This window comes from Sciurus vulgaris (genome assembly GCF_902686455.1).
Source record: "Sciurus vulgaris genome assembly, chromosome: 16".
NCBI lineage: Eukaryota > Metazoa > Chordata > Mammalia > Rodentia > Sciuridae > Sciurus > Sciurus vulgaris.
In genome coordinates, this window is record NC_136477.1 from 45,461,653 (window position 1) to 45,533,741 (window position 72,089).

The following is a 72,089-nucleotide window of genomic DNA, read 5'->3' on the forward strand; positions in this document are numbered from 1 at the left end:
TTACCTAAGCCTCAGTTTCTCATTTATAAAATGGGGATAATAATATAACTGTCTAAAATTACTTGGGATGAATAAAGTGTCATAAGAACGCAGTGGCTAAAAAAAAAAAAAAAAAGAACGCAGTGGCTGCAGAATTATATAAGTGTATTTCTCATGTAATAACAAAGCAGCCCCTGCTGTGTGGTCCAGCGAGTGGAGCAATTCTGCTGCCCTCGTTCAATCGCGGGCCCAGATCCCTTCATCCTGTTAGTCTACCCTCCCCTAAGTCATTATCCTCATCTGCTTTGTCAAAGCTGACAAGTGGCATTCTAGCTCACAAGAGTGAAAATACAGCACTGACCCAGAGAAAAGAGATTTTCTTTTAAAGAGATGATCTATAAAGGTGCCCATCAGTTATGCATATGGACCCTAACATATACACATGTTTCAAAGAATGTAGGTTCTAGCTGGAAGACCATGTATATGCCTGCTTTTTGGGGGGAGAGGAGTGGATTTTAATGGGAAAGAAGAGTCTACATCATAGGGTTGCTATGGAATAAATGAGATGAGGCACTTAGAAGAATGTCTGACTTTTATTGATTGTCCTAAATGATAAACTATGGTATAGTTAAATTATAAGCTCCCTGATAGTTTCAATGTTAGTCATTGGACTTTCTTTTGCCAATGAAAATGTGCATGTCAGTGATGAGTGTCACTTCTGGTCCAAAGGATTAAGAGCCATTCACCTGGTTTTTTGTTCCCCACCACCTCAGTCATAGTAATCATGGAAAGCAAGTGCCATTTGGAATCCCTGGGTAAGTACAGTGAGATCCACACCCACATCCTCAAAAAAACCCATGGGCATGTTACATAAGCAAGAAATAAATGTCTGTTTTATTAAGCAATTGAGGCTTTCAGACTCTTTGTTATTGCAGCACAACCTAGCTCACCTTGTCTGATACATGAAAATTTCAGGACATTTGACCAATAAGGAATATTAGGAGACTCCTTCATGTTCTGGTTTGGAATTTCAATTAAAATCACTAAAATAAACTTAAAAATTGACTGGTAAACTTGTGCATCCTTTAGTTCATATGGGATCATAACTGATTATATTGAGACCTCACAGATATTAATGATTATGCATGCTAAACAAACCAATCCACCTGAGGTGTCCCCCAAAAGCTCATATGTAAGACAATGTAAGACAAGTTTAAAGGTAAAATTATCATGTTATGAGATTTTTAACCTACTCAGTGCATTAATCCAGTGGCACAGTTTTTCTGGGTGGTAACTGTAGGCAGATGGGAAGTGGCTACAAAAGGTGGATTGCTGTAGGCATACCCTTGGGATTTATATTTTGTCCCTGATGAATGATGCTTTCTCTACATCCTGGTTGCAATGTCCTAAGATACTTTTCTCCTCCACACCCTTCCACCATGATGTTCTGCCTCACCTCAGGCCCAGAGCCAAGGAATTGGCCATCTCTAGACTGAGAACTCTGAAACCATGAGCATCAAATAATTTTCCTTCTCAAAATTGTTATTGTCAGCTTCTTTTGGTCACAACAGCAAAAAACTGACTAAAATACTGGGCTTGATATGAGATTGTAAAAACATGTTCACCGATTGCTAAGATCTTCCTTCCATGTCTACATCTGAAAGCACACTGACATTTGGAATTTTCTGACTCATCTCCCCTGAAATAGGAAAGGTTGCCATCTAGCCACAGCTGCGGAAATACCAATATCAAGGATGGGTCATGAATGGAAATGGAGGTCCAGTAAAAGTTTTTACATTTCCTCCATTTAAGATTTTAGATGAAATTGTATTGGCAGATCAGAGAATATCACAAAGCTATAAAAGGTTATATTCTCTTGTTAGAATCTAGAGAATCAGTAGTAGGAGCAGCTTGTTAGAATAATACACATTAAACAGCTGTAGCTATTACTTATAATCATTTACCATGTTAAATAGCAGTACATTAACTGCTTTACCCACATAATTCACTTATTCCTTACTTCAGACTCTTGAAGGCAGGTATTTGATAGTATTCCCATTTTACAATAGAGGAAACAGAAGCCTAGAAAGTTACATAGGTATTTCTTTCACCTTTTATATGCTGATGGGTTATATAAAATGCCTAACACTGACAGTTCTTGAATGACACAATCAGAATTTAAACTCGGGCAGATGACGACAAAGCCCATTTGTTTAACTAGTAAGCTACACCTTCAGTTCAGCATAACAACTGTCAGAACTGAGATGTACAAACATCTGCAGGAGCAAAGAAAGAGTAAACTATGTAGATGAATCAAGGAAGGATTCGTTGAGACTTGAGTTGGTAGAAAGTGGTCATATAACAAAGGGGGAAGGACGTTCAAGGAAAAGGAAAAGTTATGCTTCTCCTGAAAAATTGACATTATTAATATTATATTCACTGTGACTCTTACAACTAACTGCATTTCCACCTTTATATTGGCTTCCAGGGAATTCAGAGTCACAGTTATAATATTTCTTCAGTAATCGTCTACACCCTAAAGATAAAAGCATTTGTGTAGTAAATGAACCTATATCAGCATCACATTGCCTCTTTCCTCTTGACCCAATTACTCAGTCTCGTTATGTTCTTATTGTATTATTATTTCTTTGTAGATATTCTCAGAGTCTTCTCAGAACATTAGGGTGTGTACATTAATTTGTTAACAAGGAAAACAAATGCTTTTATTTTTCTGAAGTCTTCCTCGGGTTAATTTTGTAACAGTAAAGCAAAAACGTGAATAAATAAGTAAATGATAGTGTTTTCCCCCATAGATACAACTATGGACTCTTCAAACATACAGAGTCCATCTGTCTGGTTAGCAAAAATTCAAGTTTAATAACACCCTCTGTTGGTAAGACTGGGGTTAGGGGAAGCAACAACCTCAAATAGAGCTAATAGGGGTATAAGTTAATAAACTCTTATGGAGGACAATTTGATAATAGTTATCAAAATTACAAAGTCATAAAATTACTGATCCAATATGGTACTTATATATGGGTTCCCCGATGACATAACATAAAATGCTATTCACTTCAGCATCATTTCTAACCAAAAAAGATTGGAAATAAAATTAATATCCATTAATAAAGGAATGGTCAAGTGAATTATTTATTTCCACTCTCAAACATTTTTTAGATCTCTAAAATGCTCCCAGTCTATGGCACTGGGTCTGTGATGACTTGTGATTAAATTGACCCCAACGAAATCTGTCAGCATCAGTCTCTATTCCACTTTACCACAATGCCTACTCACACTGCCAGGTCAGTTTTCTCCTACCTGTGAGGATCACCGAGAGCAAAAGGTTTGCTAGTAAACAAATATCCGCACTCTTTTCATTTATTCATTCAATTCATTCATTCCTTATCTATCAAATAGTCATAGCATTTACTTCAGGCCAAGTTCTATGCTGGGCATATGTTAGGGCAGAGATGTAACATGCACATATTTACAGACCACAAATATTTCTCACTGGCAAGTGATGAGTCAGAAAATCCATGCTCCGTGAACAACCATTAGGCATAAGATTCAGATGCAAGTGGAGCAAAGGCAGAGATTTAATTCAAACCTTCATTCCTTTCACGAGTTTAATGATGTAATGTGAGTGGAATTCAATCTGAACAGTTAGAAATTATGCAATTAATTATATTTGTCTTCTATTTCAATTACTAAGTGACCCAATGCCATTATTATAGCATTTGAAAGACATGACAATGGTGGTTGTCAAAAGCTAAAGCCTTAATGTTCTGCCAGCTCATGGGCCTCGTATAAATTCAACTGATATTAGGCAGGAGGTGACTAAATGTAATGTCCCAGTCTACCACTCCCTGGGGGACGTTTGATGGTGTCACAGGAGAAGTGTCATTATGCTTTCCAAGAGAAAATGATTTGAATTCAGTTTATTCTCCAACCAGGAATGGTTTGCCCTGCACAGAAAATGCTATGATTACAGAGAGAGTATAACCACCAAAAGCAGGGTTTGTCTCAGGGACAGAATCTAAGTTTCTCCAACATTCCACTGGGTATGAATACCACATTTTTTCATTCATCTGTTGATGGGCACTTAGGCTGATTTTGCATTTTAGCTATTGTGAACAATGGGGTTTTGACAGCATTTTGGTGGATTTAATGCCTGAAATTCATTCATTGATTTTTTTTTTATCAACATTTATTGATTTCCTTCTGTGTCAGGTACTGTGCTCGGTACTAGAGCATATAGAAGTGAACAAAACATGCTCTGTCTGTTCTTGCCTTCAAGAATTCTAGAGTCTACAGTAGAGTAGAGGAAGGAGACCTGCAGGAGGAAGGGAAAGAAAGGGAGAGGACTGGGGAATGAAATAGAGCAAATTATGTTGTGTCCATGTATGAAAACATCACAATAAATCCTACTACTATGTATAATTACAATTCACCAATAAAAACATTTAAAATGTTTTAAATTTAAAAAAAAAAAAAAAGAATCCTGGAGTCTAGTAGTCTGAATATTTCCCTGCCAGGTGCTCCTACCATTCTATGACATGCCTGTATCAGCTACACAAAAAGCCATCTGTTATTAGCCCTTACTGGTGCCTTACACCCTGTGCAGAGCTTCATAAATGTGGCTTGGAATGCTCATATTAGACCAGATGCTGATGTTCTGCCCAGCTTCCAATATGTCAAAGCATTTTACACAACACAATTGAAAATAACAATGACCACTATGATACTTTGTACCCTGTGATAAACCAAAAATAACAGGCTCCTAGTATTAGTTATCTACTGCTACATAACAAATTACCCCCACACTTAGCAGTTTAACAATAAACATCTTATCTCTCAACAGTTTTGTTAGGTCAGAAATTCAGGAGTGACTTAGGTGGGTGGTTCTGGATCAGGGTCTCTCTTGAGGTTGCAGTTAAAATATTATTTGGGGATGCAATAATATTAAGGCTTAACTGGGGCCGGAAGGCCTGCTTTCAAGCATCCTTGCACACATGCCTGTTGAGGGCATGCTGGCTGTTGGCAGGAGGGCTGTTTGTGACCACATGGATATTCCCTTAGGGGTATTTGAGTGCCCCTATGACATGACATGACCGCTGACTTTCCCCTGGGAAAATGATCCATGTGCCAGCAAGGTGGAAGCTGCAATGCCTTCAGTGACCTATCTTAAAGTCACACACTATCTCTTCCGCCACATAGTTTTCTTTAGAAGCAATTCATGGAGTCTGGTCCACACGCAAGTGAAGAGGAAGTAAGCTTCATCTTTTGAAATGACATTTTCAAAGAATTTTCAGACATGTTTTAAAACCACTATGATCATCTGGTACACTTCTAGGCCTCCAAACAATAAATCCTGCATAATTTCTGTAAACCTAGAATTCTGAAACCAAACTAATTGTATCTCCAACTTTGGCTATGCTGGTATCTAAAAGGGTATCATGGCTTTTGTGGATAGGATAAGCATATGAGCACATTGCTGTTTTCACCATGAATGAATTAATAAATGCTTGGTAACGGATAATTTTGCAGCTTTTCCTTTAAAAACTGATTATGTTTTAAATCTCCCAGACTTTTCTGAAGTCTGACTCCCTTGCACTCTCTTCAAGTGAATTTTAATTTTCTTTCCTAAATATATTATCTCAATTGTTCCTTTGACAATGTTTGGATAGGGTTTTCCACCCTCCAATCTTTTCAACCAACCTCACAGAAGGAAGTTGTGGAGAAATGAGGGACAAGATGGCCCATGCAAGACCACAGAGCAATAGAAGCACACAAGGCACCAACAAGATTGGAGTTCAGAGACTCTTCTCATCACCTCATTTCTCTTGGCAAAGAGAAAGTGAGAATTGGAATCAGAACCCATAGTAGATTATTTATTATTCACTGGGCAAAATATGATGAGAAAGCCTTCAAAGTTCTCATGACAAAATTCTCAACAACTTTTGCTGCCTTCAAAGTTAGAAAACTTTCCAAGAGTTACTTATCCTATCATTCTACATCCCCAGTAGTTCTTCCCTGATTTGGTGGTCAGAGGGGGACAATGAGGGGTAACAGATATGTGACATATTCACATGCATCTCTCTTCTTTTGATAGCTTCTCTACTTTTGACGGGAATCCCAAATATGAGTCAATGGAGTCAGAATTCAAATTTCAAGCATCCTGACAACTAAGCTAAGGCAAATGATCCAGGCTCTCCCAAGAGTCCACTCAACAGACACTACGGCCTTAGATCCCAACCATGAAGAAGAGAGGAGGCGAGAGGCTCTGCCTATAGCTTCGGTTTCTGTTGGTACAATGGTGCTGGAAGCCTCTGTTTCTCAGTGATGGCAGCAACAGCAGGTGCTGAGTGTTTGCACAGTTGAGTGCCTGGCACAGAAATGACGCCATGGAATGGCCTCCGTGACGAAGATGCCAGGTCCCTCGATTGCTGGATGAGGCAGCTGGAATGGAAGCAGTTTCCTTTTCTGGCCCATCCTGCAGCACCGTTTTTGTCACCGTTCGACACTGGTCAAGCTATCCCCACGGTTCTCAAGCAACTCAGTCCCCTTCCATAAGTCAACCTGCACTTGCTTGCAGCTAAGAATCCCAAACAGCATAGTCAAAGGTATCATCTGGGTTCATCGCAGTAATTTTTAACAAGGGTCATATCCTGCAGTAGGTAAGCACCCAGGCTGTACCAGAGCTGCCCACGTAATTTCCACAGGCCATTTATAAGACTGATTAAAGAACTTTGAATTCTCTGGATCAATGTGACATCCTTTACAGCAACATCACAATTGGCACTTTCTAATACTTTAATAAGGTCCCAAAGTCTTGACTATAAGCATGACACATGGCCAGGTGCTTTTCCTCCCAAAAAGAAGACAAGCCCTACCTTCAAGCCCAGAGCACCAAAGCCTACAGTCCCTCCAACAAAGAGAAGACAATAAATGTCAAGAGAGATAAATGGGTTCTGCCATGACACCCATGCAAGCAGATTTTCAAAATACTTATACACTGGCATAATTCGGGCACATTTCAATGGTGCACACCAGAGATCATTATCCCCAAACTCATTCACTTTATCTTACTTTATGATTATGGTTTATTCCTCTCTAGACTATAAACTTTGCAGACATATTTAAAAAGGCAAGAATCATGTCTATTTTATCCACTTCCAATTCTTGACATAAAAATTCGACAGACAATATATCATTGTTGAACATGAGAATAAATTAATGAATAATTCCTTTGTTTAGCATAATGTTTAATGATATACAAAATGTCTTCACACCCCTGATCATCTTCGATTCTCATAGCCCCTCTATGATGTCAGTGTGATTTTTTTTCCAATATGCAGACAGCAAATAGAGGCTCTGCCAAGACTCAGGGCCAGTCTAAGTGACACTTAGTGACAGCCCAGCTCTTCTGATTCCCAGCCCCAATCTCTTTTCATTACCATCCCTGCCTTTCATTTCAGTTCCCTTTTGGATTACTTTTTACAACCAAAAGTTCACCGAAGGAATAATCTAAATCCTTCCAGTTGCAGGCATGGGCTCTCCCAACCAAACAACTTCAGAGTACAAGATATTGTAGGAAGGTGAGAGAATGCTCAACTGTAAGACACGTGTACAGCCATCATGCGAATTTGTAACAGAAATCACTACACTCTGACATCAACTCCTTTCATACCTAATTGCTATGGAGACTCAGAGTACATGTATTAGTTAGGACACATTGTGTCTGCAGGTAGTAGAAAATTAATCAAACTAATATGGGCAAGAAAAATTATTTTTGGGTGGACATGGAATAGCTCACATCATTCATACAGGAACTGACCCACCAAGCACAGCTGAATAGGTAACTGGTCTGTTCTTGTCTCTGCCACTTTCCCCGGACCATCTTATTCTCTGTTACTGTTAAAATGTTTCCTCAGCATAACAAGAAAGATGGCGATAAAACGCTCTGTGCTTTATATCTAAACTTTAAGACATTTCATAAACCCTCTTTTCCTTTGGCCCAATGTGAAACAACTGGGAACAATCCAGAGTGGTAGATTGAATTTGTTGGCTTCAGTGCTTCTTCCCATGGCCTCAGAGAGAGAAAGCATACTACCCCCACCCTCAAGTGACCATCGACTCAGCCACGTGCTTTATATTGTTCAATGAAATGTGGGTGAAAGCGCTGGAATATGATTTCCAAAAGAACCATCATATGTTCCTACTTCCCCTCTTGCCCTCCTGCTATTGCTTTGAGAGACGTTGTCCCCAGATAGCATCTCTTCCTTCAGCCTGGCCTCTGGAAAAAATATGCATTGAACAGAGACCCCTCAGCTATCTGCAGAGTTGTAGTCCAAAATGGAGCCACACCACCTGTCCCTCAGATCCACAAATGAGAATGATTGATTATTATTTTAAGTCAGCCAAGCTTTGGTATAATATGTTAAACTGTAAAAGTTAACTGATAGAACCCAATTTTATTAACTGACCACCACCACACCAAAAATCTGTGACCAGGGTTGTGATCATGAAAGAAAACTCTTTCTTCTGCACAAATATTACATTTTAAAAAGGAGCAGGAAATGGTTCTCAGAAGAAAGTCTTGGCAAGGAGTAAAGAGGATGATAGGCACATAAGTCCGCAGGAATATACAAGAGTCTGGAATTTCCTAACTTCCATCTGTATTTTTATTATTTGTTCAATAAACACTCAACTCAATGCATTCGTTATTGTTTTTCTCACCTTAAACTCCCCTGTTTCAATATAATGTTTTCCTGACTTGACAATATTCAAAAAAGACCTTGCGAAAGAGGAAGACCACATGATTCAAGCAAAGTGCTTATTACTGTGAGTGGGAAAATAGAAAGAAGGAGTCAGATGGAATTGGAAAGGACAGGGAGCAAAGAGACTGGGGTGAAATGGTGAATCACATATAAACACCTGATCTGGAGCAGCACCACAGGTGGCTGGACCAATCCCGGTCGCCTTTGCTGCACTGACACTGGTAGAGTACTTTGAGGAGTACACCTTTGAAAATTATGCCAAGGGAAAGCAACAAGACCGGGAGCACAGAAGGGCAGCTGTATTGCTATTTCTCCTTTCTCCCAATAAACCACTTGATGCCTTTCCCTCCCTCTCACTCCACACATCCCTACCAACAGAACTGAATGGAAATGACAAAATGGATATTTGGAGGTTACAAGCCTTGCGTTACATGCATATCCCTGCGTTGTTGTAATAGCTGGTTCATTACACCAGAACTTTTCTATAACATATTACTAATCATTTGCGAGATTGAGTCCTCCATGTGAAGTACGCCACATGTCCTGTCAAAATAACTTCGTATAGCTGTGTAACAATTGTGGGTGGCCCGTGATCACCTTGTCAGTGTGTCTTTTACACCCAGAGCTGGTTGCCAGATTCCACATTACTTGCTACACAGCCCCCTCCCTCCCCATAACTTATGCTCCATATATCATCTTGCCTTTTTTTTTTTTTTCTTTTTTTTTTTTTTTTTGCTGGCAGTGACTGGCCAAATAGCAATTTGCAGTTATTTATGCAGCTTAAACCCTATTGTCAACATCCTTATCCTCAATACACAACCATTCCAGTGGTGTGAGTTGAGCTTTTGGGGAGGGAGATGGGCTGAGGTTAACAGAAGCAAGGCTTCCTGGGGTCCTCAGCCAAAGCACACATTGTTGCTGAGCTGCTTTTTCTCCTTCTCGCCTCTATTTGGGGTGGATTCTCATTTGGAATTAAAAACAGATCACAGCTTGTTGTTTGTTTGCTATTGTCAGGTCAGACCCAGTACTCAGGGAGAGGGTGGTATCGCTGTGTGCATAGAATTTTCTTGGCAGTTTAATAGGGATGATGGAATTTGTCTGCGTTTGTATAGCACCTTCCCTCCCAGGCTCTCAAAGGCCTCCCAAAAAGGAACTTAATCCTCCTGGCAGCTGGAGAGGAAGTCAGGTGTGGTGGGGGGACATTATGCTCCTCCCCATTTTAGAGGGGATAGTTCAGGAGGACTGAAAGCATGGAAGGACAGAGGTGAGGGTTAACACCTCCTTACAGGACCACAGACAAGCCTCTATGCTATTCATAAAACAAAAATCCCCTGTGAGGAGATAAACTTCAAAAAGACACTCCTTCCTCTGAGCTGACATAGCCCCATGCCAAGGCACACATTTCCACAAGTGGAATATGGACAGAATTTAAGTACCCACTTAGCCCATCAGACAGGCGCTTTTAAACATGGCACAGTTGTGCAGGCTGGCCCTGAATTCGTACACCAAATGAAGCGAAGTAGATCAGAATCTCTGTCAGAGGGATTGGCTATTTCCTCCATTCCATTGCTGACCAATCAAAGAGACCATGGATGCCTTAATATCTAAGTCAACAATCACAGTTCCAAAACCTCTAACAGTCTTTGCAAACTTCACCCAGTTTCTTCAATGAGTATTTACTAAGCACTTGTGTTCAAAGAGTAGTATCCCCGTCTTCCCTTTGAGAAGACAACAAAAATTGCAATAAATATCTGTAGTTGTAGTTGACAACCTGACAAGGGACCCAGTGATTCTTACCTCCTGGTGGTAGTGCTAATATGTACTCTCCTCTTCTTTGGTGTGAATTGAAACTAATAACTAAAGAACTCTTAACACATTTTAAGTAGTAGATTGCAGCACAAGTCATGATATCACTTCAGTGATCAAATCACAGAAGCCTGTGACTTCCCCGTCCTGCTGGTACTCTCTCCTGCTTTCCCACTTGCTCCCTTGGATGTTTGAATCCGCCATACTGTGAGAGACTCTAGGGAGATGCCCACATGGCAAAGCACGAAGGCAGGTCTCCAGCCAATGGCTTGTGAAAAACTGAGACCTCAGACCAACAACCCATGAAGAACTAAATTCTGCCAACAACCGTGTGAGGAAGCTGGAAGTGTATCTTTCCCAGGATGGTTTGGATAGGACAGCCCCTCATGAAAGACCCTGAGCCAGAAGACCCAGCTAAGCCTCACCCAGATCCCTCACCCACAGAAACTCATGAAGTAATATATAAATGCTATCACTCTTGGGGTTGGTATGTTACACAGTGCAAGACTGTAATCACAAGGTTATAATCAAGGCATTGATCAGGATTGCAGTCATCTCAAAGCTCTTTGAGACAGGAAGGATCCACTTCCAAGTTCATGCACAAAGGTTATTGAACCGAGGGCCTTAATGCCTTTGGTCCTTTACCACATGAGTTTCTCTGTAAGACAGCTCCCAGCATGACAGCTGTCTTCCATCACAGTGAGCAAGTCAGAGAGCAAAGAGATCGAGAAAGACAGAAACCAGGGTGTTTTTGTAATCTCATGTAATCTCATGTCCCAACACTTTTTCTGTTTTCTATTGATTAGAAGCAAGTAACTGCGATCAGTCCACACCAAAGGGGAAGGGGATTCCACAAAGACATGAACGCCAGGAGGCGGGGATCTTCATCATCAGAGGCCATCTTAGAAGCTGCTTAGCACATCTTCTCCATCACTCCAAACCTCCATCCTTTCTCCAGGCCCTCATGAGTCCTCAGAGATCCTCTCTCCACTTATTTTTACATGGTCTTTACGTCTTCACAACTCAAATCTGAACTTGGCAGAGTTTCTTTCTATTCTCCCAGCTGGTACTCAGAACCCTGATTGATTTTACTTTTTTTCTTTTTTTTTTTTTTTTTTTGCAGTGCAGAGGATTGAACCCAGGGCCTCATGCTTGCAAGGTAAGCACTTTACCAACTGAGCTATATCCCCAGCCTTTTTTTGTCTTTTTTATTTAGAGACAGGATCTCACTGGGTTGCTTTGTGTCTCCCTTTTGCTGAGGCTGGCTTTGAACTCGCCATCCTCCTGCCTCAGCTTCTGGAGCTGCTGGATTACAGCCGTGTACCACTGTGCCCAGCCTGATTGATATTTCTAATTGCATTGTATTGTGTGATATTCCTATTTTAAAATGTTCACTTGCCCCCAAATTATTCCTCTACCACTCAAGACTTTTCTTCATCTAACCCAACATACCTCTCCAGTAATACCCTCCCTCCCAACTCCAGCCAAATGACTATAATGTCAGCTAGTGGCCCTGTCCATGTTCTTGATACCTGGAATATTCTTCTCTATCTGGAATATTCTTCCCTTTGTCCTCACCTATCAGAATTTCCCCCAAATTTCATGACTCAAGTATAATACCTATCTCCTTCTTAAAGACTTAAAACTTATGACAGAATACCCCAGACATGGCGGGTCAAGGAATCTATATAATAGCCTGGTTTTGTCACTGTGGACCCAAGTGGTGGCCTCCTCCTCTTCCCAATTCTTGAACCACCCCTTTCTCACTGAATCTCTGCTGACAGTTATCACAGACCTCTATTACTCTCCAGTCTCAATTAAAAATTAGTATGTTACCAATATATATTGACAAAAGAAGTGAAACACATTAAAAATGAAGAGCCACACTGACGTGTCTAGTTTGAGGAAAGTATAATCTACTGTTGACTGTGGTCACCGTATGTTCTAGAGCTGTTCTATCAACTTTCCCAAGATTCTACTTTTATTATTCTGCTTTCAGTGACTCTTCATTATTAGCTGAATGAAAATATTATGATTTACATGCAAAAGCATGCAATTCTTTCTTAGAGTTTATTTCTTAGTTTCACTTATAATAAAAATAGTACTCATCTTAAAGTTTTAAAAAGGGAGGAATAGATATTTTAATGCTATCATGATTCCTTGAGATTAAAAAGACAGATATAAGAATGACCATAAATATAGATACTTGGGGGCTGGGGAGATAGCTCAGTCGATAGAGTGCTTGCCTTGCAAGCAGAGGGCCCTGGGTTCGATCCCTAGCACCAAAAAAAAAAAAAAAAAAAAAAAAGACTGAGAAGAAATATAGATACTTGTGTGGGTGAAGTGATATGGCATACAGTGAAAGTGCTGATGGTCTAAATATTCTCTGCGATTCATATTACACAAGGGATATCCTAAGAATAAAATAAAAGCTTAAGAAAAGGGAAAATATTTTTGGTAAATTGAATTGTTAAGTAATTAGGGAAATTTAAGAGAGAGTTTCACTCACATATTAACAGACAACAAAAAATAACGATTATTGACCACCTAGTAAGTATCTTATTGTCCTATCTATCATCATAAAAACTCATATTACAAAGGGAGGAAGGAAGGAAGGAAGGAAGGAAGGAAGGAAGGAAGGAAGGAAGGAAGGAAGGAAGGAAGGAAGGAAGGAAGGAAGGAAAAGAAAGGTCCAGAGATGTTAAGTAATTTGCCAAATAGTCATACAACTGGTAATTGATGAGACCAAGATTTCAACTCCACCCTGGCTGATTCCAAATTTCATGCAGCCTCATCTTTGGGACATTGTAGCTGGAGACACGACTTCACTCATGTTTAGAAGATACAGTCCTACTATTTTGCTTTGTTGGTTATCACTAGAGATAAGGCAGTCTATTTTTTTCTCTCAGGTGTTTTAGCAGCTATACCAACCCAACCTGTGCTTATAGAAAAATCATTCCTTTCTATATTTCCAAATGAAATGAAGTGCAGACTATCTACGTCACTAAGAAAATTAACTATTAAAGAGGGATACAGGTGGTAAAATTTGATGAAAACATCTTACCCGACACCAGGTATTTATTTTGTGTTTGCATTCTTACTAACCTTGGAAAAAGTCTTCAAATAGATTTCTTTTTTCATACACAGGAAGTCTTCTGACACTAAAAGATCTTTTCTTAAGAGATATCAGCATGCTGTACATTAAAAAAAAAAAAAAACACAGAATACCTGGAAATGTGAAGGCATATAAGGTACAGACTTATTTAAAAATTTGCAAACATTGTCCCAAAGATGTCTCAGGGTAACTGCTTGATTAGTACTCTTTACTAGGCTCTAAATAACCACCCAAAGAATGTCAATGACCATGTCTAATTCATTCAATATCTTGACATAAGCCAAGTCCATGCCTCTCACAAAACTGTGCTTACAGTAATTCAAAGATGCCAAAACTTGAGGCAATCAGATCTGGAAAGTGTGGACCAGAGAAATCTTGGTGCAGCCTATGGACAGAGGGGGGCAGCAGAGAGCCATTGGAGAGGTAAGCTAGTCATGCAACTTCCCAGGGGTCAGTTGGTTCTGGTCATCTTGTGGAACATTGGCAGGAAGCCCCAACCTCTGGTTCAGTAACCCAGCCGAAAAATTAGCCCTGCTGAGATCGCTGGCTAGGTTGCACAGAGCCCTCCATTTTCCTCACTTTGACTAGAGATATTTATAAACCCGATTCTGAGCATGTCAACCTCCTAAAACCTTCTGAAAAAGCACAATGGTACCCCATTGCTTAAACACTGGTTATCAAATTTTAGAGTATATTAACATCACTTGGAGTCTTATAAAACACAGGTCATTGGGATTACCGACCCCCAGGGTTTCTGGTAGATATTAGGTCTTCAAGGGGCCTCAAATTTTGCATTTCTGACAAGTTCCCAGGTGATAATGAGGCTGATGTTCCAGTTCCCATTGGTTCAGGGACCACACCTGGTGAACCACTAGCTGAGGACATACCTGAGCTGCCCACCCATCTCCTCTGCAGCTTCTCTTCTAACTACTTGCTGCTGTTGCATCCCTCACATCCTCACATAGGCAGCTCCAGCTGGGAACTTTCTTCAGCTCTGAAGGGAGCCATGAGCCATGTTTTCCCAACCTCTGGCCTTTTCACATTTGCCCTGTCTACTAATACACTCTTCCTCCATCTCTTCACCTGGCCCATGCTTACTTATCTTTAGGTCCCAGTTAAGAAGCCTCCTTCTTATGAACTCTCACCCTGCCCTTTCATTTTCTACACTGTGTTGTAAATAACCTTGTGTGTTTGTGTCTCAGTCTATCAGCCTTGTGAGCAGCTGCTCACAACTACACACTCTATGGCAAACTCATGGTCACTAATCTGATCTGGATACGTTACTCAGATCGCCTCTCTCTCCCATTCTCAATGACTATTTCAAACAATCTTTGCTTCCCTCAAATCTCTAACCTTTCCCGCCTCCTTTATCACACTCAACAGATGGCCTTGCCTACTCCTTCACAGAGAAAATAGAAGCCACCAGACAGAAATCTCTCAGCTTCCCGCCACCAAACCTACAAATGCAACAGCATCTGTACCCACCCATTGCCCGGACCTCCTGCTGCAATAGAGGAGCTGCCTGTACTTTCTAAAGCTGTGTAAAGCCCAGTCCTCCATGCATGCTGTGGTTCTCCCTGCCCGCCCCACACACACACCGAACCCCACCGATTGACAATTGACATGCCCTCTTCATGTGTCATCTACTTCTGCCTGATTTTCTCCATGATTTCAAAAATATTTTCAATACTCTTTTCTATAAGGAATTATCCTCCTTCCCCGCCCCCCAAGTCACCCTGTATTCCTCTTATTCCTGTTTGTTCTTGCCCAACCACACAAGTATTACTTCATAATTCCCATTTCTTCATTTCTCATTCATTCCACAAGCCATTCTTCCTCAAAAACCTCTCTCACAAGGGTCCCAAGCACCTTTCTATAACTAAATTCAATAGATACTTTTCAGTTGCCACATGCTTGACCCAGCTGACCACCTCCTCCACCTTGAGGCTTTCTCTTCCCTTACCTTCTGGGACAACCAGTCTCATCTCCTTCTATCTGTTTCCTCTTCCTTTAAGGCCTGGTCTTCATCTATCTGACTTGTAAATGCTGGTATTTTATGGGACTCAATCTTAGAGTCTCTTGGCTAAAGTCGGCCTGAATACCCTATCCATTCCCATCAGTCCTTTTGCTACGCACACCAACAACTCCCTAAATAGGAAAGCGCTCCAGTCCTCAGATCTCCAGATCCATGTAACCAACTGCCAACTCTGTCTCTCCCCTCCCACAGGAGTCTCATATTCCACTAAACCTATGATCTTCCCTCAAACTTTGCTCCTTCTAGGTGCTCCTTATTGAAGGAAATGGCCTCCAAGAACACATCCTTGACACCTCCTGCCATCTCCTTCCCTGTATCTCTTTGAGTCCACAGTTCTTCAATTCTACCAGCCTCTCTTATCTCCTCCACTCCCACAGTCCAAATCGCCATTCAATCTTTCCTAGACTACAGCTACAACCTCCAGCCTCCTTGAGGCATCTCTGTCTCCCTCCAATCTACTTCCTCTCCCTTTGCCAGAGGGATCTTAAAAAATGAAAAAGTCATTCTTGCTTACACCCTTCAATGACTATCCGTCACTGTAGGGATACATGTTAATCTTGTCTTGCCTCCTCATCTACATTGGCTTTCTTTCAGCTATTGTAAAACACCAAGCCTCTACCCAGCCCCAGGTCTTGTCTTAACACATGCTGTTCCTTCTCCTGGAATGTTTGCTTTCACCCCTTCTACACCTGGCAAACCTCCAGGGACCACAGTCTGAGGAGCACTGCAGTATATAAGTGATTGTTTGCAAGTTCCCTCAATCTTTAAAAATACATCAGACCCTTTCTCCGCAATCTGCTCTTTTAGAATAAATAATAAAAAAATTGTTCAAGAGAAAAAAATTTTAAATGCAAACAAAATGGAGCAGGGTTAAAATGGTGATTCTCCTCTTTGCTTCAATTCCACTTTGCACAGGTTGTGGTATGTGCATCTCCTTTCAAAGACATAGAAGTCTCTGCCTCTCATGAGATGATGTTTCACTTGACCTATCCTGCTCTGCTCTCTCAACAACTCTAAGATCAATGTTATTATCCCTCTGTTAGAAATGAATTAAGACTCCAAAAAGTTAGATCACTTATTCCTAAGATCACAAAGGTAGACAGTAGATGAGCCACAGCTCAAATTCAGGGTGGGGTCTCCAAATCCTTTAACCTTTCTATTAATGGGCCGTGCCCATCATATTTCCATTTACCTTTTTGATTCCCCTAAATGTAAAAGATCACAAAGTCATTTCTCCCACACTCATAGAAAATGTCAACTGAAAAACAGATCTAAATCCATCTCTCCCAAAAATATGCTTTTAGTATCTCTTCTGTTGTTTACTTCTTTGAAGTTGGTTGCTATTCATTTCAGATGTAAAATGAAGAAGTCTGAGAATCATAAAGTATTATTAGAACCTCTCTGAAAGGGAAGATAGCACCCCGAAATGACCATGGTATGGTTTGTCTTTCTTGGACCACCCAAGAGGACTGAATTTTATCACCTTTCTGGTGAGATTGAAGAAGCCTTTTAAAAATTCCACTGCAGTGCTGTGAGACCATACATCCCCCAGGATTAATCACAAATATTTTATAAAGATGAAGTTTCGTTATATCTTTGTTCTTTGTATCTTGGCTTTTGTTAGCGCATTTTAATTAGGATCTGGTATCTGCAATAAACAGTAAACATAAAGAGCTTTGCAAAAATGTATTAGACTGTTTGTTTTCACACTCTAATGCATATTTGCACAATTTTACCATGAAAAAAGGAAAACATGCTAAGCTCTTGGGCTCTATCCCAAATGTCCTGGAATAGAATCCGGAAATTACTAAAAATGCAACCAAACCTCATCATATTCCAGCAATTAACCTAAGAAACAAGGGTCCATTCTCTGTATGGAAAAAAAAAAGACATTTTTGAGGGGAGAAGCCTGTAGAGGAGAATGCTTCTCGATAACACATGTATCGCGCTCACCAAGCCTGTTTTGAAATTTGGACTATTTCCCTTTCATGCTAAAAGAGCTTAATAAACAAATTAAGTTGTGCAATGTTTTATTTTTCTCTTTCTGCATGTTAAGAAAGCCTCTCCTACAAAATGAAGACTAGCAGGACTGCTAAGCTTAAAACAGGGATAAAATAATCACGTGTGGTCTCGTTTTTAAAAGTAGCTGGGGATTAATAATCTTCCTGTTAGATAGTTATACACTAAAATGAATTATTATTAAAAGTAGAGTTGTGGAGAATACTGATGACCAAGAGCAGTTTGGGATTTTTATTTGAATATATATTGATCAAAAAGTGACAAAAATCTCCAATGTGGCTCTTGGGTATGATCAGTATTGATATAACACCTTCATAGTATTTGAATGTGAAGCAGAATCATAAATGTGTGAGCAATTGGAGGCATAAAGTGATTTTTTTCCTTCTGTATCTATCCCTTAATATGTTTCCAAAAAAAACACAGGATTAAGTAATTTATTTTGTTGCATGGTTTATTTATGGACTGAAACACAGTAAACAACAGATAAAAGGCATAGTCCTGGGCATCAACTTAAAAGATTAAAATCATTACATTTTATTAGAGGGAGATACATAAAAATGCCAATATGAGCTGTAAAGAAAGGAAAACTGTTAGCTTAGAGGTCCCAAGTCTAAGTTATACTTGGTGTTTCTAACTCTCCTTTGGGGGAATAATATGCCTGAATTTAATTAGAAATCTGTTTTTTTTAAGATTAAAGTTGTGAAAAAGTTAAAAGGTTGGATCACACAAAAATAAAAATGGCTCTATGGATCTTAGGGAATTTGAACTGGTAAACTTAGATTTTATTTCCTGTCAACTGTTTGCAGGAGGATTAAGAGATGTACAGGAATTATTAGTTTTAGATAAAAGCCAGCATTTTATAAAGCAATTAATTTTTCATTAGTTTCACATAATTTTGGCAAAAAATAGTTTTGTTCCAATAAAACTATTACATTCCAAGAGGTTACTCTGAAATATAGCCATTAACTTCACATTAATTTAACCAGATTTATAATAGGCTAAACTAGAGGCAGGAAAGCAGTAATAGTTTTTTACAGAATGTATTAGAATTAAAAGGAAAAAATTAAGATGAAATATAATTTTTAAAAACAGGTCATAAAACTTCTAAATTTCTAAGTATGGTTATGCATTTATTTAAAAGACATTTTCCCATAATGTTTCTTAACCTTATAAAATGAATAACATGAAGTCCACCTTAAGTTTTTGCATGGGGTTATCTTGGAAATATGGGGAATAGTTATTTTATTACAATAAACAAAATATACTTTAAAGGTTCAAAGTAGACTTATTAGCACTGAAAACTTTATTCATAGAACAATTAAATTATCCTTTCCAATGCTAGGACTACCTTCAAGGCATCCACAGAATTCCACCCAGCGGTCCATTCACCTAATTGCTGGGATATCCTCACCTCTTTGTGGTCTTTAATCCTTACCAGAATGACAAACAAGTCCAGAATAAGGGATCTCAAAGGATTCCCTGGCCAGGGAATATTTCTTGTGTATTCCACTTCCAAATATGCCTGATGAATACAATTCCTCATCTCCATCACCATTCACCTGCTCCAGCCCAGAACCACCTCTCTCCAGATCACTGCGCTGTTCTCCTACCAATTCTCCAACTCCATTCTTGTCCTTCCCACCATCTCTACTCAGATTCTACTATGTGAACAGAAAGGACTTGTTAAAAATGTAAATCAGGTCATGTCGCCCCTAAGCTGACATCTCCCACTGGTTTCCCTTGCACCTCAAAATCTAGCTCCTTACCTTGACCTACAGAATGGTGACCTCTATTTCTCTCCTGAGTTACTCTCTGCCTTGCAATCTACTCACCTCACTCCTGTGAGGTTCCTTCAAGCATTCTACAGCCACTCCCACTCGCACTCAGGGATCAGGTAAGTGCTGGATTCCAGATCACCACGACTTTTGTTAAGACATTTGCCTCAATGCATTCTTGACAAAATTTCCTGCCCATTCAGTTTTCAAATTTGTTGATTGGTTTTGTGCATGTCTTTTGTACTTTGGATTGAACATTGAACATTTCTCCTTCACATTGGATCCTGACTCCCCACCCCCATACACCACATACCCTGCCTAGTTCAACGTACACCAGAATCCTCTACATGAGCACTATTCAAAAGGAAGGTATATTTGCCTAGTTTATGTAGCACATAAGTTAGCATTTTTAATCAATTCTCTAATGATTACTTGTGAACCTATAATCTCTCTCCCAATAGCCCATGGTCCTTTAGGACAAGTAATGCACTTAGTTAAATCACATTAGAGGAGTACTAAGGGCTTAGCATATATGTGACATCTCAGCTCAGGACATAGTAGAACCTCATCATGAGCTGGCTCAGGAAGGGACAGTAAATTGGATCTAAGGGAAACAAACTGGCTGTCAAAAGGTCATTTGTTCATTCATTCATTCATTCACCACCTCATACAAACTTCTCTATTCTAGAAGCTAAGCTAGAAAACGCAATAAGAGCAATTATTAAAATATAGCTTTCTTTCATTTTTTCCCCAAATTCTCAGTTCTACATTATCATCTCTTTACATATGGTTTATATGCCTGGGTGTATACATAAGCGCGCACACACACACACAGAGTTTGATTCTCTGCTCAGTATCTTTACATTTATTTTAAAAAGAATAGTGGATCATTGTCTATATATAAAACCCAAGAGACACAATGGAAAACAATGAGAACTAATAATAGAATTCAATTAAGTGGTAGATTACTGGGAAAATGTACAAAATTCAATTAATTTCCTACATACAAACAATAATCAAGTAGAAATTATTCCCATTCACAGTACCAATGAAAAGTACAAAATAGCTAAGAATAAACCTAATAAGAAATATGTATAAAGAAAACTCAAAATGTTTGAAGTTCGTAAGAAGTAATATGTACTTCAAATGGAACACTGTGTTCTGATATCAGAAAACTCATTGTGGATGTATCAACTGACCCCATGATAATTCACAGATATTATGTAAGTAAGGCCAGTTAAAATCCTCTTAAGAAGTTTTTGGAATAAAATAAAATCATATTCATGTGAAAGGATAAAGAGGGAAGAACACCCAAAAAAGCACTGAAAAGAATAATTGCATTAGTTATTTATTTCTGTGTAACTAATTACCCCCAAATTAGCAGCTTAAGAAAACAAATTTTACTATTTCAACTTCTATGAATCAGGAATGCAAACTTTAGGTAGACACTTCTGGCTCACATTCTCTCCCAAGGCTTCCGTCAGGGTCTCAGTTTGGGGCTGGCTGCAGTCTCATGTGAAGGCTTGACTGGGGTAGGATCCACTATCAGGCACAAATGTGTTCTTATTAGAAGGATGCAATTCTTCCCAAGCTGTCAGATTGGGGATCTCAGTTCCTCACTGACTGTTAGTTCCTGGCCACAGGAAGCTCTCCAAAAGGCAACCCACAACAGATTTCTCTCAAAGCAAGGAAACAAGAAAGAGGAGCCACAATCTTTTGTAAATTAATCTCAGAAGTGACGTACCATCATCTTTATCACATTTTATTCACTAGAGAGTCAATAATCTGGCATAAGGGAAGGAAATTACCCAGGGGAATGGCTACTAAGAGGCAGGGATGATAGGAGGCCATCTGAGAGGCTTTCTGCCCCAAGAAGGAAGGAGAATTTGTGTGGTCAGCATCAGAAAATTCTATGAGGTGAAAATAATTTAGAAGGCAGTTATCTGATGGCAAAATAGAAAGAATGTCCAAAACAAATAAAAGTACATGTAATTAATACTTTAAAATAAGTGATCTTAAAATCAATGGGGATAGATGATTAATCAAATTATGCTGAGAATATTGACTATCTACCTGGAGGGAAATTTTACTGAATTCTTATCTCATTCCATGACCAAAATAATGTCTAACTGTTTAAACAGTTAATTATATACATATCAAAAGGGACATAATGGATAGTCAAATCTATCAATAATATTTTATTTCATGTTTGTGTGTGTGTGTATATGTGCATGCACAAGAGAGAAAGAGAGAGAGAGATACTGGGACTGAACTCAGGGGTACTGTACTTCTGAGCTACATCCCCAGCCCCTTTTATTTTTCATTTTGTGACAGGGTCTTGCTAAGTTGCTGAGGCTGACCTTGAGCTTGCAATCCTGTGAGCTGCCTCAGCCTCACAGGATGCTGGGATTGCAGGCATGCACCACTACTCCAGACAAGATTTTATTTTTGAAACTGGATGGGAATAAATTGGATATTTGCTTTATAATAGTAAAACTTTTAGTGCCCCACATATCAGGCACTGCTATAAGGACTACATATATGTTAATTTACTTGACTTTCAAAACTATCTTATAAAGATGCCTCTATTATTTTCCCATTTGTAAATAAGGAAACAAAGGCATATGGACATACAATCTCATATCTTGAAGATTTATGCCTTTTGTAGTAGTCATCTATTGTTACCTAACAAATGACCCCCAAGCTTAGCAGGTTTAAACAACAAACATGTATTATCTAATACAGTTTATGAGAATCAGGAAACCAAAATCTGCTTAGACACGTGGTTCTGCTTCAAGATCTCTCGAGATATCACAACCAACATGTCAGCCAGGGCCTCAGCGTAGGAAGGTTTAATGGGGCTGGAGGTTCCACCTTCATCCTTGTTAATGCAGGTATTGATTTGAGTCTCCACTGGCTTCTTTCTGGCTGCTGGTTGGAGGCCTCAGTTGCTCATCATGTGGACCTCTCCTTCGAAACTGAGTGCTTACAGTATGGCAGCTAGCTTTGCCCTGAGTAAGAAGTCCAAGGTTGGGGGGACCCATCATTTTCATGACCTAGCATCAGAAAGTACACTCCATCATTTCCAAAATATTCTATTCATTGAAAGCAAATCACGAAGGTAAGCCCATATTTAAGGGGAGGGAAAATACGTTCCACCATTTGAAGGGAACACGTCAAAAAAATTGCGGACTTATTTTAAAACCACCCCCACCTGTAGGAATTTGGTTCAAAATTTTAACCATGGCATATACTGCCTCTTATTTTACACCTCATACCAGTTTCTGTGTGTGAAATATTTTATAAATTAAAAGTTAAGTATACAAATTTAAACCATTAGATGAATCACAGGAAAATATTTTTAAATGATAGTATGGGTAAGTTCTCTCTAAGAATAACACCAAAAGTAAAAATGTAAAGAGAAAAAAACAAAAAGTATGACTACATTAAAAAATAAAAATGTCAGAGCCAAGTGTGGTGGCACATACCTGTAATCCTGGAAGCTTGGTATGCTGAGGCAGGAGGATCAGGAGTTCAAAGTCAGCTTCACCAACTTAGAGAATCCTTAAGCAACTAAGACCCTGTCTCAAAACAAAAAACAAAAAGGGATATGGCTCAGTGGGTTCAGTCCCCAGTACCATAAATAAATAGATAGATAGATAGATAGATGATTGATAGATAGATAGATAGATAGATAGATAGATAGATAGATAGAATTTCTACACATCAAATAACAACATCAGGCCAGCCACATTGAGACTGTAATTCTAGCAGCTTGGAAGACTGAGACAAGAGAATCACAAGTTCAAGGTCAGCCTCAGCAACTTAGTGAGGCCCTAAGCAACTTAGTGAGATTCTGTCTCAAAATAAAAATAATAATAATAATTAAAAAGTCTGGGGATTTAGCTCAGAGGTAAATGACCCTGAGTTAAATCTCCAGCACCTCCCACACCTCCCCTCAAAAATAAAAATCAGCAGCAAAGGTAAAATTCAAATGGAAAACTTGGGGAAAATACTTGCAGTACATATGGCAGATGGAAAGTTCTTGCCCTCAAAATCAGAGAGTGCCTTAAGATCATTAAGAAAAAGATAAATGTATTAATTTACCCAACCTTTAAAAATTAAAAAAAATGGCAATTAAAAATGAAATCTGTATTTTCTTTCAAGTTATCAAAAGATCAGAAAAACTATGGTACTTTCAAGATCTAGAGAGGAAAGAAATTTTATATGTCCCATGGGCCTATAAATTGGCACAAATTCTGCAAGGAAATTTTCAATATATTCCAAAAACCTAAAGAGATGCTTTCACATAGCAACTTTACTTGTAGCAAGTCATCTTAAGAACTAATTGGACAAAGATGTATCTATAAAGATGCTCATCGCAGCATTTTTTTATTATACTCAAAAAATTTGAAATAACCTAAGCGTCCAAAAACTGAAGGTTTTGTTAAATAAATGATGGTAGAGCAGTGAATGATGGAAGCCAATGCCATTAATGTTTCAGAGGTATATTTACTAACACAGAGGAAATTCATGAGGTTAAATGAATAAAAGGTATATTTAAAATGGCATAGATAACATTATCCAATTTTCGAAAGGAAAAAATTGTAGACCATCTCTGCATAGAGCATATGTTAATAGTGTTAAAATACTATATGCAGCAAAATGTTAATAGTGTCATCTTTAGATGATATGACTTTGGGCAAGTTTTATTTCCTTCTTTCTTTTCATTTTATTTATTCCTGTTTTTAAAATAAGCCCAAGTCATAAATCCTATGTTGACCTCTCCAGTGACCCCGCCCCCTCAGTCTTTTTCCTTTCTTCCTTACTAAGTGAATAAAAGATAGTAGAGGCTAGAACCTATTATCAACAGTTAGTACTCATTAATCCTCTCACCCCTAGCACAGCCTCTGTAATTTGCATTATAAAGAAATGAGTCCGAAATCCCCTGTCCAGGGATCTACAGCCACTTTAATGAATATACTAGTGTTCTGATTTTAATCTCGAAGAACGTTCAGCAGCACATCTGAAATGAAGATAAGTCCACATTTAAGGAGAAAGATAAAAAAACATGAATCTGAGCTGTCTCATGCACCTAAAAAGCTCACGGTAGCTTTTGCCAGTGTAGTCTATCATTACTCAAAACTGCATCTAAGTCATTTGCCTCTGTCATTAGAGATGGTTGAAAATTTAATTTTGAATATGAAAAATTCTTAGACTGTATACACAAGCCTATAATTAACAGTTAATTATTCATATTGAAAGTTAGCCAGGGACAAATAGACAATCCATTTATTTCTCTGTGTTCTAATGGATTAATGTTTTTAATTAAATTAGCCAAATTCTGGCAAAATTTCTATCAAGAAAAACAGAGTCCAAGAAAACAGGTAACCACTTTTAAATATTAAAAACGCAGCTCATCTTAATATCAATATTTTTAAAAAGTCAAAAACAACTATATAAATTGTATAAAAATAAAAAATGTGGGCAACCTAAAATAATCACTTTTCAAAAATAGAGTATTCCCAGATTTACAAAGCAAAAAATAATTTACATTGCAATGCATAACTCTTAAAAGTGCTACAGTTTTGATGTTGACTGACCCCCAAAGGCCTGTATATTAAAGGTTTACTCCCCAGTTTGGCACTATTGGGAGGTGGCAGAAGACTGTAAGTGGTGAGACTTAGTGAAAAGTCTTAGACCATTGAGGTCATGTCCTCAAAGATGTTGGGACCTCAGCCCCTTCTTTTTTTCCCCCCTCTCTTTCTGCTTCCTGGCCACCATGAGGTGAGCAGCTTCATCCACCACATGCTCTCACCACAATGCCACATACACCATGATGGACTTCATAAAACAAGAAAGCAACAAGCCAGTTGATCATGGGTTGAAAATCCAAAACTTAGCCAAAATAAACCTCTCCTTTTCATGTGTGGTACTATAAACTTTTCTTCTTTTTAAACACATTATCTCATGTATTTTGTTATAGTAATGAAAAGCTGACTAACACAAGAAGATATTCTAAATTTCAATTGATAAGAAAGAATAAGTGATTTTTGTTTTCTTTTCTTTCTGAACCAATAAAAATCCCACAAATTCCTTTTCTCTTGTAAGGTAGCACATGTCAGATCAAAATAATAAAAATTTACAAAGATTTTAGAAATTATTTGACTGATTAATTTGGGATACGTGACTTACTAATATTTTCCTATATTACCATCGATTAACTTTGGAAGAAAAGTATTGGATGAATGGTATTCATCCTTGTGGAACATTAAAGAAAAGATTTCATCCTTTTAGAGCTATCAATTCCCACTGAGAACTAACTCCTTCAATGGTACTAAATAAATAATAAGAATAAAGTTATAACATCCAATGTCTGATTCAGCACCCACTTAATGAGTTTTAAGGTAATGTTAAGTGCTTTGAAATCTTCAGAGAGTAGAGAGGACAATACACTATATTACCCATTTGGAACACAGCACAATGGGTGTTCTATTAGAGATTAATATTACAAATTTGTATTTTATTTCAATATTTTCACTTTGAATTCTCTTGCTTTGCCTACCTTTATTTGTTGGGAAAAAACAGGTTTAAGGTAATACAGAAATAAGCAAAAATTCTGTGGGACTCAGACACAGCTTGGGGGTGGTCTATCACTGATTAATACAGGCTTACTGAATTGCATTGAATAATATAGAATTAGTATCTGAAAGAGGCCTGCATTAGGTAATAGAAATAAGTTAAGCATCAGTAGATTGGGGTTCTTACTTGGCCCTCTTTTGACTGTCTGTGGGACCACTGTTAGGTCATGTACCCAATCTGGGCCTCAGCCCTCTTGTCCCTAAAATTATAGTTAATGAAGCAATCTCTAGCTGTGATTTTCTTAGAGCATATGAAAGTACATTAGACAATAAAAACATGCTGAGAAAGACCTGCATCTGAAAAATGTCTAATTAGAGAGACTTGTGCTATAATATAGGGGTACAGCCTTAGAAATTCCAACCTATGGGCCCTCGATCTGTGAGAATGCCAGGCTCATACACTGCAAAAATCAACTTCCCTTCCCAAGGAAGATAAAACAATCACCTTTAAATATTAATTCACCTTGGCTAATGACATAACCTTGTTCACAGAGCTTTTAGTAGCATTGATTTAGTCCAGAGCTTATCCAACCTAAGCAAAGAAATTTATTCTTTTTTAATTGAACTTAAATGTCCTCATTTTCAAATTATCCATAAATTCCAAAATTAGGTGGAAGATCAAAATAAGCAGAAGGTTTCAGAGAGGACTTAGACTAGCAGCTCCTTCCCTTTTCAATAATCTGGAGAATTCATTTAGCAAAACTGAAGTTAGAGATGTTATTCAAATCCATTCTGATTCCATGTCTCGTAGGTTCTAGTCCCCTGAGATGAAAAGGTTGAGGACTATTTCTTTGGGACTTGGTGACTGCACAAATCTTTGCCTCCCCCGAGGCATGAGTACACTTCCTCCTTCCTGAGGGTCCATGTGTAATTTATCATGCATTCCTCTTTCCCAGCCTGCCACAAAGCTTAAACCCAAGGTAGAAACTCAGCCACAGCAACCATGAAAACAATTACAGTTAGCTTGGTTCCCTCCTCCTTTTTCTTTATCCTATTCTTCTATTTTATTAACATTGTTGCTAAGTTTTTTTTTAATAAATCATTGCAAATTCTTTTGGAAAGAGGTGAAATACAAATGAATACAACTGGAAAAGAAGCATAACATATAAAAATTTTACAGTCTATATCCAAAGAACAACATCCTTCACCTCTATACAAGGATATTAAAATTAAAAGTGAAGTTATTTGGAAGTGAACAGCATGATATCAGCAAAATTTAGACAAGTAGTAATTTGTTTATTAGATGCTTCATCAAGTGTCTCAATCCATTTTGCTTTATTAATCTCTTAGGGAAAATTGAGACCTCTCTGAACACTTAGCATGCTCAATTAAATTAAATATTTTGTAAAAATACATGTTAGTGATTCTTAGGTGAGGTCTACCTTCAAAGTGGAACCACATTTTTTTTAGAAGAGGAAGCTCTGTGATACTTAGAGGAATGTTGGCTGCCGTATCAAATCAAAAATGTATAAAGATTCAAATACAATTGGAGTTTATTTTTTGTTCCCCCAGTCTGAAGGAGTCTTTCCTAGTTAGCAGGCCCATTGCCGCTATGTGTATTTCAGGGGCCTAGGTACATTCCATCTTTGGCTTCACCGTCCCCTAGGGCATCCAGCTACCAAAAAGGAAAAGAGAAAATAAAGCACTGACCTGAAAATAATATGTCACTCCCACGCAGGTTCCATTACTGAAGACTAGCCTGGTGGCCATGTCTGAATGCAAAGTGAAGAGTGGGGGTCAGGAGGGTAGGGAGTTAGTAGGAGTTCATGGCTAGATGTCCATTTTCCAACAGTGATTCCTCATAGGTCATTATAGAAAAGGGACACATAAATTTTGTGAACAGTTTGCCCCTCCCTGCCGTAGGGTCATGCCTTCTACAAACTCCAAACTCAGAGAGATGATTTGGCAGTATAACATCAGAGTAGGATGCTGCCAGAAAAGAGCTGCTGATAAAAGGCAGGTGAGCAGAGCAGAGTCATGCAGCCTCAGATCATGCAATGATGTTGTCCTTCCATGTTGCTGAGTACATGGGACCCAGATAAACTAGATATTCCAGTTCAGACTCAATCTCATTTTCTTTCCATCAATGAAGGCTCTCTGCTCAATATGTTACAAAAATGACTTATCTTAGAAATAAATTTAAAAACCAGAAGATTGCGTTTGTCAAGTCATAGATGCTGATGTTTACTCAGGAAATATGTTGTTAACTGCGTTCTGGACCCAGATTAGCCAATAAATAGCTATGGTTTTGGACAACCCAGTTTACCTCTGTGGTACTCAGATTCTTCATGGGGGAAAAAATAAATAGACCCAAGGGATTGGACCAGATGGTTGCTAATATTCAACTAAGATCCAATGGAAAAATTCAGCAATTTGAGTGGCAATATAAAGCTAATTTAACCTGAATACATTTTTAACTTAATAAATTATATTCTGGCATCAACACTAAACCAAGTTATTGTAATTAACACATCCATTGATTGAATTTTAAGCAAGTAATGGTTTGTTCAAGTATTGCCTACAGTGGGGGCTATCCTTTCCATATATCAGACTTCATTTAACCAAATGCCTAATTTACTGCTGCAGAATGAGTTAAGAGTTTAAATAGGCCTTTACCTTTTTAGAACTGTGACATTGCATTTAATCGAATCACATGAAACTTCATATGCAGCTTCTTAACCTAGTTATCTGAAAGGAGAGTGCACTGAGGTTAATGAATTAAAATGTTGTGTGATAAAAGTAAATACTAGTCTTCACCCACTGGGTGTTTTTCTGGCCAGTTAGAATGCCATTCAGTAAACAACTGAATGCCCAGGTCAGGGAAGTGAATCATAACGAGGTCACCCAAATGGTAACTTCCCTGAGGGGCTGTCCTTAAGCAGTACCTGAGATGGAAGCAGCTGCAGGTGGGAAATGAGTCCCCTCCACCCAGTCCCTTAACAGCACCGCTTAGTAAAGTTCATGCTTGGGGGACTATCCCAGGCACCTCTCCAGAACTTCATCAGTGCTAATCGTGTCTCCCTGCAAGTAGCTCCTAAGAAAATTACCCAACATTGAAATCTCAGTTTGACCACTGAATAGCTAATTATCTGAATTTTGCTTAATTTCATTTCCAGTGCTCAACAAGGAAGTTTGATGCGGTTCCAGAAAACAAAAAGGCAGCGCCAATAAGGGAGGACTCCATTCTACCTAGGCAGAGGGGAGGGGAGAAAGTCCAGAAAATGCTTCATAGATCAGGTGACGATAAAACGGTCTCCTCAAAGACAGAAAGGTCTAAGAGGTTGGCAAGGAGGGATAATCTTTCTAAAATGCATGGGCTAGGATACAAACCAGGACCAGGTCATGAAGGACCAAGTACAGAAGGCTAAAGAGTTTGAACTTCATCCCGAGGGTGACAGAGGGCTCTAAGCATCAGAGTAACATAATAAAACTTCATATTTTGCTAAAATTGTTATTCTGGCAACAATGTGGAAAATAAATCATGGACCAGAATGGAAACAGGGAATAGTCAGGAGAAAATTGTGGTAGTTATTACCATGCTGCCCACTAGGACAGAGTTCTCAACTAGAAAACAGCACACCCCCACACCAACACATTGTAATGGGAAACACAAGTAATGGGAAATTTCACACAAATGTTCTTAATCTGCACCTAAAGGCTTCTAGGCAGTAATGTTCACCCACATGTATTTACAAAATATGTAGAACTAGGTGAGAACTCCTTCCTTTTTACTGATTACTTTCAATTACACATTACCTGAAATAGTCTTTTGTCAGATGCACCTGATGATTTAGATAAGTGCTTCTCTGTTTATTGGTAAGGATGAGGTGTTGTGTACTTTTCCCAATCTGTAACAGACTTACGGATTAAAATAATGATGAATTACAGGGAAAATAAAGTGAAAAGGCAAATACAAGACCTTTATCTAATTTTATTCAACAAATATCAAGCAACTTCATTGAACTGCCATCTAAGTTTCTGAACACTCACTGTTGATGGCCATCACAGCCCAGCAAGGGTTGGCAGACTGGAACAAATTCTTACGCCCTATTGTGAGTAGCATTGTTCTAGAAGGATATAGCAAAAAGCATGAAGCACAGGAAAATTGACAACTCTAAGGACATCCTGGACTCTCCTAATTCCTCCAACTGAGAAGAGATTAAACAACGACAGTACTGAAATCATTAGGTAGAACTGGTCAGACACAAGTCTAGCTTTGTATCATGAAACAATTTTTTAAACAAAGCAGCATTTCTATGAGATTTGGGTCACTGGTGTTTCCTTCCTACATCATTTTGCTTTCAGCAACCACTGAGACCCATATTTGAACAAGTTAGCACTGATGAGCAACGCACAAGAAAGAATATCATCAAACAAAGTGACTCAATTAATAATTCATAGACATATAAGGCATGTGGAATTAAAGTAGGAAAAAAATATGTAATCCAAATTAGAGAGTGTCTCAATTAAATTAAGTTCCCCAACAGTGTAACAATTTCAGTTAAAGCCAGTAGCACTACAGTGACCTTAACATCACTAATGGTAACTTGGATTAGAGCGTATGTGATTTATTTGAAACACTTTATAAACTCATATGTGGATGCTTTCCTTAAACATACATGGTAGAAAGACCTCTTCCTAGGTTTCTCTTTAGAGTATAATAGGTATATATTGATCATCTGTTATGCTTCAGAGACTACCTCTTCAAATACATCCCCCCAAAACCCTGTAAGACCAGCAGCACATTCTCCTGTTTTGAAGATGAGAATTCTGAGGATCAGAGAGGATACAAACAGAGGATATTGTATCCTGCCTGGCTCATCAGCTTCAAGCAAGCTGGTCTAAAGGCTGGAGATCACCTGGCTCAGGTTCTCTTTTCAACCTTGAATGGAAAAGAGGTACACGGGTCCTTGACCTTCACAGGGTAATTAAAACCCAAGCAAGTGCACAATACAAAACAGCACTAATAGTACACCTATAGCCCCTTTAAAAACATTTCATTTTTCTAAGTCTACCTTATTTTGTTTGAAATTATGAGAAAATTACTGTATGTTTTCTCTCATGTGTGGATCCTAGAGTGGAAGAAAAAGGAAGCCATGAAAATAGAAGAGAGACCATTAGGATAGAAGGGGATTGGGGAGGGCAGAACAGTGGATGGGGAGGTATTGGGGACTGAAATTAATGAACTTACATTTTATGTACATATGGACATTCCATAATCCAAATCCACTACTCTGTAGAAATAATATGCACCAATAAAAAGTATAAAGAATGAATACATTTTTTAGAAAGATGACTTATTTTGAATTAATTTTATTCTGGAAAAAAAAGTTGCAAAAATGGTACAGGGATTTTTATATACCCTTTATGCAATTTTCCCTAATTTTGGCATCTTATAAAACCACAGTATCCCTATCAAAACCAGCAAGTCAGTATTGCTACAATACTATTTATTAAGCTACAGATCTTGTTTGACTGTTGCCAGCTTTCCCATTAATGTCATTTTTCCTGTTCCAGAATCCAATCCAGGATCCCACGTTTGCATTTAGTTTCAATGTCTCCTTAGGTACCTCCAATGGGTGACAGGTCTTCAATTTGTATTTGTTGGATGTCTTCTCATGATTAGATCAAGGATATGGTTTGGAGGGAAAATAACACAGAGATGATGTGCCCTTCTCATAAGGGGACATATGTAGATAACATGTCTTATTCTTGGTGACTCTAACATTGATCACTTGGTTAAGGTGATGTCTGCAGGTTTCTCCACCAAAAAGTTACTGTTTTTTTCTCCCTAATAATATTTATTTCTTATAAATATTTATTTGAGTGAGATACTTTGAGACTTTTAATTTTGATGTGAAAGCTTGTTATTTTTGGCCTTTGCTACACTGCCTGAGGAGTTGTCACCTGTGTAACTGCTCAGGAGGGCGGGGGCGGGTGCCATCAGAGAATGAACCTGCTCAAGCAGAGAGAAGGAAGGACAGCCTCTAGTAGCTCAGATAAGAAGCAGAAAGGAAAGGTGGGAATAGCTCAAACAGCTTGGCTGAAAAGAGGCAAAGTCCTGCAGAACCCAGAAAAGAAAGGATGATGCCGGGAGCGGTAGCGCATGCTTGTAATCCCAGCGGCTCTGGAGGCTGAGGTAGGAGGATTGCGAGTTCAAAGCCAGCCTCAGCAACTAAACAACTCAACAAGACAATGTCACTAAGTAAAATAATTAAATGGGCTGGGGATGTGGCTCAGTAGTTAAGGCGCTTGGATTCAATTCCCAGTACCAGGAAAAAAAAAAAAAAAAAGACACCAGAAAAGATACGATGAACTGTCTTCCACCTATTGTGCAATACCCCCTAATTCCTCGACTTACCTTCAAGCTTGAACAAGGCACGTGGCCCTCCAGCTAGAAATCACACTTTCCAGCCAGACATAGCCTGATCACCAAGTTCTCCACATGGCATGTGAGCACAGTGCTGGGCAACTTCATTAAGAGCATGTTCCTTACCCTCCACACTGTCTCCATTTTTTACCATGACTCTAGAACGGTGATCCCTAATCATGTTTGAATCTTTCTAATATTCTAGGTGTTAGCAGAATGATGTTTTAAATACATACAGATACAATGGATTATCAAGGACACCAATCACAATGAAATACAGCAATTAAAATATTTTTAAAACAAACATATGACATTACTCTGTGTACACTTTTATTGATATATTTCCTAGGGGAATCTAGTAAGGGGTTTTAACAATGTAATTTTAAAGTAATAATGGGTATAAACAGAATCTTGAGATATGTGCAATAACTAACGTGCTATGAAAACGTCTGTGACTTCTGTTGTTGAGAAAATCATCATTTCTGCTAACACTGCTGTGGTTTGCTGCCTATAATTGAAGGAAATGCTACCCACGTTCATTGACATTCTAAACTCATAGACCCCAGACTAAGAACCCACTACCTGGGGCTGGGGTTGTGGCTCAGTGGTAGAGCTCTTGCCTAGCATGTGGGAGGCACTGGGTTTGCTTCTCAGCACCACATAAAAATGAATAAGTAAAATAAAGGTATCGTGTACATCTACAACTAAAAAATATTTTTTTAAATAAAAAAACACCTAAGCCTTAGAGGATGTCAGGGCAACACAACAGGAGGATCTAAGATCCTGAATGACTCATAGAGCAGAACCACCTGCCTGCCTTGCACTCCCACACTGTCCACCTCTGAAATGTTCCTGAAAAAAGAGAAAATTTCCATATTTTTGGAACCACTTTTTCTGTATAAGTCTCTTGGCTACTACAGCTGAACTGCATTCTAACTCAGTGATTCTCAAACTTGTTGTTCTTAGGACCCCTTTATAATCTTAAAAATAATTGAGGACCTTCAAGAACTTTTATGTAGGTAATGTGTATCAATATTTGCCACATTATAAATTAAATTTGAGACATTTTTATTTTTTAATTCATTAAAAATAACAAAACTATTACATGTTAACATAAATAACATTTCATGAAAAATTGCTCTGTTTCTGAAACAAAAAAAAATTAGTGAGAAGAATAGGCATTGTTTTATGTTTGAAAGTCTCTTTAGTGTCTGGTTTAATAGAGGACAGCTGGATTCTCAGCTCTACTTCTGCATTCAGTATGTTTTGCTATGTTGTTTTGGTGAATGCGTACGAACAAAATACAGCCTCACACAGATACATAGCTGAAAAAGGGTGGAGTATTTTAATAGCTATTTTAGGAGATTTTGGATATTCTTTTTGATATTATACTAAAACTCGACAAGTGGCAGTTTCTTAAGAGTTAGTTATAATGCGGAATCTGAAACCATATTGATGAATTTTTAATACTAATGTTAACATTAAAATTTATTGTTTTATCTTGCAATCTGTATGGGTCTTTTACCCATGCACAATTTCGTACTGTTGTGAATTGGTCATTTTGAAAATCTTAGATCACTGAGATATACGGGACTTTTAAATATTGATGTATTTCATTATATAATGTAAGAAATTCATATTGATTAATAGCACCATAGATCTCATTAAAAAGTTTCTGGTATTGGGAAACTGTCAAGCTCATGGTGGATACAAGTCATCCAAAATTATAATTTTCACTTGAAAGCTCAAATGTTATCATTGGCAACAAATACTGTCAGTTCTCTCTTCCTTGAAGTGACAGGCTTGCTTACTTCATTTTTGAGAAAATGTCTGCCAAGTACTGTAGCCTGTCTATTAGTCATTCTTTCAAGTAAAAATGGTTTTCCCTGAAAAAGTGGCTAATTGAGCTCACAGTTCAAACAATTGCACAAATACTTTATATTGAGACAACCATCGTATTTTGCTATGCAGCAGCAGAACCTTCTGTGTACTTCCTGTTTTGTCACCAAAACACTAAATGTACTCAAGGGTTGAAATTTAATTTATAATTTCTATTGCTTTATCAAGGACTCACAAATGAAACAGACTTTTTTTTTTTCTTTTCCCTGTGCATCATGGCCATGAAGAACACAAACAGTACTAGTACTTGGGGTTCCATTGCCTTGTTTTGTACTTTTACCTATCATCATTTTTGCACCATGGTTACACATGTCAACACACTGGAAAGTAAAAAGGAAGCCAGAGAGTTATATGGAAATAACTGAACCCGTGAAACTCCTGCAAGAGCCTCAGAGACCCATAAGGGCCCAGGGACCTCACTTAGAGAATCTCTGCTCTACCCAACCCAACCCACAGGGCCTAAAGCAGGTCATCAACTGGATGTTGATCACTCGAGTAAAAGGATCATGACATGACAAGAAATAAGACAGTGTGATTGTGAATGCCCTAAACCATGACCCCAGGGCTAAACCAGTCCCTAAAAGAGAAAGAAGCTTGATCCCACTGGCTGCCTCTCAGCAGACTGCCACCAGGCCTCATTAACCTCTCTGCTTCTTGTGTCAAGGCCTCACCATGCTGGTAACAACTCTCAGGCTGATGGTGTGGAAATGTGGCCCTCATTTTTCTTCTTGTTTTGTCTACCTAACATTCCCATCATACCCCCACTCCTTTCCAAATTGACTATACTCTCTGAAACTGCCCTCCTTGCCAATTCTTCTGAGTGGTCTGCAGTGGGATGAGAAAGATGATATCATTTGTCCTCTCCAGAGGATGCAGCATCACCATCTTGGAAGCAGAAGCCAAACCCTCACCAGACTAAGGTGAGTCTGATCTTGAACTCACCAGCCTCCAGAACTGTGAGGAATTAATTTTTGTTGTTTATAAATTACCCAGTCTTAAGTATTTTTTATGGTGGCAGAAATAGACCAAGACAATTTCCTGTGAACATTAAATGAGATCTCCAGGGCAGCTTAGCACAGTAAGTGGCACACAGTGAGCACTTGGTAAATGCCAATCATGGTTCTTATTTCTGGTTCCTGGTCTGTTCACACAGTGATACTATGTCTATAGAACAAACTCATGATTCTGGATCCTGGTCTCTATTGTTTCTTGCCCCCTGGATTTGGCTTTTGGCCTTAATTTCTCCAGGTATTTTCTCATACACAAATAACTCCTCACCCCAGTTCAGGTTTCAAGACACCTAGCTGATAGTGTCCCTGGAGGTAATTCAGACCTCCAAACCACCATAGTTGCTAACTCCATCAAGAGTTGAGATGAGGTTACATCTCTCATAATCTGATCATTTCTCCTCTGAAGAGTCTTATGTTGTCTCACATATGAGCTTTCAGGGGTGACTTCATATCTAAACCATAACACCACCAAATCTTTATCTCTATTCTATCTTTTTCTCTGGACTTTTTCACCAGATTCATATATCTAACTACTCTTAGAAATCCCTTAGGTTGTTTCATAGACACCTGGAAATGGAACTCCTGTTCTTACAGAGCAAACTTATTTTCCTTCTTATGTCCATTAGTTTAATACATAGCCATGTAGCAAAGAACTAAGGCCTCCTGCCAACAACTAACACCAACTGTCCAGTCAAGCTGTATTGGAAATAGAACCTCCCACCTGTCAGGACTGCAGTTGACAACTGCAACATCTACGTCTTGAGTACAACCTTAATGAGAGACCCTGAGCTAGAAACACCCAACTAAATTGTCCCTTCAACACCTAACCATCAGAAACTGTGCTGATGAATGTTCATTGTTTTAAGCCATCAATTTTTGAGGTACTTTGCTATGCAGCAAGACACTGTGGCAGGCATTGTGATAAGACGGTTAAGATGAGAAATAGCTATCCCTAACTTCATAGGCCTTATGGATAACCTATGCCCTAGTAATTTCTTCCTTTCATAAAAACATTGGCACCTGATCACAGTCTACGACTCCACACCAAATCTTGCATTGCCCCAAAATATAATTGAAGTGGGATCAACCAATACTCCAAACTCACACCTCTTTAACCTCCTTATTCCTATGACCTGTATCTTCTCTGTTTTATCAGCTTGTTCCTGTGATCATGCTGTGATCTTATCCTAATGCATACCTGGGCCACCTATAAAATTTTCTACTCAAATATACAACTTGTTTTTTTTTTTTTTTTAACCACAATGACTGATTTCTCCCATTGGTTATTTCTCTACTGTAACATCCTTAAAAGATCCAAGTCTAAGAAGGCTCCTTTTCCCTTCAGTCTATCAACACCTTCCTGATTTTCTTTCTTTCTTTATGTAAGTTAGACCTTATAGTTCACCACTTCAATCACTTTTCTCTCTCATCCTTCCTTTGTGTCTCAGACTTCGATATTCTCCCACTATGCACATGGCTAAGCATATCTATCTCCTATGCCCGGAGATTGGCATGCTTCTTCTCCCTTAGAGAAATCTCACCTATCACATTTGTTCTCAACTACCAGGGCTTTTTAAACAATCCCATCTGACTTGCCAACCCAGCAGCAAATGAATCAGCCTTTTGTCTTAATATCTTCTTCACCACTAAGCCCTGAGCCTGCACCTCAGCTGCACCTTTCTGGAACTATTACCCCAAGACTCATACTTACCATTATGATGTTTGAGCCTTTTAAGTCTGCAATTAGGAATCATATGCTAACTCGCAATAATAAGTGCAAAAAATAATAATAATAAAAGTTCATGTTTTCATTTTGACTTTGGCCACTAAGAATTTCAGAATTAAATTTGTTTCAATTTAATAGCTGCCTAACACCCTTATCTATAGTGTCTATAAAACTTTGTTCTTATTTTCCACTTCTAGAAAGTCTTTTTTGGACTTTCTTCCTTATATATTCATTTTCTATTGTTGCAGACCAAATTACCACAAGCTTAGTAGCTTGAAACAGCATATATTTATTTGCTCCATTTCTGTGGGTCAGGAGTATAAACACAGCTTAGATTGTTCTGCTAGGGTGTCACAAATCTGCAATGTAGGTGTCAGCTGGACTGCATTTCTGGAGTCTTTGGAGCTCAAGATCAAGCAGTTGTTGATAGAATTCAGTTCTGTGCAGTTGTAAAGCTGAGGATTCCACTTCCTTGCTGGCTGCCACAAGGGGTGTCTCTCAGTTCCATGGAGACTCCCAGGGCTCCTTGCCACTGGCACCTCAAAATGTGAAGGCCACTTCTTCAAAGTCAGAAGGAGAGTCTATCCAGTCTTCAAAGACAGAACCAAAGTTAATATAATGTGCTAATCCTATCACTATTCTATCACTTTTGCCATATAACACAAACAAATCAAAGAGTAAGTATCCCATTATATTCACAGATTCTTCTCATACTCAAAGGGAGGGAATTATATCATGTACAACAAAGGGAAGAAATCTTGGAGCCCAACTTAGAATTCTGCCAACTACACCTAACTTGAAGTTTTTATTCATTATGTAAAAAAAATCTACAATTTATTAAAAGATTGCATCTTTTCATAAATGTCTCAAATAATTTGGAGAACAAATTATATAGAAAATTAAAAGAGCATCATGCATCATATTGCAGAATAATTCCAATTATTCTCTTCCCTGTCATCATGCATCATGCAATGTGACTTTGCATCCCAGGGATTCTGAGAAGGTCTATGTCTTGCTTTGGCCAATAGAATGCATCTAAGGTAAACAGAGTGAGGGTTCCTTGCATGAGCCTGAAGAAAGTTTGCATGTTTCTGTTCTCTTTGTCTTGGAGCTTTGATAAAGAACCCAAGTGTGCCTGCTAGAGAATGAGCAGACATTTGTGTGGAGTGAATACAAGCTCCCATCTTGGTTGCTGCTAGTCCAATCAGCCGCCAGCAGACTCATGCCCATGAATAAACCAAACCAAGGTCAGTAAAACCTGTTCCATGTCAGAAGAACCTCTCTGTCAATCCATAAACTTATAAGAAATAATAGATGATTGTTGTTTTAAGTTATTAAAATTAGAATGGGGTTGTTATACAGCAACTGATAACTCATATATGTAGAAAAACTTGACCAAGGACTCTACTAGATAGCAGAAGGAAAGCATCCTAAAAACACATAATCATTCACAGCATTCTCAAATTCCTGTTTCATGTTCTAAATCACTGCTGCTGATTGTGGGATGTTTTCAATTGGTGCATTCAAGTAATCTTCATTCAAAAGAATGATGTGTGACCTGGAGTTCTCTCTACAATGAATAGAGCAATAAAGAGAGAAACCAATAGCAAAATAAAGAATTTTGCTGTGCTGATCTAGACACAACTGCCTTACTAGAGAAATATGTAGCTTCTACTTCAGTTGCAGTTTTTCAGTACAGAATTACTTTAAAATAAATCCCAATGAAAGCAGTAATCAATTATGTCAAGAAGAAAACAAAAGTTTGATCTGGAAAATACTAACAGAATCTAACATTTTAGAAATAAATTACTGTGTCATGTCCTGTGGCAATATTACATCAAATTGCTTAAAGATGAATTGTACAATCAACTCTCAGGTCTCTAAGTGTGGATTATTCTTTTTGTACATTATCAAAAGCAAACATTTATTTCTGTTTTTAACCCTCTTTATCTCCACCTTTTTTCTCCTATATACTTTTCTACCACTTTTCTGTCTACCATCCATCACAGTATGCTAAGAGAACAGAAATTTAGTGAAGTGTATAATTCACTTATTCTATATCATACAAGTATAAGGTATTTGATCTAAGTAAATTTCCAAGGCAGTCTCCAAGTTATCCAGGTATCTTTGCTTTACAAAAAGAAACTGCAACCATTTTAGTGTAAATCTTCCTAAAAATGTATTTTTACATTTCATTCCTTATGAGACAGTGTTCTTCATCCTTTAAATACATCTTTATTGTACAAGGAGCTTTGACCAACATTAAAAGGGTACCAAGTCAAATCAAAACAGAATTCCAATGAAGTGGCTTACAATGGAAGGAGGTAGCAAGAATAAGTCAATGTGTACAGAGATGATTCTAGTGGTAAGGATTACATGAGAATAGCAAGGAAAAAGTCATATATGAATCTGAATAAAATACTGAATTAACTTAGTGACATAATAGAAGGCTGACTAGGGCTGAATCTTGAGGATAAGAATTTGGGGTCTAGAATGAAGCAAAGTAGGCAATTTTCCTGCTGAAAATTTAAGAGGTACCAAAGAGCTCAGTAATCAAGATTTGTAAGACCTAGATGCATTACTCTAAAAACTTAAAATTTTTGCAAAAATATCCATGAAGAACAAGATGGCAAAATTTTAAATGAAGACTGGATCAGTAATGGCAGCATTCTGAGCCATATTAAAGCCTGAGGCAAGAGGGAAAAAAATCAGTAAAAGGCTATTTGGGTTGGTGACCATATAGGAGTCTGCTAACTGGGAAGTTCACCATTTCTTAAAATGACAGTTTACTGTGAAAACAATAATGGTCTACTGCAAGAAATGATAATTTTTGTCATTGCTTGATTTTTTTATAATCTTGTGTGCCACACCCTAAGCAGACTATTGAGGAGGCAGATCACACATCTATTGATGCTTAATAGGAGCAGATATTGGCCTCAAACACTTTTTCTCCTAACCAGTTAGAATTTAGTGAAATCTAAAACCTGATACCAACCTGAAAGCTGTAAATCAGAATGTTGGGCCAGAATTTTACTGCTCTAATAATAACATTAATGTGTTTTTCTCTACACTTTCTTCTAGAGACAGCTCTCTCTAGGCAGCCTGAGGCATCCATCTGCCTTGGGGGGAATTAGGATTGTTAAATAGGAATGCAAAGAGAGAAAGCTATAATTTGGCCTCTGACTTGGAAAATAGGATTTTTAAATATGCAGCAAGACTTAAAAGCTGGATTTTGTCAAAGGAAAAGGGATTTCTAAATTCCTTTATCCTCCCTTTCAATTTATCCAGAGAAAAACAGACTCAATCACAGAGCATGTCAACAGTGAAAGTTAATATCCACCCATCTTTGGCCAAGGACAGGGGGAAGGATGCCCTAGGCAAAGAGGACTTGATGTATAGTAAGGGAAATGCCCAACAGTTCCTGCTTCTCATAAGAAGGAATTTAGGGAGAAGAGAAACAAGAGGAAGGAGATGAGCTCCTCTCAGGGCAAGTTTGAGAGTTGAGGGTAAAGATCAGAAAACAGGTTCCCACTACAGGAAGGGACAGTGCCTCACAGGCTCTCCTGGCTCAAACTTGAGGGACAAACACAATAAAGTCAAATAAAAACTGAGTAGCCAGGGTGAGAGACAAAAAACAAATATATATGGAGAGAGCGCAAAAGTTCTCCCATACCGTCAAGGGGACAGAGTAAAGGTACCTGAGATGAGAGCTTGAGGGCTTTCTGGGACCCACAATGGCAAGGGACAAGGTCCAATAGTAGAGACCATGTGGTGGACTGCCCAAGCCATGACACATGGACAGTGTGGTAGCAAATTGGAATGCCAATGTGAGTCATGGTAAGGCCAAGTGAAGAGGTATTCATGTAAGTACACAGGTTATACAATGCAGCGTCACATGCGGAAGACCCTCCATCCCAACCAAACCAGAAAGATAGGATTCTAAGTTATACAAGCTGCTACCCCTCAGTGTCTTGTATAATTCTGTGCTTTCTCTTGGCCTACATGGTAAGAGGGGACCATGCAGACAAGGGGAAATTCTGCAGAGACCAGGAGTGGCAGAAGACACTGTGTGGTGGACATCGTCAATGCTCTGCCCATATCTCTTGGATCAGTTTCCTATCAGTCCACCCCCACCTTCAAGTGTGCTTTTGCCTCCCGTGCCTACACCTGAAACTATGCTTTGGAAATGGGCCTTCAATCTACTGGGGCAGCTTTATCCATCTGCCACCCAGAGCTAAAAGGGTCACAGGAATGGCCCTTAGGCAATGGGTGATAGGGAAATAAGTTGCGTGGAACATGAAAGAAAACACAATCTCTCACCTCAAGTCCTCAAGTTGGAACTATTTGGGGAAGTAAGACCATGGCATTTCCCTGTAGTGTAGGGTCAGGCTGACTTTTTTTTTACCATTCCTCTGACTTTGCCAAAATTTGCACCATTGCTTACCTGGCTCCCTTTCCATTCTGCTACTGGTTTCTCCAATTTGTTATTGTTGCTCTTGTTCTTTCTGGGCTTCTTGAGGTGAATGCTTAATTCATTTATTTTTATTCTTTTCAATGCAATAACATCTAAGCCTATACATTTTCCTCTGAGTGCAGGTATGATGCAACCTTATGTGTCATAATATAATGTTCACATAGTCGTATGTTTCTGAATATTCTATAATTACCATTTTGAGTTCCTCTTTGACCTAAGAGGTAAATTGGAAGACTATCTTATAATAGCCAAGTCTTGAGATTTCTATTTTGTTAAGTATAAATAGATATGAAAACAAATGTCCACTTAAAGAACGGTACATGAATGTTTGTAGCAGCATTACTCATAATAGCTCAAATGTTGAAGCAACCAACTGTCCCCCAACTGAAAAATGAATAAATAAAATGTGATGTAGCCATAGAACAGAAAATCATTTGGCAATAAAAAGGAATGAAACAGTGATACATGATACAATATGGGTGAACCTTGAAAACAATAACCTAAGTGAAAGACACCTATCACAAATGATCACATATTTTATGGTTCAATTTACAAGAATAGAAAAATCCATAAACACCAGAAAGTAGATTAGTGATTACCAGGGCTTGAGGGAGGAGGGAATGGGGGAGTGACTGGTAATAGGTATGGTGTTTCTTTGGAGGATGATGAAAGTGTTATGAAATTATAGAGTGGGAATAACAATTATTATTCCCACTATATAATTCTATGAATATAATAAGAAGTACCAAATTTTACACCTCAACAATGAAGTTTATGCTGTGTGAATTGTATCTCAATCAACTGTTAGTTAAAACCAAAGATACCGTTGTAGCCCAAAAGAATTTAAAAATTGGTTGCTCCTCATGTCTTTATCATCTAATGAAGGAGTAACCAGGAAAAAAAAAAAAAGGTAGATTTTTTTTAAAAAAGACATGCCTACATAAAAGTACATAACTGATACGTGAAACTTGATGAATTTTCACATGATGAATGCACCAGTAAGCAACTAACTAGATCAAGATGTAGGACTTTTCCATTACCAGCACTCTAGAAGTCCCCTGAGAGCTTGCTTCCAGGCACTGCCTGGAAAGAATTCTTTAAAGAAGCTTCCTCTCAAATAGGATGAATACAAGGATCCCTTCACTCTGCCCTCACCCCAAACCTCCAAAATATCTTTGAAAGAGGAAGAGAAGGAAATCCGCATGGCTAAGCTTTACCCAAGAGAGAAGTATGATTAGAAGTTATACTCTGAATATCTTCAAGAAATTAAACTGAAAAGAGATGACTGGAACTGAAATTAGTGTGTGGACATTGTCACAGCTATCCACGGTGCTGGGAGACCATAGGAAAGGTCAAAGCAGTTATAGAGAAATAAAGCAGCTACCAGTTCCCTGCATATCTGATACCACGTGAGTTCAGGTAATCCCACCAGAGAGACACTCTGTATGAATAAGGAACTCTGTGACTGCCAAATAGCCTTGCCCATTGAGGGGTGATCATTCACCACCATCTTATACTGTACTCCCAGAGAAGCAATTTAACCTCTGCTAGCCTTTGAGTCTCCAACCATAAAGGAGGAAAATGCTGAATTGCATGTGGTTTTCACATCAATGGTAATCTCATTGTAACCAACATGAAGAACTTCCACTCACACATCAAAGGCAAATGACCACCCTCATACATGACTAGCACACATGTGCTCTGGCCCTAGAGGGCCTGTGATGAAGTCCCCCGTCACAGCTTTCCAGAGGGCAGAGAAAGGGGTCAAGTTCCCCTGAGGTCATCAGTTGCCTAGGAATATTAGGATGATCTCTGAGGATATATTTCTGTCTATGGAAGACTATGCTCAGCTGTCCCTTTGATAATAAACTAAACTCCCTACCCCATGAACAAAACTTGGACATTGCCAGCTATGAACCAATATTGGAGAGGGCTGCTTTAAAAATCTGATAATCAAGTTAGATGGATACCTGTAATCCCAGCTACCTGGGAGTGAGGCAGAAGGATACAAGTTTGAGCCCGGTGTGGACATAGGAAGACTCCATCTCAAGAAAGAAAGAAAGTTTAAAAAATTGTTGAAAATATGACACTAGAAGATGCTACAGAGAAAAGGGTAAATAGGGTAGTGAGTCGTTTCCTACAATCTGGTATTCAGTCTTGACATTGTCAAATTTTGGGGACTGACCTCAATAGAAGGACGCAGTAAAAGCTCCCTTGCCTAATAGTCAAGATCGTTCATTAAAGTTCTACATTATCATTCCAAATCATTTCCCACCATTTCTGTTGGCTATAGGGTCATAGAATATTCTTTTTCTTTTTTTTTTTTTTTCAGGGGGTTGGTTGTATTTTATTTTATTTTTTTAATTAAAAATCATAAATTTACATAGGGCAATGTTGTTTGATTCATTCTGTTGTTTTTTTCCCTCCCCCCACCCCTCCCACCCCTCTTTTCCCTCTATACAGTCCTTCCTTCCTCCATTCTTACCACCCTCCTTATCCCTAACCCTAAAACTAACCCTAACCCTAACGCTAACCCCTCCTACCCCCCATTATATGTCCTCATCCGCTTATCAGCAAGATCATTCGTCCTTTAGGTTTTTGAGATTGACTTATCTCACTTAGCATGATATTCCCCAATTTCATCCATTTGCCTGCAAATGCCATAATTTTATCATTCTTCATGGCAGAGTAATATTCCATTGTATATATATGCCACAGTTTCTTTATCCATTCATCAACTGAAGGGCATCTAGGTTGGTTCCACAATCTGGCTATGGTGAATTGAGCAGCTATGAACATTGATGTGGCTGTATCTCTGTAGTATGCTGATTTTAAGTCCTTTGGGTGTAGGCCAAGGAGTGGGATAGCTGGGTCAAATGGTGGTTCCATTCCAAGCTTTCTGAGGAATCTCCATACTGCTTTCCAGAGTGGCTGCACTCATTTGCAACCCCACCAGCAATGTATGAGTGTACCTTTTTCCCCACATCCTCGCCAACACCTATTGTTGCTTATGTTCTTGATAATCTCCATTCTAATTGGGGTGAGATGAAATCTTAGGGTAGTTTTGATTTGCATTTCTCTTATTACTAGAGACGTTGAACATTTTTTCATATATCTGTTGATTGCTTGTACATCTTCTTCTGTGAAGTGTCTGTTCATTTCCTTAGCCCATTTGTTGATTGGATTATTTGTATTCTTGGTGTAGAGTTTTTTGAGTTCTTCATAGATTCTGGAAATTAGCGCTCTATCTGAAGTATGAGTGGTAAAGATATTCTCCCACTCTGTAGGCTCTCTCTTCACATTACTGATAATTTCCTTTGCTGAGAGAAAGCTTTATAGTTTGAATCTATCCCAGTTGTTGATCTTTGCTTTTATTTCTTGTGCTATGGGAGTCCTGTTAAGGAAGCCTGATCCTAAGCCAACAAGTTGAAGGTTTGGACCTACTTTTTCTTCTATAAGATGCAGGGTCTCTGGTCTGATTCCGAGGTCCTTGATCCATTGTGAGTTGAGTTTTGTGCAGGGTGAGAGATAGGGGTTTAATTTCATTCTGTTGCATATAGTTTTCCAGTTTTCCCAGCACCATTTGTTGAAGAGGCTATCTTTTCTCCATTGCATTATTTTTCTATTTCTCCAAAAGACCTCTTTATTTTTGCACCTGCTATTCTCTATTCCAGACTTTTTATTGACTGTATACAAGAATTTCTATTCTTTTAAAAGTCAGACTTGCTTAATAATCAAGTGAACAGGATCCTGTTTTTATAAAACAAAATACAACTATAAAAGACAGTTTGAGGGATCAGTGGGGTATTTGAATATGGCCTGGATATTAGATGATAGTAGGGAAGTACTGCTAATGGTATTACACTCACATAGGATAACGTCCTTTCTTTTAGGAAATGTACATGAATTATTTAAGATAGAATGCCTGATGTCTGTAACTCACTTCCAAATGGATCAGAAAAAAAATATAGGGAGAAGATAAAGCAAATACAGTGTTAACAATGGTTGAATCATAATAATAGGTGTTTGGGTGTCCATTGGATTTTTCTAAATTTTATGTTTGAAAAATTCTGTAATAAAACGTTTGGGGGTAGTGGAACCAAAGTAACTCAGTGGCATTATCCTAAACCAAATGTAAGATAATAAGCAAAAATTTTTTAAAAAGTAGTTTCCTCAAATCTCATGCCCTGTAGCAGTGCAGGGCATTCTTATTGACTCATACGCAGCAGGAAAATTTATCAACTTATTGCCCAGACTTGGTTTTCACTAATTTTTCCCTCCCTTGCCTCCCAGAACCAAGCAGGACCCAGGAGAGCTTGACTCAAAGTGCTAAACTTTAGGGAAAATACCTTGTTGAATGTTGATTAGATATTATTTCATCAAGTTACTGGTACATAAATTGACTTCTGTTAGAGTTTGGAACCTAACAATACTGGGATCTTGGGTGATTATGGTTTTACAGCAAAAGTGGAAAACAGAAGTACGGACAAGTGAAATGCAATTTTTGGATTGGGGAGAAGGTATTCCCAGGAGAATATATGGTTTGAAAAAATATGGGAAAGTCAGAATGTCCAAAGTCCACCTGTACAGCAATGACTAGAATTCATTCAGTCAGTCAACAACTACTTTTTTATACCCACTGTGAATAAAACAAGTGCCAAAGACAGGATATAACAGAAAGCAACATAAACAACATCTGATGTCCTAGATCAGTCATTGCCCACCACTTATTTTTTAATAAAGTCTTATTAAAACACAGCTGCACTCATTCTTTTACATCTTGTTATGGCAGCTTTTGTTTATGGGAGGGTTGAGTAGTTTTGAGAGTCTAAAATATTTATTATTTGATCCTGCATAAAGAAAGTCGCTGACCCTTGCTGTACAGCAAACAGCATTGTGGGGATATTAGTTAAATAATCATAAATAAATTAAAAGTGCAATGTGTAAAATAGATTCCTGCACTCCAATGTTTATTGTAGCAATAGTCACAATAGCCAGGATGTAGAATCAAACTAAATGTTCATCAATGGATGAATGAATGAATGTGTGTGTATGTGTGTGTGTGTGTATATATATATATATTATATATATATATACATGTACATGTATCAAGGTTTCTTTACATGTGTATGTATTATACTATGCTGTCATAAAAAAGGATGAGGTCCTTTTTTTGTTTGTAACAATATTTGTGGACCTTGAGGACATTATGTTTAGTGAATAAGTCAGGCAAAGAAAGACAAGCACTATATGCTCTCATTCATATGTGTAATCCACAAACTTCATCTCATGGAATTTGGGAGCAGAGAATGATGGTTACCAGAAACTGAAGAGAGTATCAGGGTAGAGGATGGGAGAAATTGGTCAAAAGGTAAGTTTCTGCAGTTAGATAGGAGGAATAAAGTTCTGGTGTTCTATGGCTTAGTGGGGTGAATAAAGTTTACAATAAGGCATAGTTTATTTCAAAATAGTTGGAAGAGAAGATGTTTTGCAGCAAACACTTTGTAAATGTTTATCAGTTATTATTACATATTAAAAGTAATTTTTTTGTAGTTATACATAGCAGTTGGGTTCATTTTGACAAAAATCATTCATGCATGGAATTTGATTTACTCCATTTCAGTCCCCATTACTCTCCACTTTCCCTGCCCTCCTCCCTCCCCCTATTCTCCTTCCTATACTCTACTGATCTTCCTTTGACTCATTTATTTATTTACTTTTGATGGGTGCCTTAGACATGTACATAAAGGTGGAATTCCCTGTGGTAGATTTTACGTATGACTTTGTTACACTCATTCCTCGTTTCCTCCCCTGTCCCATCTCTCCACCCTCCCTCTCAATCTCCTTCTACTCCACTGATCTTCCCTTTATGTCTTTATGATATCTAATCTACCCCACTTTCCCCACCCTGCTTTGCTCTAATTTTCATGTATAAGAGAAAATATTTGATCCTTGATTTTCTGATTCTCTTTTATATCACTTAACATGATAGTCCCCATTCCCGTCCATTTACCTGTAAATGTCATAATTTCATTCTTCTTTATGGTTGAGTCAAACTCCTCTATACCACATTTTTTTAATCCATTCATCTACTGACAGGTATCTGAGTTGCTTCCATAGCTTAGCCATTGTGAATTGTGCTGCTATGAACCTTGATGTGACTGGATCACTATAGTATGCTAATTTTAATTCTTTTAATTAAACACTAAAGAATGGATAGTTCAGGGATGCAAGGCTGGTTCAACATCAGGAAATCAATAAATGTCATTCACCATATCAATAGACTTAAAGTCAAGAATCACATGATTATTTCAATAGATGCAGAAAAAGCGTTTGATAAAATACAGCACCCCTTCATGCTCAAAACACTAGAAAAAATAGGGATAGTGGGAACATTCCTTAACATTGTAAAGGCCATTTATGCTAAGCCCATGGCTAATATCATTCTAAATGGTGAAAAACTGAAAGCATTCCCCCTAAAAACTGGAACAAGGCAGAGATGCCCTCTTTCACCACTTCTATTCGACATCGTTCTTAAGACTCTAGCCAGAGCAATTAGACAAACCAAAGAAATTAAAGGGATACGAATTGGAAAAGAAGAACTCAAACTATCCCTGTTCGCTGATGACATGATTATATATTTAGAGGAACCTGGAAATTCCACCAGAAAACTCTTAGAACTCATAAGTGAATTCAGTAAAGTAGCAGGTTACAAGATCAATGCCCATAAATCCAACGCATTTTTATACATAAGTGATGAATCTTCAGAAAGAGAAATTAGGAAAACTAGCCCATTCACAATAGCCTCGAAAAAAATAAAATACTGGGGAATCAATCTCACAAAAGAGGTGAAAGACCTCTACAATGAGAACTATACAACACTAAAGAAAGAAATTAAAGAACACCTTAGAAGATGGAAAGATCTTCCATGTTCTCGGATAGGAAGAATTAATATTGTCAAAATGGCCATACTACCAAAAGTACTATACAAATTCAATGCAATTCCAATAAAAATCCCAATGACGTACCTTACAGAAATAGAGCAAGCAATTATGAAATTCATCTGGAAAAATAAGAAACTCAGAATAGCTAAAGCAATCCTTAGCAGGAAGAGTGAAACAGGGGGTATTGCAATACCAGATCTTCAACTCTACTACAAAGCAATAGTAACAAAAACGGCATGGTATTGGTACCAAAATAGAAAGGACACGGACACAAACCCAAATAAATACAATTTTCTCATACTAGACAAAGGGGCCAAAAATATGCAATGGAGAAAAGATAGCCTCTTCAACAAATGGTGCTGGGAGAATTGGAAATCCATATGCAAAAGAATGAAACTAAACCCATATTTCTCACCATGCACGAAACTAAACTCAAAATGGATTAAGGACCTCGGAATCAGACCAGAGACCCTGCAGATTATAGAAGAAAAAGTAGGTCCAGATCTTCAACATGTCAGCTTAGGACCAGACTTCCTTAACAGGACTCCCATAGCACAAGAAATAAAAGCAAGAATCAATAACTGGGATAGATTCAAACTAAAAAGCTTTCTCTCAGCAAAGGAAACTATCAGCAATGCGAAGAAAGAGCCTACAGTGTGGGAGAATATCTTTGCCAATCATACTTCAGATAGAGCACTAATCTCCAGAATCTATAAAGAACTCAAAAAACTCTACTCCAAGAATTCAAATAATCCAGTCGACAAATGGGCTAAGGAAATGAATAGACACTTCACAGAAGAAGATCTACAAGCAATCAACAAACATATGGAAAAATGTTCAACATCTCTAGTAATAAGAGAAATGCAAATCAAAACCACCCTAAGATTCCATCTCACCCCAATTAGAATGGCGATTATCAAGAATACGAGCAACAACAGGTGTTGGCGAGGATGTGGGGAGAAAGGTACACTCATCCATTGCTGGTGGGGATGCAAATTAGTGCAGCCACTCTGGAAAGCAGTGTGGAGATTCCTTAGAAAACTTGGAATGGACCCTCCATTTGACCCAGCTATCCCACTCCTTGGCCTATACCCAAAGGACTTAAAATCAGCATACTACAGAGATACAGCCACATCAATGTTCATAGCTGCTCAATTCACAATAGCCAGACTGTGGAACCAACCTAGATGCCCTTCAATTGATGAGTGGATAAAGAAACTGTGGTATATATATATATATATATATATATATATATATATATATATACAATGGAATATTACTCAACCATAAAGAATGATAAAATTATGGCATTTGCAGGCAAATGGATGAAATTGGAGTATATCATGCTAAGTGAGATAAGCCAATCTCAAAAAGCCAAAGGACGAATGATATCGCTAATAAGTGGATGATGACACATAATGGGGGGGAGGGAAGGGCTAGTGTTAGGGTTAGAGTTAGGGTTAGGGAGAGGGGCAAGTATGGAGGAAGGAAGCACTGTATAGAGGGAAAAGAGGGGTGGGAGGGGTGGGGGGAAGGGAAAAAATAACAGAAGAAAAAAAAAAGAATGGATAGTTAGGTCATATGGTAGTTCCATTCCTAGTTTTTTTTTTTTTTTTTTTGTAAGAACTATGAAAGAAAAATTGACAATGGATGAACAAGTGATAAGGAAGAGAATCAATGATGTAGATTGTTCCAAGCCCCACAGGAAACTGCTCTGTAGTATCTTGATACCTTATTGACTTTGTAAAGTTATGATTTAGTTATAATTTACCAACACTCTCCTCCCTCTATAACTCCAAGCTAGCATTGGCCACAAGAGACATTTTGTGTGAAATTGGAAAGTCAGCAGATTGTATACTGGACACTGGCAACTCGTGTCCATTGTCACTGATCTGCCAGGGGCAGCACCTGATTCACAAGCTCTCCCAGCTGCCACCAACATCTTCCATCAGCTTCCCTGAGTCCTGGCCCAGTGCAGTGTAGCTCCATGGCAGAAAGCATCAGGATCCCCTGCAGTTCACCCATAGCAGAGCCAAGGATGGAACTGGTAAGATAGACACAGGTTCCAGTTTATTTCCATAGATTTCTGATTGTCCTTTCTCTTGTCCACATCCATCTTTCCCTCCTCACTGCTGGTCTGGTTAACCTGTAACTAACTGCAGGCTCAACTCTATAGTTAGAACTTCAGTTTCCTGGATCATCAAATCCCACAACTGTGTAAGGGTGACCACCTTACTAAGTCACACACAGAGGTTGTTTCTCTCATGGATCTGGACAGACCATGCATTTAAAGCCTTTTATGGGATGATAAAGCACAGCTTTAATGTGAGAGGTTTTTCTCTGCCTTTTTAAGGAATGTTCTTCATTAAAAAGAAAGGTATGTCCAAGTAAATAGACGTTTTGAAAAGTCACAACTATGATTAGGAAATACATGCCCATTTCCTATTTATCTTTTAATGTAGTGCTTATGTTATATATATATATATATATATATATATATATATATATGTATATATATGTATGTATATATGTGTGTGTGTGATATATATATTATGTTCTTTATGGTTGAGTCAAATATATATATCTTAACTTATCTCCTAAGAGTCACAAAAATAGTTGCAGAAGACATTGACAAAGGTCTCACAGTGAGTCTATCCAAAATGCATAGAAAATGTAATCAACTCCTGCTTCCCAGTCAGGTTTGTCTCTTACCGCAAACACAGTTCTCTATGTTTCTCTTTGGAACCCTGCCCAACCCTGAATTTCCAGTCCTCAATTAGAAACAGAAGAAAGATGACCAATTTAAATATTGGTTTGTACTTCTTTTCAAGGAAGCTCTATTTTCCTTCACTCTCTGGCCCAATATCTCCAGGTTGTTCCAGTTCCCTACCATCAACGCCAGTGTCTCACACACTTTTTGTTTCTCCCAATTAAAGGTATAACATGCATAATTAACATGCCCAATATTCACCAACTTGGTGTACAATACCATCCTTCCATCTTTACATTGGTACCTTGAAGCTTCCATCTGTCAAACTGGGAAACTTCAAATATTTCCAGTTATTTTCTGATATGGATAGAGATTAATTCATATTCTGGGTATAGTCCTGGGGTCTCTGCTTGTTAATGAGGAAGAAATTCAAGTACCTTACTAAGAGGTCTAATGAAATAATTTTGACCAAGATGTGGAGAACAGTAACTGTCCGGGCATGTTCAATAATGTGGCATTGTAGGATTTCTATCTTCGGCAAGCAATGAAGAGGTGAAGAGGGAGGTCATCCACAGCTAGGCTGTAGGGAACAAGCCAGCTCCAGACTCCATTATTGGTACTTCAAAAAGAGTACTCCAAAGCCAAATCCCAGTATACAAAAAGCCAGATTTGGGCCCATGCTTGTATTCAGGGAGTCCAGATTGGCAGGTAAAGATTGTAATAGGTTGATGTCAATAAGACTCAGTCCAAGTCCTATCCATTAGTGAGTATGATCTTCCAAAAATATCACTAAGCTTGATTCAGTTTGGTTCAGGGATAGTGTTGACTTAAGCCTGCAGACTGAGAGTCTTTAGTATCTGCTCCTGAGCAGACCTAGCAAAGGCAAAATATAAGGCTACAGATAATGATTTTTCTGTGATGGTATAGGCTATAGGCTTTGGTTAGTTCTCTTGTGAAGAAGGTCAATGTTCCAAAGTCAATCATTAGGGGAAGTGCAGGTCCTCACACAGGGAAGTAGAAATTTGAAGGTTCCTCTAACTTTCCTGCCACCAGACATTCAAGAATGAGGGTTTCTGGGCATGGGCTTCTGAGTGCTTTATGCTAAAATGAATGATTATTGTCACCTGGAGAAGGGATAGAGGAAGACAAGTTTAGAGAAGACCTGCAAGTTCCAAAGAATAGGCTCAGTTTCAGAGATTAGTTATCTGGCTTCGTAGTTACCTTTACTTAATTTCTATTGTGACAACTGAATATCACAGGTTGGGTAATTTAAATAAAGAAACTAAATTTATTTATTATAGTTCTGGAGACTAGGAAGTTCAAGGTGGAAAGTCCCACCTGGTGAGGGCCATTTTGCTGGTAGGGACTCTGCTGAGTCCTGAACCCACCTTGAGCATCACATGATGAGACAGAGGAAGCTAACTGGAAAGAACTCACTTTTATAACAAAGCCACTATCCAGCAGAAGCTCAGACCCTGGGGAAAATGTTCAGGATTCTGGAAGTTGAAAAAAGATGTGTGGCACAGTTGGGATTGCATACATGTTTTATTTGAAGGTAGCAGCAACCTTCTGGGTCTTTCCAATAAGCCTTTTTAATGTGGAGGCCAAACAAAGAAGGCACAGTGCCAATATCACATAAGTGAGCACATGCACACAAGCATATATTTATAACCTTGAGTACATATGCTGAATTGGCATTTATGACTTTGACTACATACTAAAACATAGCAGGCCAGAAGTCTCAGTGAGAGAGCCTAACTATAGCTATCTTGGGCCTGCCCCAGGGTCACCCCCACAATAATTCTTTAATCCATGAACAGATTTATTCCTTCATGAAGGCAGAGCTCTCATGACCCATTCCCAAAGAACTCACTTCTCAAATACTATTCACATATGACTTTGAGAGTTAAGTTTCCAACACATGAAATTTGGGGAATAGATTCAAACCATAACTGTTGTATTTTTAGTTATTTATTTTTACTACTTGTTTCCCATGTCCTGTCTTTTATCTGGCACAATGACTCCTGCCTTGGTTTCACATTCAGATCGCCTTCCTACCTTTCCCCTGAGCCACAACAGTAAGAATTTAATCAGAACCTGTGGCAGTGGGAGCCTATGATATATTCACTATATATTTGTTTTAGTCAGTTTTGTCATTGCCATGACCAAAAGACCTGAAAAGAATAATTTTAAAGGAGGAAAAGTTTATATGGGACTCAGTTTCAAAGGTCTCAGTCCATAGATGGCCAATTCTACTGTTCTGGGCTCAAGATGAGGCAGAATATTATGGTGGAAGGGTGTTGCAGAGGAAAAAGAGTCAGGAAATGGTCATCAGGAAGGAGAGAGCGATAGGGGTGGGGTGGGGAGAAGGGATCAGGATTCCTCTCACTATTATACCCCAAAGTCATGCCCCCAATGACCCACATCCTCCAGTCAATCCCTACCTATCTGCAGTTACCACTCTGTTCATTTCTATCAGTGGATTAATTCACTGATTGAATTAAGACTCTCATAACCCAATCATTTCACCTCTAAACCCTCTTGCATTTTCTCACACATGAACTTTTTGGAGACACCTCACATCTAAACCATAACACTATCTATCTACCTATCTATCCATCAAAGTATGTGAGACATACATATGTATGCATATAAAATTAATAAATGACTCCTGCCCTGGTTTCACATTAGGCTCACCTTCCTACCTTTCCCCTGAGCCACAACAGTATGAATTTAATCAGAACCTGCGATAGTGGGGTCCTATGATATATTCACTATATATCTATACATGCGATCTCCAAATTACCATTGTGTGGATATATATGATCAGAATATATATGTTCATTTTCTATATATATATATATATATATGAATATACTCAGTGTACATGTGTATGATAAATGAGATTAAATTTAATTAGTATATACCCATACAATGACCATATATATAAACATATACATACATACATGTGTATGTGTGTGTGTGTGTGTGTGTGTGTGTGTGTGTGTTGTTTTTTTTTTTTTTTTTTTTGCAGTGCTGGGGATTGAACCCAGGGCCTTATGCTTTCCAGGCAAGCATTCTACCAACTGAGCTATATCCCCAGCCCTGTGTGTGTGTTTTTTAACTTCACAGTTGATTCCAATGTGTAGCCAGAATCAAGAACCACTGATTTTAATAAATTTTCTCTGAAATAGTCAATCCTATTTCAGTTTTGCTACTAAGACTATGTGAAGCAAATAAACAGAATCAAGATGGGCTTGACATATGATTCATACACAGTTTTATTGAGGTGGGGTTTTTTGTTCACTTATTTGTTTTGGGTACTGGGGAATTGAACCTGGGCCACTTTGCCTATGAGCCACAGTCTCAGCCCTTTTTATGTTTTATTTTGAGACAGGGTCTGACTAAGTTGCCCAGGCCACATCAGCCAACTGAGTCACTGGAATTACAGGCGTATGCCACCATATCCAACTCGAAGTGGTTTTATTGAGAAAGTTAAATGAGGTTTTGGTGACTAAAGTTTTGAGAGTCTCCCCTTCCCAGATGAATATTTTTCCTCCACGGTTAGTTGTTGAACCTGTCAATTGGTAGACAGAAATTTCTTAAAAGAGCAACTCTAGGAAAACAACTAAATTTGGTTTAATAACCCCATGCTAATATATTTTTAAAAATTATTTCTGCCTAAAGTTGTCAATATATTAATGGAAATATGCCTAATGTTTGGCATCCTGAAAAGCCAGAAACGCTATTTAGAGATTGGGAAGTAGGAACCTCTTCAAACCATGCCACCGAGATAACTTGTGTAGTTATGAAAGACCAGGTCTATTCTCCTGCACTTTTTCCTCCAAATGGGGGCTTATTTGTAAATTACTCATTCATGAGTAGCAATTCTCACTTTAAAGATTCATATTGGCTATAGCTCATGAAATGAACAACTGTGACACAGAGAGAATGGTGCTTTGTTTTATTTTTAAAATCTTTTTGTGCTTCAAAGTATCTCCTGATGAGAGTTGCTAGGAAGATAGTTTGTGGTTTTCCTGTTGACTTTGAAGACATTCAATAAATAAAATACGTATTCAAAAACTCATGGGCAAGAAATGAAGCAAAAAAAATTTATAGACATGTAGTTCTATTAGTTCATGCTAAAAATATTTACCTGGGCATGGTGGCATACACCTGTCATCCCTGCAGCTCAGGAGCCTGAGGTAGGAAGATCTCGAGTTCAAAGCCAGCATCAGCAGCTGAGGGAGGTCCTAAGTAACTCAGCAAGACCCTGTCTCTAAATAAAATATAAAAAGGACTGGGGGATGTGGCTCAGTAGTTAAGTGCCCCTGGGTTCAATCCCCATATACACAAATATTTATTTAATGCATATATATATTTCATTCATATTTTAAGATGCATAACAGGATGTCTTGATATATTTTACTTTTCTCTATGAAAAATCTTAAAAGTTGTATTTTATAGACGGAGTCCATAAATTAATTAGATTCTTTTTAAGTTATATACTTTGAAAATATTTATCTGATTATAACAATGGTTCTTTAAAACATTTTAAAAGCCAACTTCTTTATGGATTAAAAAACACAAAAACTCTTACATTATAGACAAAAAGAAACAGGAATAGACTTTTCAACAGTCTAAATTTAAGAACTCCAATTATAAAATTCTTAGGAATAAACATAGGGGCAAATCTTCATGATTTTAGATTTAGCAATGGTTTCTTATATGTGACAACAAAAGCACAGGCAGCAAAAGAAAAACTAGATACACTGGACTTTATTAAAATTAAAACTTCCATGTTTCAAAAGGATACTATTAAGAAAGTGAAATGACAATCCTCAGAATGAGAGAAAATTCTTGCAAATCACAGATCTGACAAGGGTTTAACATCCAGCATATCTAAGAACTCCTGCAACTCAGTAATAAAAACACTAACAACCCAATTTGAATATGGGCAAACAATTGGAACAGACATCACTCCAAAGAAGACTTTAAAATGGCCAATAAGCACATGAAAAGATGTTCAATATCATTAGTCATCGGGAAAATGCAAATCAAAATGACAACAAGATACCACTTCACACTTGTTAGGATGGCAACAAATGAAAAAACACAAACAACAGAAAATATCAAATGTTAGAAAGAGTGCAGAAAAATTGGACGATTGAATATGGATAGGGGAAATGTACAATGTACAGCCACCATGGAAAACAGTTTAGCAGTTCCTCAAAACATTAAACGTGGAATTATCACGTGATCTAGCATTTCCATGCTTGCAGTTCAAAAGAACTGAAAACAAATTCAAACAGATCTTTGTATGAAAACATTCACTGCAGCATCATTCACAATAGCCAAAAGATGGAAACAACCCAAGGGTCTATTGACAGATGAATGGATAAACAAAAAGTAGTATATCTATACAACAGAATATTATTCAGCCATAATAAGGTATGAAATTCTGCCACATGCTACAACATGAATGAAACTTAAAAACATTATGCTAAGTGAAATGAGCCAGATGCAAAGGCAGATATTGTTTTATTCCACTTATCTGAAATCTCTAGAAGACGCAAGAGAGAGAGAGAGTTGGAATAGGGAGTTATTAATGGGTGCAGAATTTCCCTTCAGACTGATGAAAAAATTGGGAAATAAAAAGTGGTGATTGTTGAACAATATGTAAATGTGATTGATACCACATAATTAATATAAAATTGGTTAAAAGAGCATGTTTAGTGCTCTTTTTTTTTTCAAAAACAATATTTTTAAGATCCATGAAACTAATTCCTTCATTTTCTATCTTCTCAAAATTCTGTCAGATAATGTCACAGAAATTAACAGGGGGAAAAATGTTCCTTTAGATAAGCACAATGAATAGATTACTAACTAGAGACCAAATACAGATGTTGTCATAGTATAAATATTACCAACATGTGGCATTAGTTTCCAGGACACCCAGGAGATCATGTGAATCCAGAACCAGGCTTTATAGATCAGTGATCTAGAAGAAAATATATTAAGGAACTTATATGCTCTGATTCTAGAAAGAAAGATTTCCTTCTGATTTAATTAAGATCCTCTTTAAGACAATCCTATTATGTGTGGATTTATTACAGTTGAGATTAGTTTTTTAAAACAAAATAAACATGAAAGGTAATGTGATCTTTGAATAAAAAATCAATTTAATTTGTCCTTATAAGAACTGTTTTTTTAAAGGAAAATCACATAAATTGTGGCTCTCTCATGTTTCTGAATTATGAACCAGGTCCTGAAAATACAGATTATTACTGAGCACAGTGGCACACACCTATAATCCCAGGGGCTTAGAAGACTGAGGCAGGAGGTTCACAAGTTCAAGGTCAGCCTCAATGACTTAGTGAGGCCCTGTCTCAAAATAAAAAAAAAATTTTAAAAATGAAAGGGCTGGGAATGTGACTCAGTGGTAAAACACCCCTGGATTAAATCCCAGTACCCAAAACAATAAATAAATAAAATAAAGATTATTTAAATACTGCCAATAGATTCCAGTAAAATTTTAAAATGTAGGAATACAGGTAACATTTTTGAATCACTAGTCTTTCTTTATACAGAATATATATTTAAGCATGTAAAAAAATTTATTTAGGAGCCCATTAGAAATTCAGTTGCAGAAATTTCTTTTATCTGATCTTGTAGGAGAAGATTAATATGGATAATATGAACAGAGCAAGATAAAAAGACATCATGTTGGATATTCAATAATCCATTACTCTAAGATAAAAGTTTTCTAATAGCCATTAAAAGGGAAATCAAAGAATATATAAATTTTAATTTAGCATAATATTGCATCACATCATAGCTTATGAGAGGCTTCCAAAGCATCTAGCAACAGATGGATTACTGGTCATTTTGTTAAGAATTTGGAAATGCCAAAAGTAAAGAAAATTGCAGAGCCCCAAAGATTTTAGGTAGAAAGAAGTTAAATTCCTTATAATAAAAACCTTATGGAGAAATGTTATGAATTTAGGCACTACTGAATAAAACTGCAGTTAAGAAAGCCAATTATTTTTATAGGTAAAATAAATTTTCCTATGAAAATTCAGATAAAGCTGGTAAATGGTTAATTGCCTTAATAAAAGGGAAAGAGAAGGCTCAACATAACAGCAATTTATCCAAAACAAGGAGTGATGATTAGGAAAGAGATAAGGAATCTCTTAAAAACATATTAGGAATGCATATAAGTCTGAGAACCTGGTAAGTGTGGTTTCGATTTAGGAAGTTTGGAGGAAAGAAATCAAAATCTTAAATTTCTCTTAAATGAAAAAAAAATTTAAAGATGAAAAAGGGAAGTGACATCAGCACATGGTATAACTGGAATTTCCAATATAGTCTTTTTGCAGAAACTTCAGTTTGAACAACTAACTATCCATACACACACACACACACACACACAAAATTCACAAGAAGTAAAGAATCCCAGTAAGCGACTATAGGACCTGGGTAGAACAGAGAAATAAGAAAGATGCATTGAAAAAGGAAGAACAGCTTCACATTATCCATTTTACCCTTCCCTTAAAGCTGTACAGCACAGAGTAGAAAGGTACTCTCTGCTCAAGAAGAGAGTAAAGCAAGCACCAGACTTTGCTGCCAATGAAAGCAGCAGGACCTCCTCAGAGAATCCAGGCCAGAACCTGCAGCTCTAGGTTTCAGGTTCACCCCAGCATCAAGCCATCCCCCAAAGCTCAGGTTTCAAGTCAATCCCATCACCAAGCTAGCATGGCCCTAGCCTGCAGGTTCACCTCTGTTAATCTTGACTCCAAGCTTGCCCCAAATCCAGGCCAGCCCCCAAACCTCAGGTCCCAGGCTGATCTTCATGGATCCCAATGCCAGTGGAGCTAGGCTCCAGGACTACTTCAGTGAACTCAAAGTCTAGATCTGTCCCCAAAAAACCCTATGTCAGGCCACTCCTGTGGTCACAGGATCAGCCTCATCCTCATGGACTCAGACTCAAGACTTGCTTTGGAGACAGGTCCTGCCCCACTGACTTCAGTCCATAAGAGTGGGCCCTGGAACTAGGCCACCTGCCAAGGACCCTGGATCCAGGCCCCACCCATGGACCCAGGCATCTGGCTGGTCTTTATCAAGCCATATGCCAAGTCTGCCTTTCCACTAACTCAGGCATCAGGCCAGCCTGAAAGTTCCAACAGTAAGCTTGCTGATAGATCATACCAGAATCTCCCCATGAATTGATTAATAATATTTTTCCTACTAAAGCTCTCAGAATCTCCCCATGAATTGATTAATAATATTTTTCCTACTAAAACTAGTCTATAAAGACTAGAAGAGATGCCTACTTCTTCAAATGGGCAGACACCAACGTAAGGAAACAGGGTCATTAATAACCAAGAAAACATGGCATGACTAAAGGATGAAATAAAGTATCAGTAACCAACCCAAAAGAAATGAAGATCTACAACCTCCCTGACAAAAAATTTAAAATAATAATTTTATACAACCATTTAAAATAATCATTTAACTATAAGAGAACACAGACAACTAAAAGAAATCTGAAAAACAATGCATGAACAAATTTAGAAGTTCAACAGAGAGCTAGAAATCATAACGCACGCACACACACACACACACACACACACACACACACACAGAGCAGGCAAGTAAGAGAGAAATACTGAAACTGAAGAACACAAAAACTCCACAGAGACCTTCAATAGCAGATTCAATCAAGCAAAAGAAAAAAAAATCAATAAGTTCAAGGGTAAATCATTTGAAATTATGCAGTTAAAGGAACAAAAATGATAACAGAGTGAAGAAAACCTACGGGATTTATAAGATACATCAACCGAACAAATTTTTGCATTGTGGAAGTCTAAGAAGTAGCAGAAACAGAAAGAGGGTCAGAAAGCTAAATAATAATAATAATAATTAAAAAAATAAAAAATTTCCAAATCAGGGGAGGTAAATGAACATCTGGACATCCAGACCCATGAAACCCAAAGAATCCCAAATACATTAAATATAAAGAGGACCTCACTTAGAATGATAAATTCTCAAAAATTATAGAAGAAGAATTTCAAAAGCAGAAAGAGAAAAGCAACTTACCACATACAAGGGAACCTCCACTATAATATCACTGAATTTCTCAATGGAAACTTTCAGGCCTGGAAAGAGTGGGATAATATATTCCAAATACTTAAAGAAAAAAACAAACAACCAAAAATACTATACCTGTTAAAGGTATCCTTCAGACATAAGGTGAGATAAAGACTTTCTCAGACAAACAAAAGCTGTGGAAGTTCTTCATTACTAAACTTGCTTTACAATCTGGGTATGTATCTCAGTGGTAGAGCACTTGCCTAGCATGCACAAAGCTCAGGATTCAATTCCCAGTACTGTGGGATAAAAAGCTTCCTTAAAAGGAATGCTAAGTTCAGAGGCTAGGCAGGAGTATTGCAAGTTCAAAGCCAGCCTCAGCAACTTAGCAACGCCCTATTTCAAAATTAAAAAAAAAAAAAAAAAAAAATGTAAGGGCTGGGAATGTGGCTCAGTGGTAAAGCATCTCTAGGTTCAATATCCAGTACCCACCTTCCCACCTCCCCCCAAAAGAAAAGAAATGCTAAAGGGATTTCTTCATGTTGAAATGAAAAGATGCTAAGTAATATCATGGAAATATGAAAATATAAAACTCGCTACTATAAAGGCAAGCATATAGAACTTATAGTCAAATTCAGAATGTTTTAAAACTGTAATGGTAGTACATAAACCACTTTTAACTCTAGAATAAAGGTTAAAAGACAAAAGTATTAAAAATAACTCTAGCTGCAATAACTTTGTCAATGGATAGATAATATACTGCAGATATAAATTGTGATGTATACTGTGATACCCAGGACAAAAAATGTGGGAAGAGAAAAATTACACATTATACATTTCTAAAAAGCTGTAGTGATGTGGTACCATGATTTAACTGAGTGTCCCTAAAAGACCTATGTGTTACAGATTTGCTTGCCCGTCTGTGGCACTATCAAAAGGTGATGGGAACTTTAGGAGATGGAGCTTAGTAGATGGAAGTTAAATCATTGGGAGAACACTTTGAAGGGAATATTGGGACCTTGGCCTCTCCTCTTCTTCTCTCTTTGCTTCCTGGCCACCATGAGGTAAACATCTTTGCCGTGACTTTTCATCATGATGAACTGCCTTGCTGACCCAAAAGTGTCAGGGTCCAATGGCCCATGAACTGAAACTTCTGATACCATGAGTTAAAATAAACACTTCATCCTTAAAAGTTGATTCCCTCAGATATTTTGTCATAGTAACAGGACACTGACTAGCATATATGGTCCATAAAATAAGACAAAGTCAGGAATGATTTTCAGTGATAAAAGAAATTTGTCCCAAGTGGAGGATGAGGCAGTGTTCATGGAAGAGATAGTTAGAATGAATATTGACAAGCATCCTCAAAACATAAAGATAGGAAGTAGGAGGATGGAGAAGAGAAATGGTGAGTAAAACACTCCAAAATAGAATAGGAACAAAAGTATAGAAGTTTGTGAACATCATTTTTGCTAGAATGGTAGGTACTTCCAGGTGATTCAAGGTCTCAAATATAAGACTCAGGGATTTAGACTTTGTCTAAAGGAATAAGGCACAAGTGCAAATATATGAACAGAATATACTCAGATTAATAAAACAATGATAGATTGGATGGACTGACCCTAGAAGAGAGGGAACTCAGAGGTCTGCTAAAACAGTTTAGATTCAAAGTCATGACTAAGTCACTTGAGAAGTCACTGAGAAGACAGGTAAATAAGAACAGTGGTGGAAAACACTAAGAAAGGAGGACAGGTCTTGGCAACTGTCCGGACAAAGAAAGATGCTGCCTGAGTTGTATGTACAGGTGCTAAAAAGAAAACAGGGCCACTAACTGAACCAAGGAAAGGTTTTACAGGGAAAGAATAGCTTGGGATATCTCAAGTTTGCATTTCCTTGTGGAAATTCTAGGAGAGAAGTTGGAAACATAAGTGCAGACTTATAAGTAGTCTTCAGAGAAGGTGTAGTAAAGTCATGAAAGTTTACCACAGAGAGGAAGAAAGGAAATAAATAAAGAATGAACAGGGCAAAAGAAATAAATAGCACCGGCAAATAGAAAACACTCCTCTCTTGTTTCCTTGATCTGTCCTCATTGGTCAAATGAGGAATAACAATGGTATTTATGTCATAGGACAAAGTAGGGTGACAAATGCAAAGAACTCCAAGTACCACCTAGAAGAGTGATAAGTAGGCAATGACTATTGTCCTGGAGAATCAACGGAGTGATGATTCTCTCAACTCTGGGCAGCTAAATAAATAATTGTACATGATGCAGCTACTTAAAATTAGGTTTTTGAAGAAGAGTGAAATGACTCTAATAAATGCCTTCATTTTAATGCCATTTTTTTTAATGGCAGAACTGGGGTTGTAGCTCAATGGTAGAGGGCTTGTCTAGAACATGTGAGGCACTGGGTTTGGTTCTCAGCACCACATTAAAAATAAATAAAATAAAGGCATTGTGTCCCACCTACAACTTAAAAAATGGCAATTTTACTAAATAGAAATATGCATATATATATAGTGAAATATTGCAGTGAAAAAAGTGTTCAAACTGCTTTTCTCTAGGTCACAAGCATAAAGAATGTAAAGTTTTTTCTTTATTTTCACTGCATTGTCTATTTCTTTATAATAGGCATATAAAACTGGATAGTTGGAAAACAATTTTCAAACAAGGCACATTTGATCAATAGCATTAAATATAGTAGAAAGCTGCATTGGGGGGGACATTGATCTTGGCAACTAGATAATCATGGATGACAGTCGTAGTACAATAATGATGATGGAATCTACTTTATAAAATATTATAAAGCAGTTCATACAGATGAAGAGACAGTACCCATATGGCTGAAACCATCTATGTCTCCCTAGTAACATTTTCCTTCGTTCTCTTCAAGAGGTAGAGATTATTCAGAATGCTTGTGCTTAAAGTCACCTTTTGGAGAGGGATGTAAGCAGGTGGTGAAAGAATGGAGGTCAGAATTCTGCAAGGAACTTCATGATGTAGTGATACAGGGGAGGAGTACAATAGGAAAACAGCCTGAGAGGGAAGCTTCCAATTTAGAAAAGAGCAGAAGTGCGTGTGCTTCTGGAAGAAGGGAAGGAGCCTTAATTCTGGAAGAGATTAAAAATGCAAGAGAGATGGGAAACTGTGACAAAGACAAGTCACTCTCAAAGAAGCAGGAATTGTTGAAAGAGGCACTTCAGGGTGAAGTTCAGCTACATCCCTGAATGATCCATTCTAGTCATTAAAACTATTCCATTACTCAATTTAATGTGTTTATTTTCCTTGTCCTTTATATATTCCTTCAGGGTAATATATATGTTACATTAGCATAAACCTTGTTTAAGCAGACAAATCCCATTGGAAATTTTACAAAAGAGAAAAAAATGGTTAAAACTCAACAGAAATTAGCAGAATATTCAGAGAGAAGAATGTTGCTGCAATCCCTTAAAGAATTGGACCTTGTAAAAGAGATTTCTTCATTTTTTATTTCAAAGAGTGCCACATGTGTAAATCAATTTGTGGTTTCATTTTTACATTATTACTGAAAATGAATAAAGGAGCTACTTGGCTGTTCAAAATGTTACTCTATTTTTCTCAACAAGATTATGCAATAATACTCAAATTTTTAACCAACAGAATAAGTTGGATTAGGGAATAAATTATTCATAGAGATAGGACTCGCTTCATAAAAGGTAGATTCTCGTGAAACAATGTGAGCAAGGTCTGAATATTATTAGTTGTGCCCCAAATATTTCATTCCCAGTTTTAATGACAGTGAAATACACCGAACTAGTATTTGATAATATTAAAATGGCAATTTGCCATGTACAAATAAAAAGAATAATTTTTTAAATGGCTATTTACTTTTGAAAGATTTAAAGTATCTGATCTCAAAAAAACCATTTACAATATTTGATCGGTATGCCTCCTTATATGTATCTTTGAAAGAATGTATTAAAATTAATCAGCATTAGCCTGAATTCTTATTTAATGGGTAGGTTGGTCCAGGACAACCTCTCTAACTATGTTTGCTGATGTTAAGTTGCTTTTGTACATGTTTTAGGCAAAATAATAATATATTAAAGTATTATGAAGTTAGGCATTACTTATCCCTGAAAATTATTTACCAGTAAAAATTATTTTTAATTTTCTTTCATCTAAAAACCATGAGCAGTATATTATGTTTTGTCACTGAGAGATATCACATTATCACATAGATGCTTATTTGAGTCTCAATATTTTATGACTTAAAAAATAAGATTACAGGACTGGGGATGCAGCTCAGTGGTAGCCCCTGCCTAGCATTCACAAGGCCCTAGATTTTATCCCAGCACTGAATATAAAAATGTGTAAGAAAAATAAAGTCATGGAACAGGTCTCTAAAACTGTTTCAGACTTTCTCATTTAATAAACAGCTAATATTATTTATATATAATCATAGGATTGTGTATCATTAAAAATACCAAATGTTTCCCATGTGAAGTCATACCATTGTTCTCAAATTGGAAACATATATTAATGTTTCCCGCTATGAACAAGCACTGTTCTTGGCTAAGTTATTTAACCCCAGAACCTAAACTGTCACCCACGCAGAATTCTTATCCATTGCTATCAGTAATATATGGTTAGATCCCATTCAGAGTCCCTCCAGTAGATCATCACACAAATAAGAAAAAACCTAGCTATCATTGATCATGAAGGACTTTGTAAATCTACACTGAAGGCCAGAAATCCTTAAACTCTATCATTCTTAACTCTTAGAATTACCTAGAAGATTCTAAAATATAGATTACTTTAAAACAACCCCAGAATTTCTGATTCCAGGATGTCTGGGGTAGGACCCAAGAATCTGAATTTCTGACAAGTTCCCAGATGATACTGATTTTGCTGATCTGAGACCACACTTAGAGAACTACTAATGTGTCCAATATGCTTAAATGTATACAGCTCTAGCATGTATATGCAATGACAAAAACATTTATTCCTTCTATGATGTTGACTTTTGATTATTTCTCACCTTTAAATGCAATCACTTTTCCTCTGAGTGTCTTATCTTCTTGGACCTGTGTGTGTGTTGTTGTTTTGTTTATTTGTTTGTTTTGCTTTGGGTTTTATTTTATGGTATTGGGAATTGAGACAGGGTCTTGCTAAGTTTCTGAGGCCTTGAACTTGGATCGTCCTCCCTCAGCCTCCTGAGTCACTGGTATTACAGGTGCATGCCACTATGACTGGCTTAGATATTTTCTAATGTTCATTTCGTCCAGAATCAATGACATGGGAATGAAGGGATGTCCTGAAGAACTTAACAATTTAAGGTAGAGTACCTATCATCTCACTCTCTTCTCTGCAATTGATCCAGGTTCCTGGTAAAACCAGATATGACCTAGCCTCTAATCACAGGGTCATCCTGAATGGGTAAGTTTGTCTGTCTCTTTTATGGATAAAAATTTATATTTGTTGAATGTGAATTTAACAGCATTTCCCACAAGGGGATTATTTTATTATCTTAATATGAAAGAGAATTGTGAAACATTAGTTAAACAAAAAGAATGACAGTGAAATCACAGATATAGTGACATCAACAGGCCAGGCAAAACTTTTATGAAATGTGATCTTAGTATCAGCCAGTATCCTGAAGCAAACACAAATCATCCTAAGTATTTTACATAGAAAAGGATTTATTTATTTACTTTTAATTTTTTAATTTGTTCTAATTAATTTGTACATGACAGTAGAATGTATTTATACATTTTGATAAATCATACATAAATAGAGTGTATTTCTCATTTTTCTGATTGAACATATCATAGGATCACATTGGTCAAGCAGTCATATATGTATATGAGGTAATAATATCTGTTTCACCCTACTACCCTTCCTACCCCCATACACCTTCTCCTCCCTTCACTACCTTCTATCTAATATAAAGTAACTCTATTTTACCTTAGTCCCCCCACCCCCACTTATTGTGAATGAGCATCTGCAGATCAGAGAAAACAATTGGCCTTTGGTTTTGGGGGTTTGACTTATTTTGCTTAGCATGATATTCTCCAACTCCATCCAGTTATGCCATAATTTCATTCTTCTTTAAAGCTGAATAATATTCCATCATATATATTTATGATGATATATATATATATATATATATATATATATATATCTCACATTCACTGGAGAAAAGATAGCCTATTCAACAAATGGTGCTGGGAAAAATGGAAAGCCACATGTAACAAAATGAAATTAAACCTTTATCTCTCACCATGCATGAAACTCAACTCAAAGTGGATCAAAGACTTAGGCACTAGAACAGAGACCTTGAGACTACTAGAAGAAAAAGTAGGCCTAACTCTCCATCATGTTGACATAGGATCTGACTTCCTTAACAAGATCCCTAAAGCACAAGAAGTTAAACTGAGAATCAATAAATGGGATGGATTCAAACTAAAAAAGCTTCTTATCAGTAAAAGAAACAATCAATAATGTGAAGAGAGAGCCTATGGATTGGGAGAAAATCTTTACTACATGCACCTCAGATAAAGCATTACTCTCTAGGCTATATAAAGAACTCAAAAAACTTTACACCAAAAAGCAAATAACCCAATCAATAAATGGGCTAAGGAACTGAACAGACACTTCACAGAAGATATACAATTGATCAACAAATATATGAAAAAATGTTCACCATATCTAGCAATTAGAGAAATGCAAATCAAAACTACTCTAAGATTTCTTCTCACTCCAATCAGAATGGCAATGATCAAGAATACAAGCAACAATAAATGTTGGTGAGGACATGGGGAAACAGGTACATTCACACATTGCTGGTAGGAATGTAAAATGGTGTAACCATTATGGAAAGCAGTATGGAGATTCCTCAGAAAACTTGAAATGAAACCACCATTTGACAGTTATCCCACTCCTTGATTTATACCCAAAGGACTTAAAGTCAGCATACTACAGTGACACAGTCACAATGTTTATAGCAGCTCAATTCACAATAACTAAACTATGGAACCAACCTAGATGCCCTTCAACAGATTAATGGATATGGAAATGGATTTAATATAGGAAACTAGATAGTTGCAAAATCATTGGAAAAGGTGAAGTATCTAGCACCAGGAAACCTGACCTAGAAATCAGAAAGCCTTTACCAGGACTGTCTCTCAGTACCCACAAGTCTAGGGATTAGACACCAAAACACCACATCTGGCTTCCTCAACTCTCAAGTTGCAAAAGTGGAAGAGACACTGAAGGTCACTTAACCTGTCTCCAACTTTTCCAGTAAGGAATCTGAGACCAAGAGGCCCACGACTAGTAAGTGGCTGAGTAGGGAGTAGAATCCAGTTCCACTGTCCCTCACTTTTAATACTCTTCCATAAAGCATGCAAATTTGCCACTGAGCTCTGTGTACTGTTCCTTTTAGGTTCTTTACTATTATCCCTCCTTTTCTATCTGTACTTTTTTGCCATCCTATCTCCTCAGATCTCCCTCATCTCAGATTCAAGAAAGAGACTCTGAGATATCTGCCCACCTCCTGCATCTCTTCCCTCCAATCTACTCCATAATCTGGGGACATCTGTTTTCTCCTGAAAATACTTCACTATAGCATTCCTTACTGTGATCACCAGCTTGATGCCATTGATAGAATGGAATTCAACCCCTTAGTCTGGCCCACCAACAGCCAACCCCCGATGTCTTATCCAATTTTTTGTCTTATATGAAAGGATTGGGAACTTCTTGATGATAGGGTGTGTCCTTCAATTACTAGGATGAACCCAGAATAAGAAGTGATAGAGTTTTAAATTAAAAATATAATTGGGGACTAATTTAAGCTTTTGTCAGGTTAAGAAAACCTGCCAATCAAGGTGTGTTGCAAACTCAGAATAAGATACAATTTATTCCAACTCTTCCTTAACAGTCAAAAAGATTAATGTAAACTCAGCAGTAACTGGAACAACAACAACAAAAAGTCCCAACATTTTTTATGAAAAATCCTAATTTTTATTTCAAGTCCCAACACTACTTTGGACTTTGAAGTGTATTATTTAACATCTTTAGGACATTTTTTTCATCTATGCGAGGTCAGTAATAACTATTTGGTAGAAATGTTGTTAAAAATAAACAAAAAAAAAACATGTATGAGATGGTTTAAGAGAGTACATAGCATATATTAGGCATTCATTTTTTATTATCCTCCATTCTGTAAATATTTATTGAATATTTGCCAGGTACTGATCAAAGTGCTTTTCAGATGTGGTGTTTTTCAGGAGTATTGTGAGAAAGCTGTGCATGGTGGCACATGCCCATTAGTCCAGTGACTGGGGAGGACGAGGCAGGAGGATCTCAAGTTCATGGTCAGCCTGGGCAATTTAGTGAGATCCTGTCTCAAAATAAAAAAATAAAAAGGGGAGTAGCTCAGCCATAGAATACCCCAGGGTTCAATCCCAGTATTACCAAACAAACAAACAAACAAACAAAAATAGGCACAAGAATACAGCAAGAACCAAAATATATGAAATCTTGACCTTATGGAGCTTACAAACTAGAGGAAAAGGCAAACAATAAATAAATGAGCATAAGTATAATTACATAATTACGAACTGGGATGTGTGCCATGAAATTAAAGGATAAAGTGGCATGAGAAGGACCAGCAGGTGGGACCTAATTTAAATTGAGGTGGTCAGGGAAGGCCTCTCTCAGGAAATACCATTAAAACTGAGGCATGAAGGAGAAGAAATTAACTAATTGAAGAGTAAACAAAGAGGGTGACCAGTAAATGCTAATTATTTTCTGCATCTGCACTGGGAATGCGAGGTATTGCCTTTAGTTATAATTAGATAGAAATATGAAAGTCAATACCAGAAATTCTGGCTGAAAGACTTAAAGATGGGGGCTGGAGTTGTAGCTCAGTGGTAGAGCACTTGCCTAGCATGTGTGGGGCACTGGGTTCCATCCTCAGCACCACATAAAAATAAACAAACAAAATAAAGGTATTGTGTCCAGCTACAACTAAAAAAAAATACACATTTTTTTTTTAAAGAGTTGAAGCTGGACCTAAAGGTGAAGAAGAATGGAGAAAACAGTGATTTTCTGGAGTTGCCTCACACTGGCTCACAAAAATGGTGGTGCAGCTCTTCCCAACTGTGTGTAGTGACATCATGGTGGTAGCTTGATTAGGTTGTGCAAGTCAACATACATTATGAATGGAGGCCATTTTCTCCAGAAAGGTGGTTATTAAACATTGACCAGCATGCCACTGTACAAGAGCCTTATTATGGTGTAGATATGGTGTCCCCCAAAAGCTCACGTGTGATAAAATGCAAGAAGGTTCAGAGAAGTGGATTGTGAGAGTCTTAACAACACAATCAGTGAATTAATCCCTTTATATGGATTAACTCGAATGGTAACTGAAATGGTAGGCTGTGACTGGAGGAGGTGGGAAATGGGGCAAGGCTATGGGGTAAATATTTTGTATCTGGAGAGTGAAGATTCCCTCTCTGCTTCCTGATCAACATGTAAGCTGTCTCCTTCCACCACACTCTTCTGCCATAATGTTCAGCCTCACCTCACGCCCTGAGGAATGGAGCTGGCTTTCTATGGACTATGACCTCTGAAACTGTAAGCCCTCAAATAAACTTTTCCTCCTCTACAGTTGTTCTGGCTAGGTCCTTTTAGTCACAGCATCGAAAAAGCTGACGAAAACAGGCCTGTTGTACTATTGAATAGTTTGTTCTATGTCCCTTAATAAAGATAAAAATTAAAAATAGTATGAAAATTTAGATGATGAATTAGGACATGAAATCATTTCTAACTACAGGCAGTGGAACAGTCAGGAAAACCAAAACAATTTCAAACAGAGAATATTTCACACAGAGAATTGTTGCAAGGTATTAGAAGGTTGAAAGTGGGATGCTGAAGAATGTGGTGATTGAAAATGCCAGAAAAAATACTACCACCAGGGCTAAGAAAACAATAGGAATAGATAGTGTTACCAGAACCTAAAAGTTCTACAGGGTTATAAGACAGGGAGAGCCACCTCCATGCAACTGAGGTGCACATCTCTGAGATGGGTGCTGGAGGGTCAAGAAGACAGGGATGGAAGACAAAGGGGATAATGTGACTGATGCAGGGCAAGCATGGTGGGACTGCTAGTCCAACTGCATGGCTCTACGTGTACTTCTGGTAATAACTGCCAAGAGATGCCTGCAGCTATAGCCATAGCTGTCCCCTCCTGCTAGAGGGAGGCAAACCTGAGATGGAAGCCAGGAGAGGACCCATTATCCTCTCTTCCTGCCTTCCAATCTCCCATCAGTGCATCCTAGAATCTCTCTGAAAATGACCCATTGGATGCAGGTTTGGAGTCCAGGTCCAACACTACAGAGCAACAACAGCCCATGGGTAAGTGGAGCTGGAAAAGCAGATATGTAGATTTTACAATTTGTAACTGAAATTACATGGGAACATAAGGACTTGTTCTTCAGACACCATCCCAGCAGCTCTGGAGGCTGAGGCAGGAGGATCACAAGTTCAAAGTCAGTCTCAGCAACTTAGCAAGTCTCTAAGCAATTCAGTGCGACCCCATCTCTAAACAAAATATAAAAAAGGACTGGGGCAGAGGGTTGTAGCTCAGTGGCAGAACACTTGCCTAGCATGTGTGAGGCACTGGGTTCAATTCTTAGCACCACATAAAAAAGTAAACAAATAAAATAAAGGCATGCTGTCCATTTACAACTACAAACTTTTTTTTAAATAAAAATATTTTAAAAAGGGCTGGGGATGTTGCTCAATGGTAAAGTAGTCAACTTGGGTCACTGTTATCAAAATACCTGACAAGAACAACTTATAGGAGGAAGTTCATTTTGGGTTCACAATTTCAGAGGTTCAGTCCATGGTTGGCCAACATCATTGATCTAGGTTTTAGATCTAGGTTTTAGGTGAGGCAGGACATCATGATGAAAGGATGTGGCAGCCAGGAATCAAAGAGAGAGAGAGGAATCAGAGACAAGATGAAGTTCAAGATCATATTCCACTGACCTACTTCTTCAGCTATGCTCTACCTGTCTACAGTTACCACCCAATAATCCATTCAAATTATTAACCCATCAAATGGAATAATCCCCCAGTGAGATTATAGCGCTCATCATTTTGCTCTGAACATTTTCTGCATTGTGAACATGAACTTTATTGAGGGCCGCCTCATATCCAAACAACAGCAGTTCTGTTCCCCCGCCATCTTCACCACCCCCATTCCCACTACCTCACAAGAACCTGGCAGAGTAGAGCATGCCAAGGAAGTCAGCTACCAAATGTCTTTTTCCTGTCAATCTTCTAAAATATACTTACCAGAATATAAGCTGAAGACAGACTTGGAGCCTCTGGTTTAAGCGTGGTCATGTTTCTCTAGTATTACCTCAATGAACAAGGAGATCAGGTCTACACACGGAAGAAACTTGACCCTATGGGTCAGCAGACTGCTCAGCCCACCCTGCTCAGTTCTCCCCAGATGACAAATACTCGTGACACCAAATCACCATCAAGAAATGCTACAAGGTGCTCATGACCCAGCAACCGCACCCTATTATCTGAGAGTTCCTTAAATTTCATGTCTCTTCTGTCATCTATTCCGTTTTGGAGAATCCATAACCAAACTCATCAATCTGTGAGCCATGAAGCCTTCTTAACCACCCATGCCCTTTGGAATCCAGTCTCTGCCAC

At 37.9% G+C, this 72,089-nt stretch overlaps 1 long non-coding RNA gene across 1 annotated transcript; it reads right to left on the reverse strand.

Annotated features, from left to right (window-relative positions):
- Positions 1-22,331: 22,331 nt before the first annotated feature.
- On the reverse strand, positions 22,332-28,841 carry LOC306645984. Its single transcript, XR_013759784.1, has 4 exons — positions 28,767-28,841; positions 27,801-27,862; positions 22,998-23,090; positions 22,332-22,565 (listed from the first exon to the last, which is right to left on the reverse strand). It is a non-coding gene; the product is annotated as an uncharacterized lncRNA (long non-coding RNA).
- Positions 28,842-72,089: the final 43,248 nt, after the last annotated feature.